We start from the raw sequence: 72,089 nt of genomic DNA, 5'->3' as shown, positions 1-72,089 counted from the left end.
ATTATTTCATGCAAGCTAGTTATGTTTTTCTGAAAGTAATGCAATCTTTTGGAAAGAAGCAAATTACATATATTTATTCTATAGCTATTTCATGTAGGCACTGTCCTGTGCTAATCATGTCTTCTTTGGTTGCCAGTAACAAAAATCCAATTCAAAATTACTTAAGTAAAAAGGGAATTTCATGACTCATGTAACGTATTCTCCTCCACACCCTGAATCACTCTTCTTTCTTCTGTGTTTGCTTCATTCTCAAAGAAGACCTCTCTCCACACTGTGGCCTTTGGGAGTTCTAAGCTTTGTTTTCCCATTTCAGCAACTTTAGAGGAAAGAGAAGTTAGTTAAATAACTGTCCTGGAACTGAGTCTTTTTTTGCATGACTAGGGAACTATGGCCCTCTTTGGAATGAATCACTGTCATTTGGCAGATTATATACTCTCATTGATCAGATATCCACAGGTATTATGCTCATCTCATGTGATGGAGATGAGCTGTGTTTTGCACTTGCTCAAATCAAATGTTCTTAGGATGGGGTTTCCCCTAAGTATCAACAATATATCATTATTAAAAGTTGGAGGGAAGATTTTTCTGGGCATGCAAAAAATAAATGTCTATTAAGGAGTCCATTTGATCTTTGGCAAAAAAGTAATTCCTCAAATTGAAATAAAATCTGTCTCCCAAGTACAGTTACATATTCTTAAACCCGTGTAGAGTTCCTGAGATCCTACCCTACCAATATTTAAAGATGATTTAATTCTTACTAATGCCTACTATACTGTTAGCTAAAGGGTCATATTTTCTTCAATGGTTCATCAAGTAGAAGATTCCAGCTGCCATACCATTCTACCTGCTCTTTTCTGAATGTTCTCTCATGTATCTTTATCTCAATGAAAACTGTTTCTATAGTATCAGGAATTTAATATTCCATGGGAAATGAGACAAATGAGGAATACAGTGGAATTGTACCTCCCTGAGTCTAAGTACTTCTCAGAGATTTAAGGTCATTGCATAAGCAGGTGTGACATGCCATGAGTTCTGCCAAGAAGATAGTAAGAATGCAGAGGAATTTGAGAATATTGGTTTCATATTGGGGAACTGACACTACTGTAGATTTGTCAGAACAAAGGCGTGGCCATAAATCCAGACTATGTTGTCAAATAGACAGGAATCTATATGGCATATTTCTAGTTGATGTTGCTGGTAGAAGAAGGTAGTAGAGTCATAACAATTTCAGTCCTTTAATCTAGGCCATGATGTTGGGTCCTAAAGGATCTTCAAGTTTAGACCAGAATCCTGAACATAGACCAATAAAAACAGGAGGTTGGAATCTGCCTTGTGGGCAGGAAGAATAGTTAACAATAATAAGCAACTTGGAGGTTTCTATCACTGACAAATCTTAAGTCCACCAACTTTTATATAGACTATTGTAACACCTTTCCTACTAGTCTTCTTGCTTTACTTTTGTCCATTTCTCTTAGAGTCCATTCTCTACAAAGCAAACCACGTTATCCTTTTAAATGTAAATAAGATCATGTTAATATCATACAAATGTTTAAAATTCTCTAGTGTTTACCTGTGTAGTTAGAAATCCTTACCTTGGCCTATGAGGCCCTTCGGTGTCTGGTCTCCCATCTACTCTAGCCTCATCCCCTCTTTTGTCCACTGTGGTATCTCTGGCTTCTTTTTGTCTTTTGATCATGCCAAACTCATGTGCAAATAAGAAAATTTTTATCTGCCCTACACTTTGCCTAAAATGTTCTTCCTTTGTAATTTTATATAGCTGACTGTTTATCATCATTGACATATCAACTAAAATGTTGCTGCATCAGAAAGGGCTTTCTGGACCACCTCATCTAAAGTACATTATCCCACTTACTACCCATCATTTTTTGTTCCATCACTTTATTCCATTTAGTTCTTCAGGAACATTTTCAAGACTAAAGAAGAATCATCTTTTTTTTTTTTTTTTTAATTGTCTTCCTGCCCTTGGTTGTAAGAGTGTGAAAATATGGATGTTAACTGTTTTTTGATTTTTTTTTTTTAATGGCTGTAAACTGGCTCCAGAACAGTATCTGGACATAACAGAGGCTTAACATATATTTGGTAAATGGATAAACAATAATTTCAAGCATAAAATAGTAAATTCTAATCAAAAACTGTTTAGTCAATTGATAATAATTCTGTGTAGTTCAGTGATTAGTCACCTTGAACTATTTTTCTATGCCTCAGTTTCCATACCTGTAAAACAGAGGTAATTATTGTACCGGCCTCATAGAGCTGTTACAAGGATTAAATAACTTAATATATATCTAACTATTAAAATTGTGCATACAATAAGGTATTATGTGACCTCTCTAAGGAAGATCTTAGAACCTATAAAGATGCTACAACCATGCATGAAATCATATTGTACACAGAGGTCTCTCTCCCATTTTAGGTATCTTTTCTAAATCATTATTTGTAAGTGAATTAACTGAGATGCTAATTTGTGCTCTAAATTTGTATATGCTGGATTAGTAATTTACAGTCTGTTTCTAAGTACTGTTTTTGGTCTGTGATATAATCCTGCTGCTGAAAGATCGCTTGAATAGACATTAATGGGAAAGATTAGGTCACATTTTAAACACTGAACCAAGTTAACCAAGATGAATAAGTCTAGCCTTATTTTTATTATAATTGTATGATATTATTGTCATTTAGGTCAAAAATGTCTCAGCAGTGTTCATACTACTGATTTCTTGGTATTCGTGTTGACCTTTCATATGAGTATTTGCATTCACTTGTATTAGGATGTGTTGATAGAATATAGTTGAGATCTTGCATTTGTTGCATCATTTGGAATGTGAGACAAGATAAATTTAAGGGCTGCACCTGCTAGGAAATTTTTAGTCACCACTGACTGCTAATTTGGTTCAATTTCACAGCTACATTTCTATTTGTGAATATGTAAATACTAAAATTCAACTAGGCTTTCAAAAAGGCTTATATAAGATGAACCATGTATGACTTAATTTACTACCTGGATTATTGCATTTCCCTGATCTCAGTGTCCTCATCTTTAAAATAAAGGGGTATGACTTGATTTTTAGATCCTCCCCATCTGAGATTCTCTGGATTTATTAAGAGACAGGGGAAATTATTAGCTACAAGCATAATTGAGAAATTGGTGATAGTAATGTTATATAAGGAGTGCTTTCATTTTAATTTGATATTCTTGTATATTGAGAAATTATTACCACAGTAGGGTTAGTTAACTGCTCCATCATCTCCCACAATAACCATTTCTTTTGTGTTGAGAACATTTCAGAATTGCTCTATTAGTAACTTTCAAAGTATGTAATAGGGTATCATTAACTACAGTCACCATGCTGTACATTAGGTCCCTAGCACTTATTCTTTTTTTTTTTTTTTTTTTTTTTGCGGTACGCGGGCCTCTCACTGTTGTGGCCTCTCCCATTGCGGAGCACAGGCTCCGGACGCGCAGGCTCAGCGGCCATGGCTCACGGGCTCAGCCGCTCAGCGGCACGTGGGATCTTCCTGGACCAGGGCACGAACCCGTGTCCCCTGAATCGGCAGGCGGACTCTCAACCACTGCGCCACCAGGGAAGCCCTATTCATCTTTTAACTTTGTACCTTTGACTAATATCTCCCCATTTCCCCCACTCCCAGTGCCTGGAAACCACCATTCTACCCTCTGTTTCTATGAATTCTGCTTTTTTAGATTCCACATATAAGTGACATCATACAATATTCTTTTTTCTCTATCTGACTGACTTATTTCACTTAACATAATATGCTCAAGTTTCATCCATGTTGTCACAAACGGCAAGATTTCCTTCTTTCTTGTGGCTGAATATTTCATTATATATAATGATTATATATATAATCATTCCGTATTATATATATATATTATATATGTGTCATATATTCTTTATCCATTCACCCATAGGTGAACACTTAGTTGCATATCTTGGCTATTGTGAATAATGCTGCAATGAATATGAAATTGCAGATATCTCTTCGAGATCATATTTCATTTTCTTTATATAACAAGAAGTGGGATTTCTGGATTATACGGTACTTCTATTTTTATGTTTCTAAGAACCTTCCATACTGTTTTCTATAGTGGATGCACCAATTTACAGTCCCTCCAACAGTGCACAAGAGTTCCCTTTTCTCCACATCTTCACCAACACTTATTATCTCTAGTGTTTTTTTTTTAAATTGGAGTATAGTTGATTCACAATGTTGTGTAAGTTTCTGCTGTACAGCAAAATGAGTCAGTTATACATATACATATATCACCTTATTTTAGGTTCTATTCCATTATAGGTCATTACAGAGTATTGAATAGAGTTCCTTGTGCTCTACAGTAGGTTCTTATTAATCTTTTTTATATATAGTAGTGTGTATATGTCAATCCCAATTTGTCCCTTCCCCCACAGCATGCCTCTTCTTCTTTTTTTTTTTTTTTTGTGGTACGTGGGCCTCTCACTGCTGCAGCTTCTCCCGCTGCAGAGCACAGGCTCCGGACGCGCAGGCCCAGCGGCCATGGCTCACGGGCCCAGCCTCTCCGCGGCATCCTCCCGGACTGGAGCACGAACACGTGTCCCCTGATCGGCAGGCAGACTCTCAACCACTGTGCCACCAGAGGAGCTCATGTCTTATCTTTTTGATGCTAGTCATTCTAACAGGTGTGGGGTGTTATCCCTTCATGGTTTTGATTTGCATTTCCCTGATGGTTAGTGATGTTGAGCACAATTTCATGCATTTTTTGGCCATTTGGCTTTAGAATAATGTCTAATTAGTTCCTATGCCTATTTTTAAATCAAATATTTTTGTTATTAATTTACATGAATTCTTTATAATTTTGGGCATTAAACCTTTATCAGATATATGGTTTGAAAATATTGTCTCCCATCCTGTAAATTGCCTTTTCATTTTGTAGGTTGTTTCTCTATGCAGAAGATATTTAGTTTGATGTAGTCCTACTTACTGATTTTTACTTTTGTTGCTTGTACTTTTGATGTCATATACAAAAACATGTTGCCAAGACCAAGTTAAAAGAGGTTTTTCCTTATTCTTTTAAGAGATTTAAAATTTCAGATCTTATGTTCAGTTTTTAATCCATTTGGAGTTATTTTTTTTCAATGGTGTAAGATAAAGTTCCAATTTCATTTTTCTGAAAATGATTATCCAGTTTTTTCAACATCAGTTATTGAAGAGACTATCATTTCTGCATTGAGTATTCTTAATTATCTTGCCAAATACTAGTTAACCATATATATGAGGGTTTATTTTTGGGCTTCTAATTTGTTTCATTGGTCTATATGTCAGTGTTTATGCCAGGACCATACTGTTTTGATTACTATAGCTTTGTAGTATAGTTTGAAGGGTGCTGCCTCCAGCTATTATTTTGGATATTCAGGGTCTTTGTGGTTCCATGCAAATTATAGGATTTTGTTTTCTGTAAAAAATGTCATTGGAACTTTGATAGGGATTGCATTGAATCTATATATGACCTTGAGTAGTATGGACATTTTAACCATATTAATTCTTCTGATCCCTGAACAGGGGATTTCTTTTCATTTATTTGGGTCTTCTTCAATTTATTTTACCATAGTCTATTGCTTTTAGTGTATAGATGTTTTACATCTTGAGTTAAATTTATTTCTATGTATTTTATTGGTTTTAATGCTATTGTGAATGGGATTTTTTAAAATTTCTTTTTCAGATATTTCTTTGTTAGTGTATAGAAATGCAACTAATTTCTTTATGCTGATTTTTTATCCTGCAACTTTACTGAATTCATTGATTACTTCTAACAGTTTTTTTTTTATTTGGTGGAGTTTTTAGAATTGTCTATACTTAGCATTATATTAGTTGCAATCACAATTTCACATGATTTTTTATCTTTCTTTCTATTAATGTGTGTATCATTTTTATTGATTTATATATGTTGAACCATCCTTGAATCCTAAGTATAAATCTCACTTGATCTTGGTGTATGATCCTTTTCATGTACTGTTGAACTCAGTATGCTAATAGGTGGTTGAGAAATTCTGCATCTATCTTCATCAGGGATATTGGCTGATAGTTTTCTCTTCCTGTAGTGTCCTCATCTGGCTTTGGTATGAGGGTAATGCTAGCCTAATAAAAAGAGTTTGGAAGTGTTCCTCCCTCTTAAAGTTTTTGGAAGAGTTTTAAAAACTATTGGCATTAGTTCTCCTTTAAAAGTTTGGTAGAATTCACCAGTGAAACCAATCTGGTCCTGGGCTTTTCTGTGTTGGGATGTTTTTGATTATTAATTCAATCTCCGCACATTATTGGTCTGCTCATGTTTTTTATTTCTTCATAATTTAATCTTGGTAAGTTGTATTTTTTAGGAATTTTTTCATTTCTTCTAGATTATTCAATGTGTTAGTGTTCATAGCAGTCTCTTATGTGCCTTTATATTTCTGTGGTATCCATTGTAATATCTTCTTTTTCATTTCTGATTTTATTTACTTGAATCTTCTCTCTTTTTCCCTTCATCTAGCTAAAGATTTGCCAATTTTGTTTACCTTTTTAAAACCCAGCTCTTAGTTTTGTGGTTCTTTTCTTTTCATTTCTTTTTTTGGGTGGAGGGTCTCTTATTTATTTCTGCTCTAACCTTTATTTCCTTCTTTCTGCTAACTTTGGCCTTTGGTTTTCATTTCTTCTTCTTTTCCGAGTTACTGGAGGTGTAAAGTTAGGTTGTTTATTTGAGATCTTTCTTTTTTCTTACTGTAGGCATTTATCACTACAAACTTCCCTTTTAGAACTGCTTTTGCTGCATCCCATAAGTTTTGATATGTTGTGTTTCCATTTTCACTTTTTTTGTGATTTTTAAAAAAATTTATTTTTTGATTATTTTTTTTTACCCATTGGTTATTCCATATATTTGTGAATTTTCCACTGTTCCTCTTGTTATTCATTCCCAGTTTCATATTATTGTGGTCAGAAAACATATTTGGTATGATCTCAGTCTTCTTTTACTTGCTAAGATTTGTTTTGTGACATGTCATATGATTTATCCTGGAGAATGTTCCATGTGTACTGGAGAATAATGCGTATTCTTCCACTGTTGGATGGAATGTTCTGTATGTGTCTGTTAGGTCTAGTTGGTATAAAGTATAGTACAAGCTTAATGTTTCTTAGTTGATTTACTGTCTTGATGATCTATATATAGTTGAAAGTGGGGCACTGAAGTCCTCTACAATTACCATATTGTTGTGTTGTTGTTTATTTCTCCCTTCAGATCTGTCAGTATTTCCTTAATACATTTAGAAGCTCTGATGTTGGATGTGTGTGTATATATATATATATATATATATATATATATTTACTATTACATCTTGTTGATGAATTTACCCTTTTATCATTATATAATGACTTTTTTCTCCTGTTACAGATTTTGAATTAAAGTTTATTTATCTCTTGGATGTATAGCTACTCCTGCTCTCTTTTGGTTTACACTTGCATGAAATATATTTTTCCATCCCCTCACCTTGAGCTTATATGTGTCCTTAAAGTTGAAGTGGGTCTCTTTTAGGCAACACATCGTTGGGTCCTGTCATTGTTATTGTTCATTTGTTTGTTTTTATCCATTCAGCCACTTTATAACTTTTCATTAGAAAATTCAAGCCATCTAAATTTAGAGTAAATATTGATAGGTAAGGACTTATAAATGTCATTTTATTAATTCTGGCTGTTTGATAGTTCCCTTGTCCTTTCTTCCTCTCTTGCTGCTTTCCTTTATGAAAACACAAGCTCCAGACGCTCAGGCTCAGTAGTTGTGGCTCACGGGCCTAGTTGCTCCACGGGATGTGGGATCTTCCCAGATCAGGGCTCGAACACGTGTCCCCTGCATTGGAAGGCAGATTCTCAACCACTGCACCACCAGGGAATCCCCCTACTCTTTATTTTTTTTGTGTATCTACTGTAGGTTTTTATTTTATGATTACCATGAGGCTTGCACAGAGTCTCTTATAGATATAACAGTAACTGTATGATGTTTTTTAATGATTTCTATCTCTTTTTTATAATTCTCATCTTTTAATATATTGTTTATCTGATTTCACTGAATTGTCTGTGTTTTCTTATGGCTCATTGAGATTCCTCAAAACAGCTATTTAGAATTATTTATCAGGTATATCACAGATCTCCATGTCTTTTGGATGTTTAGTGTCATCCCATGCTGGTATTATATTTTTTTCTAGATTTTCCATGTTGCTTCAAATTTTGCTTTGCTGTCTTCATATTTCAAATAGAAGTCACCTCTTCCAGTCTTTACTAACTGACTTTGGGAGAGAAATACCTTCTATCAGCCTTACTAGAGATTCTGAGGCTTTCTCAGGCCTTCTGCACATATGCCTGCCCCATGCATCTTGCTCCCTCCTGTGGTAGAATTCTGGCAACATACCAGGATGGGTCCTGACAGCCTCCCTTTTGCTTTTCCAAGTGTAGGGTAATGTTCAACGGTGGTCTTTCCCTGACCTGCAGATTCAGATTGGCTTTCTGTGCATGCTCACTAGCTATCTGCCAAAGCACACTCTCATCACCACTGGGAGCCACAGAGAGCCAGCTACAGGTGGGGGTGTGAAGGTATGGATGAGGTATGCAGAGCATTGGGAGTGTCCATGGGCCAGTTGACAGATCTGCATGCAAGGAATCCCAAGTGGCTCATGGATGGACTTCTTAATTGAATCTGCAATGCCATTAGTAGGATCCTTGTCTCGTTAATGCTCTCTGAGAATCCTATCTGCCACTCTCCCAGCTTCTTCCTGCTCCCCAGTCATGCAGCACATTACTCAGTACTCTGAATGGTGTGAGAGATAAATGAGCCTCTTTGGAAGCATCCCACACAGCTGGGGAAGCTGGACACACTCACACATTCTCACTTTCCTTTTAAGGAAAATCATGAACAAAGAGGGTCTCTTGGCACTGAGCTGTGCTATCCAGTGACAGGTACAATGTGGGTAAACCAAAGTTGTGCCTCTTACCCTCTCCCATGTGTGAAAACTCATCTTTATTTCCTCCAACATTGTGCCAGAACCTTTTCACTGAAAATTTGGATTTCCACAAAGGTTCTCATATCTGTGGTGGTTGTTTAAGATAATGTTCTCCTGGGGCTTCCAGACTGTGGCCAAGAGGGCTTAGAGCTGGTTTACCATCCACTGCAGGGCCAATAGTCAAGACTGAGTTACTCAATGCATGGGTGGGAGAGATCCTTTCTGGGTTCATTGCCAAAAGGTGCTGGATTCCACAACTCCTATAAAGGCACCTTTGTCCATGAATGGATGCCAGATTGCTGTTGTTGAGAGGGGAATATAAGCAAGGATGTCTTATTCAGCCATATTGTGATATCACCTTATATTTTCAAGTCACTACTAATAACTCAATCAATCCATCATTAAATGATCTTAATAAGTAAGTCATGCAAAAATGACTGGATTCATATATACTGAAAAGAGTACTATGATATTCTTTTCAAAATGGGCAAAATATATAAAATTTATAACAAATTATAGTATCAAAAATTGACATGCTCATCAATTACTCTTTGTGGTACAGGCACTACATCTCTTTCAGAAAAAAAATATCAAGGACCTCAGAATTCTTTCAACTTCAGGAAAATGAAAACCAGCTCCAAATGACATAAGAAAAAAAAAAGGGAAGTGTTATTTGGGTCATTATGCTCCTCATCATGTCTGTGTTGGATTATTGATCAGGCTGACTTCTCCATGGGTCTCATTGTTTTGATTTGTGTTGTTTTACCTGTAGTATCACACACAGATATATTGTGAGTACATGTCATTTGTTTTATATGTCTCATGATCATTCTTGAACCATCACTTTGGCCAGGAGTGATGATATGACAGATATCATCAGATACACTTAGATCATGAGCTTACATTTGTATCAGGGTGATGGGACCATTCATTCATTCTTTCTCCCTTTAGGAATTTACTTAACAAATATTTGTTGTACAACAGCAATGTGTCAGGTACTGTCCTGGGTGCTGAAATATAACAGTGAACAAATCAATCTTTCTTGTCAAGTAACTCTTATGTCAGTGGGTAAAGAGAAAATAAACAAACATAAATATAACATGTTGGGTGGTAAAAAATGCTATGAAGAAAATTAGAGTTGCTAATGGGATAGAGAGGATTTTGTCTACTTGTTTCTTTTAAAGAGACTAATGCAGTACTCCCTGAAAAGAAGACAGTTGAGCAAATATATTAATTATGTGAGGAAGTAAGCTATATGGTTATGGGGAGGTGAGTGTCCCAGAAAGAGGAAAAAATAAATGCAAAAACCCTGAGATGGGAATGTGCTTAGCATGTTTGAGGAACTATAAGAAGGGGCCAGTGTGGCTTGGAGTAGAGAAAGTCGATTAGATAGAACATGAGGTCAGAGAGGTACTGGGACAAGGTTTTGTAAGTCTTACAGGTATTTTTAAGGACTTTAAATTTCATTTTCAGTGAACTGAGACACCTTGGGCAGGATATGTTAAAGATTAAGATTTTAGACTGAAAATTGAGAAAAATGGTACCCTAAATGAGAATTTAAGTACTAGAAGAGGAGGAATGAATGTTGGGCAGGAAAATTAAACATAAAACTCACAACTTTTGATCCAATAATACATGTAAACTTATTCTTAACCACATGTGACATGAAAAAATATAGTGATTGCTGTCTAATTTAACAGAGACACTAAAAATTTGACACGTTCCCGAAGGATTAGTTACATTAGTTATGAAGTCTATACCTACTTTTCCTATTTGTTGGAATTTAATTGGTTTTCTGGAATCTTCTGATATCTGTCACAGTTCAGTTGTTCTGAGTTTACAAGGCTACTGTCCAGAATTGTATAATTTTGAAAAAGTCTGAAGATCGGACTGTTCTAAATATAAATGTTTTCTGTTCATAGTTCTTTCCCATCTCCCTTAGGAAATATTTCCTCCATTTCATATAGTTTCCATATGGATTTCAATCAAGACACTGTGCCATAATCTTCCATCTGTTTTACCACTACAACTACTGGGGTTTTTATATTATTTAAACTGGGCTGCACAGAGTACTATAGTTTCTTTTCTTTATAAAAGATAGGCATAAGCCCAAGGGAGACCTTCTCTCTTCAAAGTTCTGTTGGAGATAGAAAAGCATAACTTTTGGATTTTAAGTTTATAGAATATTTTCTTGGAATCATTATAATGCAGAAATCTAGTCTATGTGACAGGGATGTTGATAATTAGGCCAACAGAGAAAGGAGGCAACAGAAATTAAGAGGGAGAAAAAGAAAGTGCAGACAACATGATTACATCATCAATGTTCTAGATCTAACTAAACCTGAAGATAATCATCCCTTCAACTCCTGTTTTTTTGAGGCAACAATTTTCCTTTTATATGGCTTACTTGCCTGAGTGGATTTCTCACTTTCAGTGAAAAAGTCTTGACTAATACAGGGCAACATTAAGCAAACTGAAGATTTTATAGCAGGTAGTTTCCAAAGTTGAAAAGAAATATATTAGTTGTCACTAGGAGAAGAAGCCAAAGAATAAAAGTGTATTTCTGAACCAGTGTCCATGTTTATTAATTATTGGGAAATAGCCAAAATTATAGCCAGATAAACACTAGAGTCATTAATATGCAGGACCCAACAACATCTCAGGGGTTAGGACAGCACTCTCTTGGGATATAAAATGGGACTAATGGATTATTCCCTTACAGTATAAGTTATCAAGGTTTGATGATGGCTTGGAAGCAGGATAACCAATAGTAATTAACAAGTGAGCTGTCAAGAATGGGATAGTATATTTACAACATCTTCTTTATCCACTCCTCTGTGGATGGACATTTAGGATGTTTCCATGTCTTGGCTATTGTAAATAGTGCTGCAAAGAATCTAAAAAAAAGAGTGAATATATGTATAAGTGATTTATTTTACTGTACACCTGAAACTAACACAACATTGTAAATCAACTATACTCCAATAAAAGTTAAAAAAAGAAAAAAGGGTGGGGTAGCATGAATCATGAGTATCTTGTTGAGATTCTTTAGGACTTTACCAAGGAGAAGCAAAACGGGTCATTCTCTGTCAGTGGTAGTTATTTGTGGTGTCTCAGACCAGAAATATAAGTAAATAATAACTAAGAGGAAAATGAGGAGTGAGGTGATAGGAGAGAAGATGAGGGAGAAAAGAGGACATAAGAAGGAAATAAGGTGTAAAAAGGAGAATATGTGATATAAGAGAAGTACAAGATAATAGGTATTTAAAAAGGGTTAATGGAACAGCTAAATGAAGAGAAATTGTGGGGTGATGGGAAAGAGAAAGAGAGAGAATGAGAATAAAAGTTTTGATAAAATCAAAGTTACACATTTTCAAACAAGTCCTTGAACACTGAATATTTGGGGAACTCAAAACTATTCTCTTTTCCTTTCTACCATCTAGGTCTAATTATGGCTTGGTCTATGTTTAATTTTTTAATTCAGATCAACATTTTTTAAAATGTGTTTTCACTTTACTTCAATCCTTGTCTCAAAAACTAAAAAATCCACGCAAATATCAAGAAGTTACTAGAAAAATTTGTTTGGTAGTGCTGTTCATTAAAACATTAGCTCAATAAATCAATTTTATATAAGCATTTTTTTCAACTCTGGCTTCTGATTTGTTAAAAATATTTTGATTTTTTCATGTTAAAATTGCTTCTTAAAATTCTTCATTAGTTGTATACTCTTAAAATATTTAAAGAATACTTAAAGAAATTCTGATTTTGTATTATAGGGATTTAAAGTGTGAAATCATAGAAAGTCAGTTTTTGTAGGTACAGGACATATAACTGCCATTATTAAACTGCCTTAAACTTATGCTGTAATGACTTCTAGCAAACAGATAAATGATAGTTATATAGGAAGGGATATCAAATTATAAATTCTGTGCATTTACTCTGTTTATTCATGTATCCCAGTTGCCCATACAAGACTTCTGGGTTTTTCTCTTTAATGACTAAATATAGTCCAATATTCCATTTTATACTTATGGAAACAGAGGTCAGGAAGTAGAATAGTTAGACCAATATAATGCTCCTTACTGAAAAAATAATGATACGATTTCAAAGTTTTGGATTCTCCATCCACTTCTCTTTTCACAGCTCCCTCTTCTCACCTTGGTTAAGAAGGAAAAAAATCTGCATACTTTTTGGACTGAAAGGCAATCTTCTTTGAATGCCATTCACCAGATGAGTGGGACGGACCTTTAAAATGGCAGAAGAGTAAGACATGGAGATCACCTTCCTCCCACAAATACATCAAAAATACAACTACATGTGGAAAAACTACTACAGAACACCTACTGAATGCTGGCAGAAGACCTTAGACTTCCCAAAAGATGTGTGGCTGACAGGGTCTTGGTGCTCCATCTGGCTGCCAGACCTGAACCTCTGAGGAAAAAGACCTGAGTTCAGGACATTGGACCACCAGAGACCTCCCAGCCCCATGTAATATCAATCAGCAAGGGCTCTCCCAGAGATCTCTATCTCAATGCAATTACCCAACTCCTCTCAACAAACAGTAAGCTCCAGTGCTGGACACCCTATGCCAAACAACAAGCAAGACAGGAAAACAACACCATCCATTAGCAAGAGGCTGCCAAAAATCAAAATAAGTTCACAGACACCCAGAAACACACCACTGGTTGTGGCCCTCCCCACCAGAAAGACAAGATCCAGCCTCATCCACCAGAACACAGACACCAGTAACCTCCATCAGGAAGCCTACACAACCTACTGAACAAAGACTATCCACTGGGGGCAGACACCAAAAACAATGGAAACTACAAACCTGCAGCCTGCGAAAAGGAGACCACAAGCACAGTAAGTTAGGCAAAATGAGGAGACAGAGAAATACACAGCAGAAGAAGGAACAAAGTAAAAACAAACCAGATGAAACAAATGAAGAGGAAATAGGCAGTCTACATGAAAAATAATTCAGAGTAGTGATAGTAAAGATGATCCAAATTCTTGGAAATAAAATGGAGAAAATACAAGAAAAGTTTAATAAGGACTGGGAAGAACTAAAGAGCAAACAAACAATGATGAACAACACAATAAAAGAAATTAAAAATTCTCTAGAAGGAATCAATAGCAGAATAACTGAGGCAGAAGAACGGATAAGTCACTTGGAAGATAAAAGAGTGGAAATAACTACTGCAGAGCAGAATAAAGAAAAAAGAATGAAAAGAACTGACGGCAGCCGCAAAGACCTCTGAGACAACATAAAAGCACTAATATTTAAATTATAGGGGTCCCAGAAGAAGAAGAGTAAAAGAAACGGACTTAGAAAATATTTGAAAAGATTATAGTTGAAAACTTCCCTAATATGGGAAAGGAAATTGTCAATCAAGTCCAGGAAGCACAGAGAGTTCCATACAGGATAAATCCAAGGAGAAACATGCTAAGACACATATTAATCAAACTATCAAAAATTAACTACAAAGAAAAAATATTGAAAGCAGCAAGGGAAAAGCAACAAATAACAAACAAGAGAATCCCCATAAGGTTAACAGCTGATCTTTCAGTAGAAACTCTGCAAGCCAGAGAGGAGTGGCAGGACATATTTAAAGTGATGAAAGGGAAAAAGCTACCACCAAGATTACTCTACCCAGCAAGGATCTCATTCAGATTCAACACAGAAATTAAAACCTTTACAGACAAGCAAAAGTTAAGAGAATTCAGCACCACCAGACAGCTTTACAGCAAATGCTAAAGGAACTTCTCTAGGCAGGAAACACAAGAAAAGGAAAAGACCTACAATAACAAACCTAAAACAATTAAGACAATGGTAATAGGAACATACATATCGATAATTACCTTAAATGTAAATGGATTGAATGCTCCAACCAAAAGACATAGACTGACTGAATGGATACAAAAACAAGACCCATATATATGCTGTCTAAAAGAGACCCATTTCAGACCTAGGGACACATACAGACTGAAATTGAGAGGATGGAAAAAGATATTCCATGCAAATGGAAATCAAAAGAAAGCTGGAGTAGCAATTCTCATATCAGACAAAATAGTCTTTAAAATAAGGACTATTACAAAAGACAAAGAAAGTCACAATGTAACGATCAAGGGATCAATCCAAGAAGAAGATATAACAATTACAAATATTTATGCACCCAACATAGGAGTAACTTAATACATAAGGCAAATGCTAACAGCCATAAAAGGGGAAATCGACTGTAACACAATAAGAGTAGGGGACTTTAACACCCCGCTTTCACCAATGGACAGATCATCCAAAATGAAAATAAATAAGGATATACAAGCTTTAAGTGATATATTAAGCATGATGGACTTAATTGATATTTATTGGACATTCCACTCAAAAACAACAGAATACAATTTCTTCTCAAGTGCTCATGGAACATTCTCCAGGATAGATCATATCTTGGGTCACAAGTCAAGCCTTGGTAAATTTAAGAAAATTGAAATTTTATCAGGTATCTTTTCTGACCACAATGTTATGAAACTTCATATTAATTACAGGAAATCTTCTGTAAAAAATACAAACACATGGAGACTAAACAATATGCTACTAAATAATCAAGAGATCACTGAAGAAATCAAAGAGGAAATCAAAAATACCTAGAAACAAATTATAATGAAAACACAATGACCCAAAACCTATGGGATGCAGCAAAAGCAGTTCTAAGAGGGAACTTTATAGCAATAAAATCCTACCTCAAGAAACAAGAAACATCTCAAATTAACAACCTAAGCTTACACCTAAAGCAATTAGAGAGAGAAGAACAAAAAATCCCAAAGTTAGCAGAAAGAAAGAAATCATAAAGATCAGATCAGAAATAAATGAAAAAGAAATGAAGGAAACAACAGCAAAGATCAATAAAACTAAAAGCTGGTTCTTTGAGAAGATATACAAAATTAATAAACCGTTAGGCAGACTCATCAAGAAAAAAAAATGGAGAAGACTCAGATCAACAGAATTAGAGATGAAAAAGGAGAAGTAACAACTGAAACTGCAGAAATACAAAGGATCATGAGATATTACTACAGGCAACTATATGTATGCCAATAAAATGGACAACCTGGAAGAAATGGACCAATTCTTAGATAAGCACAACCTTATAAGACTGAACCAGAAAGAAATAGAAATATAAACCGACCAATCACAAGCACTGAAATTGAAATTGTGATTTAAAATTAGGCAGAGCACTCTATGACATAAATCACAGTAAGATCCTTTTTGAGACCCCTCCTAGAGAAATGGAAATAAAAGCAAATATAAACAAATGGGACCTAATGAAACTTAAAAGCTTTTGCACAGTAAAGGAAGCCATAAACAAGACAAAAAGACAACCCTCAGAATGGGAGAAAATATTTGCCAATGAAGCAACTGACAAAGGATAGTCTCAAAAATATACAAGCAGCTCGTGCAGTTCAGTATCAAAGAAACTAACAACGCAATCCAAAAATGGGCAAAAGACCTAAATCAACATTTCTCCAAAGAAGATATACAAATTGCTAGTAAACACAGGAAAGGATGCTCCATCATCACTAATCATTAGAGAAATGCAATTCAAAACTACTGTGAGGTATCACCTCACACCAGTCAGAATGGTCATCATCAAAAAATCTACAAACAATAAAGGCTGGAGAGGGTGTGGAGAAAAGAGAAGCCTCTTGCACTGTTGGTGGGAATGTAAATTGATACAGCCACTATGGAGAAAAGTGTGAAGGTTCCTTAAAAAACTACAAATAGAACTACCATATGACCAGCAATCCCACCCCCAGACATATACCCTGAGAAAACAATAACTGAAAAAGAGTCATGTACCACAATGTTCATTGCAACACTATTTACAATAGCCAAGACATGGAAGCCACCTAAGTGTCCATTGACAGATGAATGGATAAAGAAGATGTGGCATATATATACAATGGAACATTACTCAGCCATAAAAGAAATGAAATTGAGTTACTTGTAGTGAGGTGGATGGACCTAGGGTCTATCATACAGAGTGAAGTAAGTCAGAAAAAGAAAAACAAATACCGTATGCTAACACATATGTATGGAATCTTAAAAAAAAAAAGGTTCTGAAGAACCTAGGGGAAGGACAGGAATAAAGGCACAGATGTAGAAAATGGACTTAAGGATACGGGGAGTGGGAAGGGTAAGCTGGGATGAAGTGAGAGAGTGACATTGACATATATACACTACCAAATGTAAAACAGGTAGCTAGTGGGAAGAAGTTGCATAGCACAGGGAGATCAGCTCAGTGCTTTGTGTCCACCTAGAGGGGTGGGATAGGGAGGGAGGGAGGGAGACACAAGAGGGAGGGGATATGGGGATATATGTATATGTATAGCTGATTCACTTTGTTATACAGCAGAAACTAACAAAACAATATAAAGCAATTACACTCCAATAAAGATGTTTTTAAAAAAAGAAGGAAAAAATCTCAAAGTATCTAAATTCCCACTTTTTTAACACCAGAACATTATTTTAATTATGAAAAATTTTGAAACGATTTTGATCTTTCATCAGTGTTAAACCAAATATCCAGATTTTTCAAATGTTAATTAAATAGATTATACATTGAAGAAAATCAGTATGAAGTATTTAATAACCTCTTATGATCTATCCTAGTTAGTTAATTTAGCAATGAACTCAATCTCAAAAGACTAAATAATTAAATTTAATAAAGAATCCTATTTATCATTACTTAACACTTGTCACATGTTAGAACTTTCCTCAGAGTTCTTTAGTGGTCTTTATTATTCTAATAAGGTGTTAAGACTGAAGTGGATATTTTGCCTTGTTTAATTTTTTTTCCCTCCCGGTTTTAGTAACTTGAAAAAATCTGTCTTATTGTCCCTCCCAAGTATTTGGAATCACTGCAATGACCCCTATGATGTATAAAAAGTTCCCATCTACACTTAGATAAATGTTACTACTCCACAAAATAAATTTTAAAATGTGCATTTTGCTTTCATGACTATTTGTCATTCTTGAAAATTTTGAAGGCCCTGTGAGCCTTGGTGACTGAGGCTGTTTTCCTTAACACAGATTTAATATGTTGTAAACATGAAATTTTATACAATAATGGAGCTGAAATTGGAGCCAAGTGATGGCAGAGTCTTTAAGATTGGCTTGAATTAATGTATTGCTTAAGCTGGATGCAGGGGCACCAATTCCAAGAACTTCATAAGTGAGAATAAAAGAAAATATATGTGAAAATAAATATAAACTGCCATAAGTCAGAACCTGCAAAGCAAGAAGCATAACATCAAAGTAGAATCTGATTGGTTTGGCAAGTTTACAATCTCCTCAGTATTAAATAACACTCTCAGCTTGTGACCCAGTCCAACTCTGAACTTGACCTTTCAAGAGCTTGGCTTGTTATGATTTATTTTTCAATCGTAGACTTGAGAGCAGAGAAGGACTTCACAAGAGAACCTAGTTTATTTCTCAGTTTCCTGGCAAAATTGCATTTGAGCAAGTCCAAATACAGGGGACATTTAGCCTCTCCTACGTTTTTTGTTTGTTTGTTTTAGGAATTAGATTTTTTTCCCTCAAATTCTTACATTCTGGAGATTGAGGCTCATTCCAATAAAATTCCCATGTCCTTTTATTCAGACCTGTTTATAGTCTTTTTAATTTTTTTGTGGGGTGTTGGTTGAAATTAAGAAGAGTTGATTACTGTGCTCCCTTGTAGTGCTTTCTCAAAGACTTAAGAAATAGTGGCTTTCAGATTTTTTTATTCTGATACATCATAACAGATACACTAGTTTTCTATTATGGCTGTAGCAAATTACAGCAAACATATGGCTTTAAACAAACATTTAGAAGAAGTACTTCCCAGAACTTCTGTTGCCAGTGTCCTTGTCCACATGGTGGCCACAGCCACGCCCGCTTCTGCAGGAGACCCTCCAAAACTAGCAGCCATGTGTCTGACAGGGTCTTAGTCCTCCAGCTGGGTGTCACGCCTTACAGTCTGAGGTGCGAGAGCTGAGTTCAGGACACTGGTCCACCAAAGACCTCCCAGTCCCATGTAATATCAATGGGCAACAGCTCCCCCAGAGATCTCCGTCTCAACACTAACAGCCAGCTCCTCTCAATGACCAGCAAGCTCCAGTGCTGGACACCCCATGCCAAACAACTACAAGACAGGAACACAACACCACCCATTAGCAGAGAGGCTGCCTAAAATCAAAATAAGTTCACAGACACCTGAAACCACACCTCAGGATGTGGCCCTGCCCATCAGAAAAACAAGATCCATCCTCATCCACCAAAACACAGGCACCAGTCCCCTGCACCTGGAAGCCTACACAACGCACTGAACCAAACTTACCAACTGGGGGCAGACACCCAAAACAACGGAAACTACGAATCTGCAGCCTGTGAAAAGGAGATGACAAACACAGTAAGTTAAGCAAAATGAGAAGACAGAGAAATACACAGCAGTTGAAAGAACGAGGTAAAAGCTAACCAGAACAAACAAATGAAGAGAAAATAGGCAGTCTACCTGAAAAATATTTCAAAGTAAGGATAGTAAAGATGATCCAAAATATTGGAAATAGAATGGAAAAAATACAAGAAACATTTAACAAGGGCCTAGAAGAACTGAGAGCAAACAAACCATGATGAACCACACAATAAATGAAACTAAAAATTCTCTACAAAGAATCGATAGCAGAATAACTGAGGCAGAAGAACGGATAAGTCACCTGGAAGATAAAATAGTGGAAATAACTACCACAGATCAAAATAAAGAAAAAATAATGAAAATAACTGAGGACAGCCCCACAGACCTCTGGGACAGCACTAAACACATAAATATTCTCATTATAGAGGTCCCAGAAGAAGAAGAGAAAAAGAAAGGGACTGGGAAAGTATTTGAGGTTTATAGTTGAAAACTTCCCTAATATGGGAAAGGAAATTATCAATCAAGTCCAGGAAGCACAGACAGTTCCATACAGGATAAATCCAAGGAGAAACATGCCAAGACACATATTAATCAAACTATCAAAAATTAAATACAAAGAAAAAATATTAAAAGCAGCAGGAAAATGCAACAAATGACATACAAGAAAATCCCGATAAGGTTAACAGCTGATCTTTCAGCAGAAACTCTGCAAGCCAGAAGGGAGTAGAAGGATATTTGTAAAGTGGTGAAAGGCAAAAACCTACCACCAAGATTACTCTACCCAGCAAGGATCTCATTCAGATTCGATGGAGAAATTAAAAACTTTACAGAGAAGCAAAAGCTAAGAGAAATCAGCACCACCAAACCAGCTTTACAACAAATGTTAAAGGAACTTCTCTAGGCAGGAAACACAAGAAAAGGAAAAGATCTATAATAACAAACCCAAAACAATTAGGAAAATGGTAATAGGAATATACATATCGATAATTACCTTAAATGTAAATGGATTCAGTGCTTCAATCAAAAGACATAGACTGGCTGAATGGATACAAAAACGAGACCTGTATATATGCTGGCTGCAAGACACCCACTTCAGACCTAGGGACACATGCAGACTGAGAATAAGGGGATGTAAAAAGCTATTCCATGCCAATGGAAAAAAAAAGAAAGCTGGAGTAGCAATTCTCATATCAGACAAAAAAGACTTTAAAATAAAGACTATTACAAGAGACAAAGAAGGATACTACATTGTGATCAAGGAAGGGATCAATCCAAGAAGAAGATATAAAAATTGTAAATATTTATGCACCCAACATAGGAGCACCTCAATACATAAGACAAATGCTGACAGCAATAAAAGGAGAAATCAACAGTAACACAATAATAGTAGGGGAATTTAACACCCCACTTTCACCAATGGACAGATCATCCAAAATGATAATATATAAGGATATACAAGCTTTAAATGGTACATTAAACAAGATGGACTTAATGGATATTTATAGGACATTCCATCCAAAAACAACAGAATACACATTCTTGTCAAGTGCTCATGGAACGTTCTCCAGGATAGATCATATCTTGCATCACAAATCAAGCCTTAGTAAATTTAAGAAAATTGATATTGTATCAGATATCTTTTCTGACCACAATACTATGAGACTTGATATCAATTACAGGAAAAAATCTGTAAAAAAATACAAACACATGGAAGCTAAACCATATGTTACTAAATAACCAAGAAATCACTGAAGATATTAAAGAGGAAATCAAAAATACCTAGAAACAACTAACAATGAAAACTTGATGACCCAAAACATATGGGATGCAGCAAACGCAGTTCTAAGAGGGAAACTTATAGCAATAAAATCCTACCTCAAGAAACAAGAAACATCTCAAATAAACAACCTAACCTTACACCTAAAGCAATTATAGACAGAAGAACAAAAAAACCCAAAGTTAGCAGAAGGAAAGAAATCATAAAGATCAGATCAGAAATAAATGAAAAAGAAATGAAGGAAACAATAGCAAAGATCAATAAAACCAGAAGCTGGTTCTTTGAGAAGATAAACGTTCATAAACCATTAGGCAGACTCATCAGGATAAAAAAGGGAGAAGACTCAGATCAACAGAATTAGAAATGAAAAAGGAGAAGTAACAACTGACACTGTAGAAATACAAAGGATCATGAGAGATTACTGCAAGCAAGTATATACCAATAAAATGGACAACCTGGAAGAAACTGACAATTCTTAGAAAACCACAACCTTATAAGACTGAACCAGGAAGAAATAGGAAAAATAAACTGACGAATCACAAGCACTGAAACTGTGATTTAAAATCTTCCAACAAACAAAATTCCAAGACAAGATGGCTTCACAGAATTCTATCAAACCTTTAGAGAAGAGCTAACACCTATGCTTCTCACACTCTTCCAAAATACTATAGAGGGAGGAACACTCCCAAACTCATTCTACAAGACCACCAATACCCTGATACCAAAACCAGACAAAGATGTCACAAAGAAAGAAAACTACAGGTTAATATCACTGATGAACATAGATGCAAAAATCCTCAACAAAATACTAGCAAACAGAATCCAACAGCACATTAAAATGATCATACACCATGGTCAAGTGGGGTTTATCCCAGGAATGCAAGGATTCTTCAATATATGCAAATCAATGTGGTGTACCATATTAACAAATTAAAGGAGAAAAACCATATAATCATCTCAATAGATACAAAAAAGCTTTTGACAAAATTCAACACTCATTTATGATAAAAACCTTCCAGAAAGTAGACATAGAGGGAACTTACCTCAACATAATAAAGGCCATATATGACAAACCCATAGCCAATATTGTTCTCCATGGTGAAAAACTGAAGTCATTTCTGCTAAGATCAGGAACAAGACAAGGTTGCCCACTCTCACCACTATTATTCAACATAATTTTGGAAGTTTTAGCCACATCAATCAGAGAAGAAAAAGAAATGAAAGGGATCCAAATTGGAAAAGAAGAAGTAAAACTGTCACTTTTTGCAGATTACATGATACTATACATAGAGAATCCTAAAAAATGCTACCAGAAAACTACTAGGACTAATCAATGAATTTAGTAAAGTAGCAGGATATAAAAGTAATGCACAAAGATCTCTTGCATTCCTATACACTAATGATGAAATATCTGAAAGAGAAATTAAGGAAACACTCCCATTTATCTCTGCAAAAAAATCAATAAAATGCCCTAGAATAAACCTACCTGAGGAGACAAAAACCTGTATGCAGAAAATTATAAGACACTGATGAAAGAAATTAAAGACAATATAAACAGATGTTGAGATACACCATGTTCTTGGATTGGAAGAATCAACATTGTGAAAATTACTATACTACCCAAAGCAATCTACAAATCCTATGCAATCCCTATCAAACTACCACTGGCATTTTTCACAGAACTACAACAAAAAATTTCACAGTTTGTATGGAAACACTAAAGACCCCAAATAGCCAAAGCAATCTTGAGAAAGAAAAATGGAGCTGGAGGAATCAGGCTCCTGGGTTTCAGACTATACTACAAAGCTGCAATAATCAATACAGTATGATACTGGCACAAAACAGAAATATAGATCAATGGAACAGGATAGAAAGTCCAGAGATAAACCCACGCACATATGGTCACCTTATCTTTGATAAAGGAAGCAAGAATATACAATGGAGAAAAGACAGCCTCTTCAATAAGTGGTGCTGGGTAAACTGGACAGCTACATGTAAAAGAATGAAATTAGAACACTCCCTAACACTGTACACAAAAGTAAACTCAAAATGGATTAAAGACCTAAATGTAAGACTGGACACTATAAAACTCCTGGAGGAAAACATAGGCAGAACACTCAATGACATAAATTACAGCAAGATCCTTTTTGACCCACCTCCTAGAGAAATGGAAATAAAAACAAAAATAAAGAAATGAGACCTAGAAACTTAAGACCTTTTACACCATGAAGGAAACAATAAAGAAGACAAAAAGACAACCCTCAGAAAGGGAGAAAATATTTGCAATTGAAGCAACTGACAACGGATTAGTCTCCAAAATATACAAGCAGCTCATGCAGCTGAATATCAGAAAAACAAACAACCCAATCCAAAAATGGGCAGAAGACCTAAATCAACATTTCTCCAAAGAAGACATGCAGATTGCCAACAAACACATGAAAGGATTCTCAACATCACTAATCATTAGAGAAATTCAAATCAAACTACAATGAAGTATCACCTCACACCAGTCAGAATGGCCATCATCAAAAAATCTACAAACAATAAATGCTGGAGAGGGTGTGGAGAAAAAGGAACCCTCTTGCACTGTTGGTGGGAATGTAAATTGATACAGCCAATATGGAGAACAGTATGGAGGTTCCTTAAAAAAGTAAAAGTAGAACTACCATATGACCCAGCAATCCCACTACTGGGCATATACCCTGAGAAAACCATATATCAAAAAGAGTCATATTCCACAATGTTCATTGCAGCAATATTTACAATAGCCAGAACATGGAAGCAACCTGAGTGTCCATTGACAGATGAATGGATAAAGAAAATATGGCACATGTATACAGTGGAATATTACTCAGCCATATAAATAAATTAAATTGAGTTATTTGTATTGAGGTGAATGGACCTAGAGACTGTCATAGAGAGTGAAGTAAGTCAGAAAGAGGAAAACAAATACCATATGCTGACACATATATATGGAATCTGAAAAAAAAAAAAAGTAAAATGGTTCTGAAGAACTTAGGGGAAGGACAAGAGTAAACATGTAGATGTAGAGTATAGACTTGAAGACATGGGGAGGGGGAAGCCTAAACTAAGACGAAGTGACAGGGTGGCATGGACATATATACACTATCAACTGTAAAACCAATAGCTAGTGGGAAGCAACTGCATAGCACAGGGAGATCAGCTCAGTGCTTTGTGTCCTCCTAGCGGGGTGGGAGAGGGAGGGTGGGAGGGAGACACAAGAGGGAGGGGATATGGGGATACATGTTTACATATGGCTGATTCACTTTGTTGTACAGCAGAAACTAAGACACCATTTTAAAGCAATTATACTCCAATAAAGATGTTAAAAAAAAAACACGAATGTATTATCTCACTTCTATTAAAGAGAAATTTGTCATGGGTCTCACTATGCTACAGTCATTGTGGCATTGGGGCTACATTCCTTTCTGGAGCCTCCAATTGTGAATCCATTTCCTTGCCTTTTTCAGCCTCTGAAGATCATTCACATTCCTTGACTTATGGTCCCCTTCCTCTACCTTCAGAGCCATCAGGTGGGTTCAGTCTTTCTCACATCAGAACACTGTGACACTGACGTTCTTCTGCCCCCCTTTTCTACATTTGAAGACCTTTGCGAATACCTTAGGACCATCCAGAAAATCCAGGATAATCTTTCCTATTTTAAGTTCAATAGATTAACAAGCTTAATTCCATGAGCAACCTTAATTCCCTTTGTCATGTAACATAACATATTCACAGTTTCTAAGGTTTAGGATGTGGACACCTTTGTGAGAGGCATTATTCTGCCTTCCCAACACATGACTTTGAAAATGTTTTTTCCTCTTCTCTATCCTACTTATAAACACACACGAGTGCATAAACACACAGACACACACACACTTAAGAAAAAAGAAATAAAACAAGGTAAAAATAGTCCCTGCTTTTATGCAGTCAATTTCAGAATGTCTGTATTCCCACCTAAAAAGACTTGATGAAGGGGAGAGACATAAGACCAAGAATAGAAGACAGTGTGAATACAGGTATGATGTTAATGAGGGTTTTGCAGTTATATCATCACCTCAGAACTTTCCAACAAATAAGTTTTCAAGAAGATATTAAGAGAGTCAACCAAATATGTTTTCTTCTTCAGACAGAATAACCCAAAGTAACAAGCAAGTTTGGTATTCAAAATTCCTCTCTCACATGGCTTTTGTAATTTCCCAAAGTTCCCTACAGTTCTCATAAGTGCAAATGCTTCCAAATGAAGAAAAACTCTATAAAAACTCTTCTCTGAAAAATATTTCATTCTCAGGAAAGGAAAATTTATTTTTCAAAATTTTCTATTTTAAAATGCACTATAAAAGTAATAGAAACATGAATATAAAAAATTGAATTCCACAAAAGTCCCCAAGGATTGCTGGCATGGAGTGGGTTTCCCTTGGCTGTATTTGTTACTTCCTGCCCTCCAGAAATAAGACACCCAAACATTATCCTCAGGGTGTCTCTTCATATCCCTCTGCCAACTCTAATACCCTGTAAATCAGAGTTGCTGGCTGTTACAGAATATTGACATAGTAAAGTGTACTGCTCACAAAAGTTCTGTTTATATGGGTAGGAGATTCCTTACTAAGAAAGATAGCTGCCACACCAATATTTGAAGAAATAACCCTCTGGCACCATGTTTTTATACCCCAAATTGTTGCATTAAGATGAGACTCAGATTTTGCTAACTTTGGTCATGATGTTCACTTTTATTATTTAGTTTTGTCTCAGGTCCTAACCAGCTTTGGCAAATTAAATTTAATACCGTATCAAAACACAAACACTTTTACATTAGGCTCTACATGGAAATATCATGAAACAAAAAGTGCCATGTAAAGTTGTATTTGTTACTACGTTCTAGGTGGTGCTAAAATCTTAGTGACTTCAAATTACAAAGGTTTATTTCTTGCTAATGCTAAGTCCCCCATGCATCTGGGTAACTCTCTCAGGCAACTGTTCTCCAAGTAGCAATTTGCTGATCCATGATCTTTCAAACTGTTATTTCACCATTTGAACATGCCTTTTTCCATGACTGTCAGAGAAGAGAAGAAGAGTACTGGGGAATTCATACCAGCAACTAAATGCTTTAGCCTGGAAGCGACCCATAGTCACAACTCCTTGACCAGAAACAATTGCACAGTGATACCTAGGGCAAAGATAACAAAATGAATCCTTTCAGAAACCTGAAAAGAGAGGAGAAACACATATGTGTGAGTGCTCGACATCTCTACCATAGCTGTCAAAGGACAAATAAAAATAATTCATCTCTGTTTTAGTTTCTTTAAATGTTATATTTTTTCACATATAATGGAATTGTTATACTGAAGACAAATTTTCAGTAAGCCCATCGAATGGAATCTTCTTCCTCGAAAAGTCATAAACCACTCTTATGTGCTTTGCAGAAGTGTAGCTCAATGTCATTTACAACCAATAAAAAACGCTTTCAATTTAGTGAGATAAAATTGTCTATTCAATTCCCATTTAATCTGTCAAAATAACAGCCAGCAGTGACAAAGATATATATATAAAATGATTCCTCCAAATTCAAGAATCCAGTAACCAGTATGGGCAAAAGAGCATAACCTTTTGCTGAATACTGTCTTTCACAAAGGCTATAAAGAATTTGAACTTTCCATAAAGGGTTCATGTTAAAACCGAAATCTGTGTATTTGTATCATGAACATCATTTTTATATTAAAATATTTTGTTTGATACATCTCATATTTAGGCTTAAAATTGCTCATATAAAATATATATCCTGGGTGGAGGGCCTCAAATCCCATAATTACTTTATAATTATAATGCAAGTGATTTTTTTCTAATATTAAGCTTAAATACCTCATACAAGAAGGTTAATTAAATTATTTTGCTTTTCTTCCAGGGACAGTTGCAATCTGCAGTACAGTGACCACTGCTCTAAACTGCCATTTCTGGAGGACATGTCATACATGTGGTATTGCTCAGAACCACAAGTCATTTATTCCCTGAGCTTTTCTGAGTTTAAAATACTCTAGGCAATTTATTCTTCTTTCTTTTGAGATACATTTCCTCAAAATGTTTTTTTGTTTGTTTGTTTTAAGATGATTCCCTGGGTTCTAGCTCTTGGGCCTGTATTCAGTTTGTAGAATATTAGTTTAATCCCTCTGTCTTTGTTTTCATCTGCTGTAGGGGAGTTGATGACATAAATCTGGGCATTAGGGAGCACTTTTCCTAGAGAAAAGGAAGGAAACCCTTGACTGAGACTGTGTTCTAGTATTATTTCACTTTCACTCTTCCGGTGTCTGTCTTCTCCTAGCTCACCCCATGGCCCAGGTTTGGAATGAAAGTGTTATACTCATGTCCGCTAGCTGACCTCTGCTACCCTTACTCTCATCTCACTGATTATTAGATTTCCTGAGTTACATTATATTACATTTTTCCTAAAACCAGATGGAGATCGGGGCTTAGAAAAACACTATCAGTGTTCCACCTCTCCCTAGGTTATACTTTCCTATCTGATTAAAACAGACATAGAAACTAAGTTAAGCCTAACTATCGGGACACTCCCACAGAAGCCTTGTTCCTGGTACCATGCATGTTTGGCAATCATTTTCAATCATCCTCACCATAAAAAAATGAGGACTTATGGTAAGAAAATACTCATTTGTCTCCTTAAGTGCTTGTCTGTAATTTAGTTTAATGATGCTACACTTTCTTATGGTCTCTCTAGACCTCAAGGGCCATTTGTATTGATTTACTCATTCTGTTTGTCTCAGTAACAAATAACCACGTAAAACACAGACTTGAAAAAGGAACTATTCTGAAGTGGAAAATCACATTTACCAGTGTAATAAAACTTTTGATTCTGGGTTACGTCTAGGAAAGCACTCTGATTCTTTAAATATAAATCCAGAACATGCTAAAGAAAAACTTAAATTTTGTGATTGCAAATTTTACAGTTTTAAGATTACCCCACCAAAAAATCAGTTGTTGATAAAGCTTGTTGAGTTACCCTAGCAATCAAGGTTTGTTCAAAGTGTTATATAATATGATTTTGATTAATACATAAGAGAATGTCAGAGCTGAATCAAGACAAAACAAAGCAAAACAAGCTGACAAAGGAGACAAGAAATCAGCAAAGAAAGGAGACTGCAGATTATACCCCATGGTTTCTGGTGCACTGGTCTTGAAAAGAATAATTATTTTAGTATTTTAACATAAAACAAAGGGATGGTTTTAGTTGTTGATGTTGATTATAATATTTGCTAAAATTATTACCTTTTGTTTCTTAACACACACCATCCTTAGCTTAGTTAACTATATAACTCAAATCCAGGAGAATTGAAGTCTGAAATCATAGATAGCTTGCCATTTTAGGTGCTCAAACACTTTATTGCAACTTATTACCCATGACAGGTTTTTTCATTACATTTTAAGGGGTCAAAAATATTAAATCATTCATTTGGATCCAGGTATCTAGTTGGAAAATGAATCCAACTATCAATCATGGATAATCCCCATAAGACTATTGCACCACAAGGAGAGGATGGGGTCAGAAAATAGTATTCTGTCAAAATGTATAGTACATTATGAATATATGTTCTGTAGGGAAATAGTGTGCACATTTGAGAAAAAAAAAATCACCTCATGCTTATTTGCAAATGGCCAGAGAACCATTTTTGTCATTTCAAATTATTAGGACCATTAACCAAGACTTTAATTAAGAACATGGAATTCAACAGTCATTCATGGTATGTCTGCTATGTACCAGGAACTATGCCAGAAACACTGAAATTAATAAAATATGGCACCTTCACTCCATCAGCCAAGAGTCTGTTGGGATAGACAGACGCAATGAGCACTCAATTCTCTCTTGCCTTCGTGGGAACTGACAGAGCTCACCTTTGCTTTACCAACTCAGTGTCCTGTGTGGCTCACCAACACAGCCAGTTGGTTTCCCTTGACATCATCAAGATTCCTTAAAAGAGCATGCTACAGATTCTGGACACCTTCCCCAAAACGAGTTTCCAAAAGGTTTTTCACATTAGCAGCAAACCTGGATACACAGACAAGTAAGATTGTTCTACAGCAGTGGGCCCCAAACTTTTTGGCACCAGGGACCAGTTTCATGGAAGACAATTTTTCCACAGAGTGGGTTGGAGAGGGGGAGGAGAGGGGCGATGGTTCAGGTGGCAATACGAGTGATTAGGAGCTGCAGATGAAGCTTTGCTGGCGCTCTTGCTGCTCACCTCATGCTTTGCGGCCCGCTGCCTAACAGGCCATGGACCAGTACCAGTCCACGGCCCGGGGGGTTGTGGACCTCCGCTCTACAGTAAATATAGTTCATTTTGATGTGTACATTCTGTTGATTTTTTTTAAAACTACCAAGTCCTATTACTCGAAGCAGCATCGTCCAAAAAAGAAAATTAAAATTTCAATAAGTAGATCTGCCTCATATTTTTCCCTAATAATGGTTTTCTGTGCAATACTGAGAAGACTTCTTAATATTTTCCCCTTTTATAGCCAAAAATAGTGTTTTATCTCTGTCTTTATGTTTCTAAGGCTAATGTACATATAACTAGTTCATGACAATTTTTTTTTTAATGTTAGCAAGATTCTTCAAATCAGGCACCAAAAAAGAAATACAGTGGAGTCTCATCTAACCCAAGGTTAGGTTTTAAAGACAGAGTGTGAGGCAATTATTGGGTGCGGTTAAATCATCCTTGAAAATTATTCAGGATTATTTCATGTTTCATACAGTCTCTATAATTTTGTAGGTTTTTTTTTTTATCCAGAAGTGGAAAAGATAGATATTTCTATAAATGAGAACTTTAGTAGTAGTTGGATTACAGTTTAGTATCTAGCGTATAAAAATATATACATAAGAATTCAAGTTGCATTAAGAGAGCACACAGGGAAAAACCAACTCAGAAAACACTCCAATCTCTGTGTGTATCTCTTCCCATCCTCCCTCCAGTCCAAGAGGAGGAAGTGTACCCACTTCAGTTCAATATAATCCTTTCCACTTCCTCTCAGCCCTTGTTCCAATCAATCTTCACTCTCTGCGGCTGTTTTATATTTCACCTCTGCTTCTCTGTGGGATCCTCCCCTGCAGTACATGAACATATGAGTCCTCCAGCAAAACTTATGATATTGGTTTCAGAAATGTTTCTTAATAGAAGAAAAATAAGAAGAAAAACTTTCAGAAATTGCAGAGAACTGTGTCATCATTTGTATCTCAAAAAAGAGAACTTGTCAATCCAGAAGTCAATGTCCAGCAAAAATATACTTCAGGAATGAAGTAGAAATCAAGACATTCTTGGAAGAAGAAAAACTAAGAATTTTTTTGCCAGCAAACTAACCCTTAAAGAATGACTGAAGTTCTCTAAACAGAAAATAAATGATAACAGAAGGATACTTGAAATTTCAAAAAGAAAAGAAGAACATGGGAATTTATAAAAATAGGGATGAGAGTCTGTCCTTCTGATTAGCTTCTTAAACCACATTTGATGGCTGGAGAAAAAATGTAGCATTGTCTGATGTAATACTCAGTGAATATAGTGAAAATACTTAAGACACCTATATATATATATTTTTTTTCTGATTGATATATATATACTTTTTTTTAACATCTTGATTGGAGTATAACTGCTTTACAATGGTGTGTTAGTTTCTGCTTTATAACAAAGTGAATCAGCTATATATATATATATATATATATATATATATATATATATCTCCCCCTATCTCCTCTCTCTTATCTCTCCCTCCCATCCTCCCTATCCCACCCCTCTAGGTGGTCACAAAGTACCGAGCTGATCTCCCTGTGCTATGTGGTTGCTTGCCACTATCTATCTATTTTACATTTGGTAGTGTATATATGTCCATGCCACTCTCTCACTTCGTCCTAGTTTACCCTTCCCCCTCCCTTTGTCCTCAAGTCCATTCTCTACATCTGTATCTTTATTCCTGTCCTGCCCCTAGGTTTTTCAGAACATTTTTTTAAAAATTTTTTAGATTCCATATATATGTGTTAGCATATGGTACTTGTTTTTCTCTTTCTGACTTACTTCACTCTGTATGACAGACTCTAGGTCCATCCACCTCACTACAAATAACTCAATTTTGTTTCTTTTTATGGTTGAGTAATATTCCATTATATATATGTACCATATCTTCTTTATCCATTCATCAGTTGATGGACACTTAGGTTGCTTCCATGTCCTGACTATTGTAAATAGAGCTACAATGAACATTGTGGTACATGACTCTTTCTGAATTATCACTTTCTCAGGGTATATGCCCAGTAGTGGGATTGCTGGGTCATATGGTAGTTCTATTTGTAGTTTTTTAAGGAACCTCCATACTATCCTCCATAGTGGCTGTATCAATTTACATTCTCACCAATGGTGCAAGAGGTTCCCTTTTCTCCACACCCTCTCCAGCATCTATTGTTTCTAAATTTTTTGATGATAGCCATTCTGACTGGTGTGAGGTGATACCTCATTGTAGTTTTGATTTGCATTTCTCTAATGATTAGTGATGTTGAATATCCTTTCATGTGTTTGTTGGTAATCTGTATATCTTCTTTGGAGAAATGTCTATTTAGATCTTCTGCCCATTCTTGGATTGGGTTGTTTGTTTTTTTGATATTGAGCTGCATGTGCTGCTTGTATATTTTGGAGATTAATCCTTTGTCAGTTCTTCATTTGCAGATATTTTCTCCCATTCTGAGGGTTGTCTTTTTATGGTTTCCTTAGCTGTGCAAAAGCTTTTAAGTTTCATTAGGTCCCATTTGTTCATTTTTGTCTTTATTTCCATTTCTCTAGGAGGTGGGTCAAAAAGGATCTTGTTGTGATTTATGTCATAGAATGTTCTGCCTATGTTTCCCTCTAAGAATTTTATAGTGTCTGGCCTTACATTTAGGTCTTTAATCCATTTTGATTTTATTTTTGTGTATAAGACAGCTATATTTTTAAATGTTGAGAAAATAAAAGGACCTGAATGGAAGTAAGTTTTCTATACTTGCTTCAAAGTGGTATGATGTTGTTGCCAGTAGATTATGATAAGTTATACAAGTATAGAGAAATCACTAAGAACTATACAAAATGACATACTCAAAAATTCTGTATATTAATAAGATAGATTGCTAAAATATGTTCAAGAAACCCACAGGAAGACAATAAAAGAGAAACAAAGAAATTAGAAAGAGAGGAAACAGAAAACAAATGATAAAATGTAAACAATCTTTTCTTTATGAGAAATTGTTTTAAATGTAAATGCTTTAAACATACCAATTAAAAGATAAATAGACTTCAGATCAAAGAAAATGGCTAGAGAAAAAGAAGGACATTACATGATGGTAAGAGGACCAATCCAGCAGGAAGACATAAAGATCCTAAATGGGTCTGCAACAAATAACAGGGTAGCTTATTAAGCAAAAACACTGTTACTAAAGAAAAAAGAAACAAAAATGCATTATAGAAAGAATTAATGCAATTTTATATTATGCTCCAAACAGTCAACAATATTATACTGCAACTAGCATTTTATCTAAAAACGTAGGCTTGAATACCCTGAATTAAAGTTATCTTAGTTCTTGTCAAAAATGTAAATATTTCATCCACATTTTAAACAAGTTCCCAGATAATCCCTTTGCAGGCTAAACTTTGAATCTTAAGAGTGAAGAATCATACATTTCACTCATTACTGCACAGGATTTATAATCCATGAAAAGACAGTTGGTATTAAAGAAAGAAAATGAGTATATTTGCATCTGAGGCAGAAATAGGGTAAGGCCTTAGTGTGGATTCCACCTGAAACAGGCTGTTTTGGTCATAATGGACACACTTATGAACAGAGCAGGATGGAGAGAAGCAGGTGAGTGGAGAAGGTAGAAGGAGAAGAGAAGCATTGTACCAGGAGCCTCAGGTACATGGGAGGATCCTTCAAGGAGAGAGCACTTATAAGCTGTGGAAGGGAAATAGTGAGACTTGGAAATCCCGTTACTGTTTCTGTCCCTCCCTGTGATGAGCATGACGATGATAACAGACTGGAACTGCCTCAGTGAGACAGGAGATAGCAAAGTGGCCTTCACTTTTAAGGTCTGAGGTTTTGTAAGCCCTCAGACATTTTGTAAATGTTATCCTTGCTGTGTTCATCACCAGTGTCACAGGGGACCACAGCAGTGGTGACAGAAAAGGTTTTCTAGGCAAAGAAAACCTCTGAGGATAGGCAGGGGAAATTATTTTTTAAAAAATGGTATTGCTTCTTAAATCATATAGGGGGGTTGGTTTGTGGGATCCAAAATTTAATGTGATATAAGTACATTAGGACCAGTAAAATTTGGCTATCTTGTTAATGTGAACTCTGTTTATTGCCAAAGATAGACATCTAGTCATCAAATAACTGAAAAATGAATCCTAATGTGATGGAAATGATTTGTGAAAACTTACAACATATCTTACAGAGAACTCTGTATTCTAGTTAGAATAACTGAACTTTACAAAATTCAACAAACTAAGTCTACCATGTGTCATAGAAGGGCAACCTTTCTTAATGAATAAACAAAACAAACTATTTTCAGAGGATGCAAAAGTACTGAGTTGTCTGTTTTGCAAAGCAGTATGAAGTTAAAATACTGAAAGTAATAAAAAGTATTATGGTCTTTAAACTATTTTCATACTCTCTAAGAGAAAACAGTAACTTTAAAAATGGTCCCAGGTATAAAGATCCAAATCACCAAAAGTGGGGTAAGAGACAAGTTGATCAAGCCTCTGTCACTCTACTCAGCTTCAGTGTTGTTGGCGAAGCCCCTGCCTTGCAGCAGCCTTGCCTTTGTCCAGCAGTATGAAGTGCACCATAGAGAAGGACATCTGAAATGACACAGAGTGAGTCTACATATCAACCTCAGGAAGCAAAGAGAAGCCAAGTGATGGAGTTAATACATTTCTAGATATTCTTTTCCAAGAAGCCTTGACTGTCAACTAATCATCAGAATAAGAACCATTTTATTCCCTTATTCAGATTGAAGAAGCAGTTGGCTTAGCTTAGAACTAACACTGAAGAGTATTCAGGGAGGAAATTAAAGAAAATACACTTTCAGTTAATGTAGAAAATTTTGTGATGTAATCCCAGGCAAGTTTAGGTTAAATGATCTTTTTGCATAATTAGGCTGAGTTTATCAGTTAACAAGACATAAGGGCAAATTGTGTGTATAGAAGTAATAAAATTATTCTTCTAGAGAAATGGCATCTAGGGCACTGCTCTGCATGCCCAGAATAAGCACTCAGGAACTATGCCTTTAATGAGTGAATGGCTTGGGGATGAAGACCTCAAGAGTGAAGACTTTTCTACTTGGAGTCCAGTTGTACAATGACTTAAATAAACTCTGAAAGTTCTATCAGGTTACTTACATTTGTAACATACATTTAGCATATGAAAATGTTGCCTGAAAGATGAGCTGCCTAAAGAGTGAAAACAAAATTTAAAAGCAGAATTATTCAAGAGATTGCAGGTTAGATGCGGTTTTTTTTTGGAGGGGTGACAGTTAAACAAACAGTTTAACAAACCTAGAAACCTCAGGACAGCCTATTTCTTGCTCAAACCAATGAGGATTGGGTAGCTTTCCTGGACAGCTCTTCTTGAGCCAGTGATTCAGAGACCTGGACTCCTTTCAACATACGGCTCCACCATCTTGGAATCCTTCAGTTCCAGCTATTTAGTCTGAGGAGAAAGAGCATGGAAGATTGTGCAGGATGCTTTATAGCCAGGTCTGGTTTGAAAGTAATAAATATTACTTTTTTTCACATTTCAGGGGCCAGATGCAAGAGAAGTTGGGAAACACAGAGATGTATATACAAAAGGGAAATGAAATATTTTTGTAAATATATAGTATTGGCTGTGCTGACCTCTTAAAATCTTGTATGGGGAAGGGTTCTTGCTTTCAGACATTGCTTAATCAGAGTAAGGCATCTGAAGTGGGTGACCCTTTTAATGAATAGGGATAACCAGGAGGATAGAACTACAGCAGATGAGATAAGACTCTTCCAGGGACTTAAGACAAGAATGGGATGACTTTGTTTTTATGATAAAAATAGGTAGTATTGCTGAAACTTTTTGGAGGGAGAGAAGATGGCAAACGAGATTACGAGGATGCTGAAATACTCCCAGGAGAAATGGAAGGGCAAGTACTAAATTCCTTTAAAGATTTTGCTCTTTCTCCATGGATCAGAATTTGTCCCACATGGATTTCTGAGCATTCTAACAAATGTCTCTCTTGTGACATTTTCTTAGGAGGAATGATAAATTTCCAAATTGTAGAAGAGTCTACCTTTAAATTAAAGCTCTTGTCAATACCCACATAATTAAATTTGAAATTTAATAATATCTTGTCCAAAAAACAAAAACATTTCACTAAGTTTAAACATTTCACAAAGCTAAACATTTCACATGTATCATCACATGATATCCTACTCTTGTCTGCCTACACACACATATGGGTTGTGCACTAGGCTAAAATCAGTATTTAGGGATATGCTGCAAGTTAATATTAAATATCTAAGCCTTTGCCTCATTTATACTGAGTCATAAAAACAATTTTGTGAACATTCACAGCATGGTAAGTTTGGACTAACTAGTCTCCTTGTGTCTCATCTTTTCCATAAACCATTTTACTTTAGACTCAAAGCTGCATGATGGAAAGCATTGTATTTTCTTATTCTCTGCTGCACTTTAAATATCTTGCATAGGGTTTGGCATCTAAGAGGCACTTGAAAAAATAAAGGTATTTCCTTTGAAACTATGAACAACAAGTTTTTTTGTATGAAATATAGTCCTTGGAGGCTGGGATAGAGATTAGAGAAAAATCAAATTTTAACAATGATTTTTAAGATACTATCCATATGCTTCCTAACCTATTTTCTGTCCATGAACTTACAAATTAAAAACCATTTGCTGGAGTTTAGCTCATATCTTGGGGGAAAACAAACACAGTGATATCAAATTAATATGAGTAAAGGAATGGGCTCAATTTCTCAGCTGACCATTGTGGATATTACTCAGTTTGCCAGTTTTCTGGACTCTGGACACATAATTATTATAGTCTGTGTTTCATAGGTTTGTATTGACAAAGATTTCTCTAACTATAGATTTAATAACATGTAGCTTGATTAAAACAACTATAAAAACATGAACAAGGGGGAAAAAATCTTCCATCCAAAGAGACTTAACATCAGAGAAATGTGAAAACAAGTTGCCTTGAACATGAGTCTTTTTCTGAAAAAGTGCAGATAGGTAGCTAGATAAACCAGACACACACACACACAGAGACACACACACACACAAGATAAAATGGGCTTATGTTTTGAAAGTACAGAGTTTACAAATGATTTATTACACTGGGGATTTATATTTCAGAGATAAAACTCCAAATTCTATACCAAAGTGTCCGTTTTCCACAGACATACACTTTATTCTGTACTATGTAGTAGCTCTTACACCAAACGTCTCTTACATCAAATCAAAGGGAACTTACTCTTTAAAAATGTAGACAAAATATTTGATAGTGCTATAACCTACATTCCGAGGGTGATGGTTAACGGGGATCACAGTATTGTTTCCAGAAATGAAACACTATGAATAGGGCATTCTGCCAGAAATAAAATTGTTCATAGAGAATCAGCCTGCTCAAATCTCACCATAATCAAAAGTAAGAAAACCCAAATAAGAAAATATTACTTAAATAAGAATAAAATATTAGAACATAAATAAAATATAAGCATAAATTATTAAATTCCACGTTTTTGATACTCAAATTACATCACTTCTTTGACAGTTTTTCTGTTTCATATTATCATTGAAGCTGTGAAATAGGTGTGAAACAATGATCAAATCCCTTACAGACCACAGGGTAGGTTCCTGCACCTGAAAAATAAAGTAGATTACACTGAATAAGAATGAGTCTTAATTTTATACAAAAAGTTAAAATTTTAGAAAAAGACTACTAGCATTTTGTTGTTAGAAGTGAAGAGATATATGTTTTTAGATCTACTGAAGAAATAATTGCCTTTACTTTTGAATCTCCTAAACCTGGACTTTGTTTAGTCTACTACATCTAAACTAGGAAAATTGCCTTCTTAGGGCTTTGTCATTAGACTGTGATTGCCTTAGAAAGAGGGACTGGATCTTAGTTTTGTTGTTCTTATTAAATCTCTCAAAATGTTTTCAGTAGAAGACTCAGTCTGTGTTTGTAGATTCAGTTGCATTATATTTCAAACTTATTTTCCTCACTCATGCAGTTAATATGAACTTTATTTCCATGACCTTGTAGGTTACTACATTTATGACTAGCATAAGAATACTAGTACTAACTCCATGTTATGTGGGAGACCCTCTCCAGTTCTTAACAAGTTGCATAAGAATAGTGTTTATGATTTAAATGAGACACCCAGCTTTTCAATAAAAAACATTCTGGGATGGGCATTATTAATCTAGAGCCTCAGAGCTGGATTTCTTTCTCTTGTACTCATGGGTTGTCACAGCAAGTGGCAATGGCACCAGTCAACACTTTCCTGTGAGATTTGTAAAGTAATTTTATAAATGAATCTTATGGAGTACACACACACACACACACACACACACACACACACACACATACACACACACAAATATGCCCCAAACTGTACAATCAAGATTCTAGGATTTAATTTCCAAAGTCGCTCTGCTTTTTGCATCGTGAATGGTACATGTTCACATAGATAAACAGTTCAAGCACTGTAACTAACTTAATTATCAACAACCCCTTTATCTGGAACTTTGCTTTAACTAGTTCAGCTATTTAACTGAACAAACCCCTTCACTCAGTCTAACTGGTTGAGTCATGTATGAATTTTAACCTAGACATAACTCTACAATTCTATAGTTAACAAGATTTCTATAGTTGATAATATAGCTCTTATGGTCGATATGCTTAAAATTCAGCAGAACTCTGCATTTGATCTTTAAAAGTATCCAAAACTATTTATTTAAATACACAATCTTTCTACATAATAGACCTTAGTTAGTAGAGAGATCAACTGTGCATTTTTTTTCCCTCTCAAAATTATATAGTAAATACCTCTTTTAGGAGTATCTGTGGAAGGGCTGTGCCTAGTAGCATAGGTGAACTCCACCCAGAGCTCATGGCCTTGCTTGGATCAGAGGTGGGGTTAGGAGGCTGCTAAAAGAGAAAAGGATCATTTATTTGCCTACATAAACATATATTCATTTAGTGTGTTTGTGCATAGACTATCCCTACCTCCAAAGAGGAGATCAAACACAACAGATTGCATGTTGTACAAAACCCGCACACATCTAAATCCATTTTTACTAGCGGTAGGTTAAATTTACTTTGCCTTAATGTATAACGCATTATCTGATTCATTTTAGTGACAGATCCATCCAAACAGTCTCCATATCAGATTTATAGGAATATAGAGGAAATGCTTAGAGTGAATCAATTTAAATGAAATATTGAAGAATAATCTGGTCTTCAGATGTTATGAATGTGCTTTGTTTCATGGGAGCAAAGAAAGCCAGTGATAAATATAACATTAGCATAAGGAGTCACACCAAACATTAAAAGCTTTAACAGGAAGGGCGCCTGAAATAACTTAGTGCTGATAAACGGCATTGCAGGCGAATTGTTGGCAATTTGTGATAAACCACAACTTTTAAAAGACTCACAGAAATCCTTCTAAATGTGCGTTACGCTGGAGTTGCAATGAGTTCATGGGGGTTTTCAGAAGAGTATTTTCAGAACTGGACATTTTGCCATGGTTAACAAGAAAGTCGTTTCAGTAAACAGTGGGAAGTCTGCCCACTTTAACAGTGTTCTGAGCCTGGATGGTGGCAAACCAAGACAGTGACAGCTCAGTCAAGCAAGGTTCTGATTCTTGATCATGGCAAACTATCACAAGTAGCAATTATCTTTGCTACAAAAAGGTGGGAGGTGAATATAAATAATAAATAAAGAAAAAAATCTTAAACTTTGGATATAATTGATTATGTTTTCTCAGCATTCTTGTTCTCTTGTATTTTTTTTACTACTTACCTTGAAGAAATGCAAGACTCATTTTGATTACATGTCGGTTGATGTGAAAAATAATTCTTAAAATTATTCAGTTCCCAGGCTTCCCTGGTGGTGCAGTGATTGAGAGTCCGCCTGCTGATGCAGGGGATGTGGGTTCATGCCTCGGTCTGGGAAGATACCACATGCTGCGGAGTGGCTAAGCCCATGAGCCATGGCCACCGAACCTGCGCGTCCGGAGCCTGTGCTCTGCAACGGGAGAGGCCACAACAGTGAGAGGCCCACGTACAGCAAAAAAAAAAAAAAAAAAAAAAAAAATTATTCAGTTCCCTAGAAAAATGAAAAGTATTGATAAGTACCTTTGGGTGATGAATACTGTTGAGTTTTTCTAAGTTTTGTTTTATATTGGAGTATAGTTGATTAACAACGTCGTGTTAGCTTCAGGTGTACAACATGTACACACTGCTATTTTTAAAATTGATAACCAACAAGGACCTACTGTAGAGCACAGGGAAGTCTACTATTGAGTTTTTGTATGGGGAATTCGCCATACAAAACTGAATACAATATCTGAGTCCATTGTTATTAGATAAGTGGCCAGGGAATAACCCTTTTAAAATTTACTGAGGAGGAGCTTCAAGAGGGCAGAAGAGTAAGACGCGGAGATCAGCTTCCTCCCCACAGATACACCAGAAATACATCTACATGTGGAACAACTCCTAGAGAACACCTACTGAACGCTGGCAGAAGACCTCAGACTCCCCAGAAAGTAAGAAACTCCCCACGCACCTGGGTAGGGCAAAAGCAAAAAGAATAAACAGAGACAAAAGAATAGGGACGGGACCTGCACCAGTGGGAGGGAGCTGTGAAGGAGGAAAGGTTTCCACACACTAGGAGCCCCTTCGCGGGCGGAGACTGTGGGTGGTGGAGGGGGGAAACTTCGCAGCCACGGCGGAGAGCACAGCCACAGGGGTGCAGAGGACAAAGCGGAGAGATTCCCGCACAGAGGATCGGTGCCAACCAGCACTCACCAGCCCGAAAGGCTTGTCTGCTCACCCGCCGGGACAGTGCGGGGCTGGGAGCTGGGGCTCGGGCTTCGGTCAGAGCGCAGGAAGAGGACTGGGGTTGGAGGCGTGAACACAGCCTGAAGGTGCTAGTGTGTCACGGCTAGCCGGGAGGGAGTTCAGGGAAAAGTCTGGACTTTAACGAGGAGGCAAGAGACTTTCTTCCCTCTTTGTTTCCTGGTGCGCGAGGAGAGGGGAGTAAGAGTGCTGCTTAAAGGAGCTCCAGAGACAGACGCGAGCTGTGGCTATCAGCGCAGACTCCAGAGACGGGCATGAGACGCTAAGGCTGCTGCTGCTGCCGCCTAGAAGCCTGTGTGCAAGCACGGGTCACTATCCACACCTCCCCTCCTGGGAGCCTGTGCAGCCCGCCACTGCCAGGGTCCTGGGATCCACGGACAACTTCCCCGGGAGAACGCATGGTGCGCCTCAGGCGGGTGCAACGTCCCGCCGGCCTCTGCAGCCGCAGGCCCACCTCATACTCTGTGCCCCTCCGTCCCCCCGGCCTGAGTGAGCCAGAGCCCCCGAATCAGCTGCTCCTTTAACCCCATCCTGTCTGAGCGAAGAACAGACACCCTCAGGTGACCTACATGCAGAAGTGGGGCCAAATCCAAAGCTGAACCCCAGGAGCTGTGTGAACAAAGAAGAGAAAGGGAGATCTCTCCCAGCAGCCTCAAGAGCAGCGGATTAAATCTCCACAATCAACTGGATGTACCCTGCATTTGTGGAATACCTGAATCGACAACGAGTCATCCCAAATTGAGAAAGTGGACTTTGGGAGCAAAGATATAAATATTTTTTCCCTTTCTCTCTTTTTGTGAGTGTGTATGTGTATGCTTCTGTGTGTGATTTTGTATAGCTTTGCTTTTACCATTTGTCCTAGGGATCTGTCCATCCATTTTTTTGTTTTTTTTAATTTAAAAAAATTTTTTCATAATAATTATTTTTTATGTTAATAACGTTAATTTATTTTACTTTATAATATTTTATTTTATCTTCTTTCTTTCTTTCTTCCTTCCTTCCTTCCTTCCTTTCTTTTTTTCTTTCTTTCTACTTTTTCTCCCTTTTATTCTGAGCCATGTGGAGGACAGGCTCTTGTTGCTCCAGCCAGGCATCAGGCAGGGCTGTGCCACTGAGGTGGGAGAGCTGAGTTCAGGACACTGGTCCACAGGAGACCTCCCAGCTCCATGTAATATCAAACAGTGAAAATCTCCCAGAGATCTCCATCTCAACGCCATGACCCAGCTTCACTCAACGACCAACAAGCTACAGTGCTGGACACCCTATGCCAAACAACTAGCAAGACAGGAACACAACCCCATCCATTAGCAGAGAGGCTGCCTAAAATCATAATAAGGCCACAGACACCCCAAAACAAACCACCAGATGTGGACCTTCCCACCAAAAAGGCAAGATCCAGACTCACCCACCAGAAAACAGGCACTAGTCCCCTCCACCAGGAAGCCTACACAACCCACTGAACCAACCTTAGCCACTGGGGACAGACACCAAAAACAAGGGGAACTACAAACCTGCAGCATGCGAAAAGGAGACCCCAAACACAGTAAGTTAGGCAAAATGAGAAGACAGAAAAATACACAGCAGATGAAGGAGCAAGGTAAAAACACACCAGACCTAACAAATGAAGAGAAAATAGGCAGTCTACCTGAAAAAAAATTCAGAATAATGATAGTAAAGATGATCCAAAATATTGGAAATATAATAGAGAAAATACAAGAAACGTTTAACAAGGACCTAGAAGTACTAAAGAGCAAACAAACAATGATAAACAACACAGTAAATGAAAAGAAAAATTCTCTAGAAGGGATCAATAGCAGAATAACTGAGGCAGAAGAACGGATAAGTGACCTGGAAGATAAAATAGTGGAAATAGCTACTGCAGAGCAGAATAAAGAAAAAAGAATGAAAAGAACTGAGGACAGTCTCAGAGACCTCTGGGACAACATTAAATGCACGAACATTCGAATTATAGTGGTCCCAGGAGAAGAAGAGAAAAAGAAAGGGACTGAGAAAATACTTGAAGAGATTATAGTTGAAAACCTCCATAATATGGGAAAGGAAATAGTTAATCAAGTCCAGGAAGCACAGAGAGTCCCATACAGGATAAATCCAAGGAGAAACACGTGAAGACACATATTAATCAAACTATCAAAAAGTAAATACAAAGAAAAAATATTAAAGCAGCAAGGGAAAAACAACAAATAACACACAAGGGAATTCCCATAAGGTTAACAGCTAATCCTTCAGCAGAAACTCTGCAAGCCAGAAGGGAGTGGCAGGACATATTTAAAGAAATGAAGGAGAAAAAACTACAACCGAGATTACTCTACCCAGCAAGGATCTCATTCAGATTCGATGGAGAAATTAAAACCTTTACCTACAAGCAAAAGCTAAGAGAATTCGGCACCACTAAACCAGCTTTACAACAAATGCTAAAGGAATTTCTCTAGGCAGGAAACACAAGAGAAGGAAATATCCTACAATAACAAACCCCAAACAATTAAGAATATGGTAATAGGAATATACATATCGATAATTACCTTAAATGTAAATGGATTAAATGCTCCAACCAAAAGACATAGACTGGATGAATGGATACAAAAAGAAGACCTGTATATACGCAGCCTACAGGAGACCCACTTCAGACCTAGGGACACATACAGACTGAAAGTGAGAGGATGGAAAAAATATTCCATGCAAATGGAAATCAAAAGAAGTCTGCAGTAGCACTTCTCATATCAGACAAAATAGACTTTAAAATAAAGACTATTACAAGAGACAAAGAAGGACACTACATAATGATCAAGGGATCGATACAAGAAAAAGATATAAGAATTATAAGTATTTATGCACTCAACATAGGAGCACCTCAATACATAAGGCAAATACCAACAGCCATAAAAGGATAAATCAACAGTAACACAGTCATAGTAGGGGACTTTAACACCCCACTTTCACCAATGGACAGATCATCCAAAATGAAAATAAATAAGGAAACACAAGCTTTAAATGATACATTAAACAAGATGGACTTAATTGATATTTATTGGACATTTCATCCAAAAAAAACAGAATACACATTCCTCTCAAGTGCTCATGGAATGTTCTACAGAATAGATCATATCTTGGGTCACAAATCAAGCCTTGGTAAATTTAAGAAAATTGAAATCATATCAAGTATCTTTTCCGACCACAACGCTAAAAGACTAGATATCAATTACAGGAAAAAATCTGTAAAAAATACAAGCACATGGAAGCTAAACAATACACTACTTAATAACCAAGAGATCACTGAAGAAATCAAAGAGGAAATAAAAAAATACCTAGAAACAAATGTCAATGAAAACACGATGACCCAAAACCTATGGGGTGCAGCAAAAGCAGTTCTAAGAGGGAACTTTAGAGCAATACAATCCTACCTTAAGAAACAAGAAACATCTCAAATAAACAACCTGACCTTACACCTAAAGCAATTAGAGAAAGAAGAACAAAAAACCCCAAAGTTAACAGGAGGAAAGAGATCATAAAGATCAGATCAGAAATAAATGAAAAAGAAATGAAGGAAATGATACCAAAGATCAATAAAACTAAAAGCTGGTTCTTTCAGAAGATAAACAAAATTGATAAACCATTAGCCAAACTCATCAAGAAAAAATGGGAGAAGACTCAAATCAATAGTATTAGATATGAAAAAGGAGAAGTAAGAAATGACACTGCAGAAATACAAAGGGTCATGAGAGATTACTGCAAGCAACTATATGCCAATAAAATGGGCAACCTGGAAGAAATGGACAAATTCTTAGAAATGCACAACCTTCCGAGACTGAATCAGGAAGAAATAGAAAATATGAACAGACCAATCACAAGCACTGAAATTGAAACGGTGATTAAAAATCTTCCAACAAACAAAAGCCCTGGACCAGATGGCTTCATAGGCATATTCTACCAAAGATTTAGAGAAGAGCTAAGACCTATCCTTCTCAAACTCTTCCAAAATATAGCAGAGGGAGGAACACTCCCAAACTCATTCTACGAGGCCACCATCACCCTGATACCAAAACCAGAAAAAGACGTCACAAAGAAAGAAAACTACAGGCCAATATCACTGATAAACATAGATGCAAAAATCCTCAACAAAATACTAGCAAACAGAATCCAACAACACATTAAAAGGATCATACACCATAATCAAGTGGGGTTTATTCCAGGAATGCAAAGATTCTTCAATATACTTAAATCAATCAATGTGATACACCATATTACCAAGTTGAAGGAGAAAAACAATATGATCGTCTCAATAGATGCAGAAAAAGCTTTCAACAAAATTCAACACCCATTTATGATAAAACTCTCCAAAAAGTAGGCATACACGGAACTTACCTCAACATAATAAAGGCCATATATGACAAACCCACAGCCAACATCATTATCAATGGTGAAAAACTGAAAACATTTCGTGTAAGATCAGGAACAAGACAAGGTTGTCCACTCTCACCACTATTATCCAACATAATTTTGGAAGATTTAGCCACAGCAATCAGAGAAGAAAAAGAAATAAAAGGAATTGAAATTGGAAAAGAAGAAGTAAAGCTGTCACTGTTTGCAGATGACATGGTAATATGCATAGAGAATCCTAAAGATGCTACCAGAAAACTACTAGAGGTAATCAATGTATTAGGTAAAGTAGCAGGATACAAAATTAATGCACAGAAAGCTCTAGCATTGCTGGGCACTAATGATGAAAAATCTGAAAGTGAAATTAAGAAAACACTCCCATTTACCATTACAAAAAAAAGAATAAAATATCTAAGAATAAACCTACCTAAGGAGACAAAACATCTGTATGCAGAAAATTATAAGACACTGATGAAAGAAATTAAAGATGATACAAAGAGATGGAGAGATATATTATGTTCTTGGATTGGAAGAATCAACATTGTGAAAATGACTCTACTACCCAAAGCAATCTACAGATTCAATGCAATCCCTATCAAACTACCACTGGCATTTTTCACAGAACGAGAACGAGAAAAAAATTTCACCATCTGTATGGAAACAAAAAAGACCCTGAATAGACAAAGCAATGTTGAAAAAGAAAAATGGAGCTGGAGGAATCAGGCTCCCTGACTTCAGACTATATTACAAAGCTACAGTCATCAAGATAGTATGGTAATAGCACAAAAACAGAAATATAAATCAATGGAACAGGATAGAAAGCCCAGAGATAAACCCACGAACATATGGTCACCTTATCTTTGATAAAGGAGGCAAGAATATGCAGTGGAGAAAAGAGAGCCTCTTCAATAAGTGGTGCTGGGAAAACTGGACAGCTACATGTAAAAGTATGAAATTAGAACACTCCCTAACACCATACACAAAAATAAACTCAAAATGGATTAAAGACTTAAATGTAAGGCCAGAGACTATCAAACTCTTAGAGGAAAACATAGGCAGAACACTCTATGACATATATCACAGCAAGATCCTTTTTGACCCACCTCCTAGAGAAATGGAAATAAAAACAAAAATAAATAAATGGGACCTAATGAAACTTAAAAGCTTTTGCGCAGCAAAGGAAACCATAAAAAGACAACCCTCAGAATGGGAGAAAATATCTGCAAATGAAGCAACTGACAAAGGATTAATCTCCAAAATTTAGAAACAGCTCATGCAGCTGAATATCAGAAAAACAAACAACCCAATCCAAAAATGGGCAGAAGACCTAAATAGACATTTCTCTAAAGAAGATATACAGATTGCCAACGAACACATGAAAGAATGCTGAACATCATTAATCATTAGAGAAATGCAAATCAAAACTACAATGAGATATCATCTCACACCAGTCAGAATGGCCATCATCAAAAATCTACAAACAACAAATGCTGGATAGGGTGTGGAGAAAAAGGAACCCTCTTATACTGTTGGTGGGAATGTAAATTGATACAGCCACCATGGAGATATATATATATATATATATATATATATATATATATACTCAAATCAGTAGAGGTACGGTGATTATCCAGGTGGGTCTGACCTCATTTTATGGGCCCTTTAAAAGCAGAGTTTTTTCTTGGTAGGTCACAGAAGAGAAAGTCCAAGAGACATGCCCTGGCTAGCCTGAAAGAAAGCAAACATAAGTTGTAAACTACCTATTAGAAACATGAGACAAGTAACAACACGCAGCCTCTACTTGCTAGGAGTTATCTCTGGCCATTAGCTAAAAGGAAAATGGAATCTCCATCCCACAGCTTTAGTGAGATAAATTCTGCTAACATCAATGATTTCAGAAGAGAACCCTGAGCCCAGATGAGACTACAGCCCCAAGTGACACCTTCATTTCATCCCAGCAAGATCTTGAGGTGAGAATCCAGACATGCCATGCTCAAATTTCAGACCTGTAGAAACTGGGAGATGATAAATTTGTGTTACTCGAAGCTCTCAGGTTTGTGGTAATTTGTTATGCAGCAATAGAAAGCTATTAAAATGCTTCTCTTCATAGGAGTTAGATATAGGAGGTAGAATATAAATTGGGGAAATCTCAGTTCATATAAGCAAAACCTGGGTGTGAGAGAGAGTATGCATAGCAAAATGAAACAGAGAAGGTCTTATTCACCACAAAGACAGGTCTGAAGGGACACACAGTGACAACAGATCACTGGACATGCCTTCCCAGGGATCTAGGAGTAGCTCAGGGGTGGCAAGTCAGGAGTGATGGCTTTCAGAAGGAGGACAATTGTGAGGACTGCATCCAGGGAGAAGGTATCTTTGGGCACAGCTGAAGTTGACATTTGAGCGGTGCAAAAATAATGAACAGGTCCAAAGTAAGTGGGTTTTTTTCTATATGGTTTCACATAGACTTTCCAGCTTTCCCCTACAAAATCTATGCAAAAATATGCAAAAAAAAAGTTTCTGAAGAACCTAGGGGCAGGACAGGAATAAAGACGCAGACATAGAGAATGGACTTGAGGACACGGGGACAGGGAAGGGTAAGATGGGATGAAGTGAAAGAGTAGCATGGACATATATACACCACCAAATGTAAAATAGATAGCTAGTGGGAAGCAGCCGCATAGCACAGGGAGATCAGCTCAGTGCTCTGTGACCACCTACAGGGCTGGGATAGGGAGGGTGGGAGGGAGATGCAAGAGGGAGGGGATATGGGGATATATGTATATATATATAGCTGATTCACTTTGTTATACAGCAGCAAGTAACACAACAGTGTAAAGCAATTATATCTCAATAAAGATGTTAAAAAAATATATGCATTGCTGGAAGATGATTTTGCTGTAAGTGGATGCTTCGTGGTGAGAATGAGGAGTACTGAATTCGGTTTCAAGGCAGGAGGAGCCAGCTGCATCTGGGAAAGAACTGTGCTTGGATGAGGATGCTCTAGGAGTCAGCTGACTTAATCACGATCTCAAATGGAGAGTGTAAGAGAACTGTGAGTAAAAGATTTATGATAATCACATGTAACTGTGGATGTCTGAAAAAGAAGGACACGCAGTGAGATCAGAGGGGCCATCAAGGAAACAAGGTGACATCTGCTTGATGAATTCTTCAAGGATTAAGGTCTGAAACTCTGCTTTCATGGCTTTCATCTCAGAAGCCTGGTGTATTCACCAGGTGAAGAGGGGATGCATCTCTGCGAAGGAGCAGGGGAGGGTCATATGGAATAATTAAACTCCCTGGAGATACATTTACACAAGAATGCAAATTTACAATGAGAAATATAATGTCAAGAGTACTGGGGGGCTTCCCTGGTGGCGCAGTGGTTGAGAGTCCGCCTGCCGATGCAGGGTACACAGGTTCGAGCCCCAGTCTGGGAAGATCCCACATGCCACGGAGCGGCTGGGCCCGTGAGCCATGGCTGCTGGGCCTGTGCGCCTGGAGCCTGTGCTCCCCAACGGGAGAGGCCACAGAAATGAGAGGCCCATGTACCCGCCCCCCAAAAAATTGTTGAAGTCCAAATGCATTAGTAAGTAAAATAAAACTTGAAAGAGAAAATTCTCATTTATAAGAAAGAAATTTTCAGTTTTGATTTAAAAAAAACTAGCTATACACTGTTTATGAGAGACACATCTAAAAGTAAGTTGGCTCCGGCATATTAAAAGTAAAGAGGTAAAAATAAGATATAAAACAAATCTTGTATATTAATATTGTTAGATAAAAATAAACTCTATTGTGGATAAAGAATTTTCTAACTTAATGATAACATGAAAAATTCACCAGAAATTTTATTTTATTTTATTTTTTATAATGTGCTCGGGGCACACTATCACCTATTCTGCCTTTTATGAATTTTATTTATTTATTTTTGGCTGTGTTGGGTCTTCGTTTCTGTGCGAGGGCTTTCTCTAGTTGCGGCGAGCGGGGACCACTTCTCATCGCGCTGCGCGGGCCTCTCATTATCGCAGCCTCTCTTGTTGCGGAGCACAGGCTCCAGTCGCGCAGGCTCAGTAGTTGTGGCTCATGGGCCCAGTCACTCCGCGGCATGCGGGATCCTCCCAGACCAGGGTTGGAACCCGTGTCCCCTGCATTAGCAGGCAGATTCTCAACCACTGCAGCCCCAGAAATTTAAAATTTTGAACTTGGATACAACATAATCCTAAACTATATAAGCAAAACCTGGCAGAATTATGATTAAAAGTAAAGACACTAATTGGTAGAGTTATTAATATAATTCTCAGAAACTTGACTGATTAAGCAGCACAATGGTAATGAAAATATGGAAGTTTTAAACAACACAATTAAGAAGCTTCATTTAAAAGAAATACACCAAATTTGCACATAAGTTTTAAAGAACACAAATTATTTTTAAAAGTGCATGGAAACTTTACCAAAAAAAAAAGGTTTTAATATGCCTCTCTCAGATACTTGACAAATCAAGCAGCAACAGAGCTAATAAGGATATAGTTTTGAAAAAAATAATCAATAAGATTGATTTAAAAGAAATATAAAGGACAATTAACTTAACTGTTAGGGAACACTGATTATTTTCAAAGATATATGGAGCCTTTACAAAATCTGACCAGTGCCTAATCTGAGCAAAGACTTCTACCACTGACTTTACCCTTGTAAGCTCATCTTATAATACCTTTGCCTACAAAATACAGCCACTTGGACATCACATTGTCAATGATAATTCAGTATCTCTAAGTTATCACTTGGTCTACACAAATGATCTCTTATACCTGGCTTCCCACATTCCATTTGTTTTATTACAGTCTTTCCAGTTGTTGTACCTTCTTTGCCTATTCCTTTCTCTTACCATCTATCTCCATCTATAATCCACATTGGTTTTTAATATTTTATTATATTTCACAATGCATGTCACATATAACCTTCCTTTTTATTTCAACTACCTCTACCCTGCTTATGACATTTCAACATGTTACTCATTTCTCCCTCTGAGCTTTGTCTAGTCAATCCATCTTGCATTAAGCTACTAAGAACATATTGGTAGAACTTTTTCATCATGCCACTTGCTTGTTCAAAACATACAGTGGTTTCTGATGCTTATGACACAGAGGTTGGACTCTAGCATTCAAAAGCTTCCAATCATCCCCCAAATGACCTCTCAAAGTTCATATTCATGACGTCCCTATAAGAATATTTTCTCCAAAAATGAAAAACCATAAAACTTCCCTGCTACGTGTAGAACATCTATTTCTCTCTCTGATTTTGTTTATGCCATTTTTTTCCCACTGTCAATATATTTCCTACTCATCTCCCCATCCATTTGTCAAGGCCCAAATTTCTACTTGAATATTCTCTAAACATGTTCCTGAAGGGATGGTGCTACCTACTCAACTCTTATGGCACTTATCATTTATATTATAAGTCTATGATTTCTTCTGAGTCTGTTGTATGATTTCTTATATTGTCTTAACTATAATAATATTCCATAAGTTTTCTTATTAATCATCTATTCAAGAAGAGGAAACCTACAAATGATAATATTAGAGCTGAAGGGCAATGCTTCCTTCATTTAACAAACACTTACAACAACTACTCTCAAACCTATAATGATGAAGTTGACAGACATTGTCCCTGCCTTCATAGATCTTACAGACCGGTGTCAGAGAAATATAAAATTGTAATAAGCAACAGCATAACAGCTTTAGAGGAAAGCTCTGAAAGACAAATTTAGTGTGACTAGAGAGTATTTAATGGGAGGGCTATTTTATATTGAAAGGGAGCAGAGGTGATAAGGAAAGGTCTCTGAGAATATGAGATTTAATGATGTTTTGAGCATGTGTAAATCTCCTCAAATCTAACTTTTTCAAAAACAAGAATGAGGAATACATTATCAGAGATTCATAAGATACAACCAGTTTTAGAACTCTGAACTTGTGTGATTTTGAACAGAATATTATTAAAAAGACATTAATAGCTATAGGTTTAAAAATTATTTGGGCTTCCCTGGTGGCGCAGTGGTTGAGAATCTGCCTGCTAATGCAGGGCACACGGGTTCGAGCCCTGATCTGGGAGGATCCCACATGCCACGGAGCAACTAGGCCTGTGAGCCACAACTATTGAGCATGCGCGTCTGGAGCCTGTGCTCCGCAACAAGAGAGGCCAAGACAGTGAGAGGCCCGTGCACCGCGATGAAGAGTGACCCCTGTTTGCCACAACTAGAGAAAGCCCTCGCACAGAAACGAAGACCCAACACAGCCAAAAATAAATAAATTAAAAAATATATACTTATTTTACCCAAATAGGACAAAATACAGGAGACAATATTTTTCTCTTCAGGGATTAGTAACCAGTTATTATACATCATTATCATTTAATACATTCTGCATTTTACCAGAAGAGACATTTCCTGTTTTTCTAAAATATCACAGTCATATTGGAAGTAAGCGTTGGGTAGCCAGTTTATCAATGTTGATTACATCTCTGTTTGGGGGCAGGGAGGAGCTATTCAGAGAAATGTGCAGGGTGATACCCACGGGTGACCGGCAGAGAGGGGCAATTGCATTTTCTTCTTTTCCTACTGCCCAGCCTTTGGGGAATACTCAGATGCCACGTGGTCATCTCTGCAAAGGCTGTTCATGGCATAGTCATCAAGTCAGTGATGTCTCTGAAGACAGAGAGCATGGCCAGTCGGGTGCCCAGGGTTACAATTAAGCCATGCCCTTGGGAAAGTCCTAGATCTCAAATTTCCTCTGTCATAATATCTAGGATTTAGGCCAAGATGATCAATAAAGTCTTATTCGGCCCTAAAATATGCTCTTTTATGATAAACCAGGTACTCATAATCAACTATGGTCCAGAAGATAAAACAAAAGAAGAAAGCATTAAAAAACAATTAGACACAAAGAATGAAAAAAACAAACTTCCGAAAAGTAGCACTGATAACAAAAGTCATTATGACTGAAATTATCAGAACTATTTGTTGAAATTGTTTTTGTAGTTTTTTCCTCCACAGAGATTATTCAAAAGAGGACCTTCTATAAGAATGGGTGATTCTTTTTCCCTAATATTTCAGGTGAAGCCTGATCTCTAAGATGTTTCAAAATTGATTCTAGTATACGGGATACTGTTACATATTTCTTCACCAACACTTGCAAATAGCATAGGAGTTTGCAATTCAATTACTCTTCTAGACCTAGGAAGCCTAAGTAATTTGCTCTATATTTCCTTTTAAATAAATATTAAGTTAACCTCCTTCCTTGAAATCATAGTGAGAAGATGACTGGGGCTCAGTTATCTCCAGGGCTTCTTTACTCGCATATATGGGTCCTAAGCCTGAATGACTTGAAGAGCTCTGCACTGAAACAGCTGGGGTGCCTTGGGCAGAATTCTTTATCTCTATGCTGTTTCTCTATGTATTCTCTCCAGCATGACTACTTCAGGATGGCTGAATTTCTTACATGTTGACACAGGACTCATAAAAATGCAAGAAGAGAGAGATAAAAAGAGATTAATTGAAGGGGGGCCAGGCAGAAGCTAACGTCTGAGGTCACACACCATCACTTCTGTAAAGCCCACCCATTGCAGTTCAATGGGAGGAAAGCTAGACGCAATCTCCTGATAGAGGAATGTCAGTGTCATATTTTAGGAGAAGCCTTCTTTTGAAAATATAAAGTGCCATACTCACAACTCATTGGCCATAACTGGTCACATGACCTCATTCATTCACAAAAAGGCTGAAAAGGAAAACCAGAAATAGATGCTGAGTCACACTAATATTGACCATAGAAACCCCCCCCACCCCCCACTCCGTAGCCTTCTTTATGCTGTATCGAAGTGCTAGCCACCTAACGTGTCTTATTTGTTAGCTTTATGGAGTTGTGCTTTAATAGTTTGCTTTTGGACTTGTGACTAAGAGTCACAAAGAAAAATAGCCAGTTAGGCAACACCTGTGTTTGCTTTTTCTATAGAAATATTGCTCAGAATTGCTCAGAACGTTAACCGTTACATCAGTTCGGTCTGTGTAAAACTTTGCAGAGTTATTTCTTTTAGATTTAACACCAGCGGAAAAGTTCTCTTCACTGAAGAACTGGCAGGCATCCTCCTTTCTAATAAGGAAAGCTATTCCATTTATCATGCTCTCCTTTTCACCCTGGATGCCAGGGATTTCATAGTCAGTTCTGAAATTTAAACAGAGTGACTATGTTATCATTCACTAAGGTTAGCTTGCTATGCCTTCCTATTTTCAACGCTTCCAGTTTTGCGTTTGTGTTTCTTCAGCCTCATTATTACATATATCTGATTGTGGTGGTGATTACACCAATCTACATGTGATGAAATAACATAGAACTATACACACATTTCATACTAATACCATTTTCCTGCTTTTGTATTATACAATCATTTTTTAAGAAGTAACAATTGAGGGCACACAGGTGAAGGGTAGATGGGATGCTCTGTACTATCCTTACATCTTTTTGTGTATCTATGATTGTTTCAAAATAAGAAAGTGTAAAATGCCACCAGCTTGTACATTTCACATGGGAATTTTATTATTTGCCAATTACACCTCAAATAATGTTGATTACAAAAAATAAGCATCAGTGTCATTAACTCCTCAATACTGAATAAGCAAAACGGAGTGACCCCAGGTTTGAGTTCCCTAAGAAAATAACAAACCCCTGGAAATAAATAACATACCATTTGTTTGGTCAAACCATCTCAGGAAAAGACCTAAAGATATTTACACTCAGCCCACTTGTATAAATGAATATAGTGCTGACAGCATAGAGTGTAAGCAGTCAGTCTGAATCAGACGGGGTTTATCATCAGGGTACAGAGTGATAGAAGTGCAAATAAGCAGAATGGAAAGCTCTCAGAGTGAAAACAAAAGTGCTTTATCTGCCCAGCCAGCAACACCAAGGCCAGAAGCCAAGCAGAAATGTGGATAGACACAGGTCATTGAGACCCACAGACACCTCTGAAATAAGAGAGGGGTAAGAGGAGGGATGTGGGAAGTCTAGCCCCAACTTTCACCCCCAACGTCTTTGGTTGTTCCCAAGATGTGAGAACATAGCATGAGGAAGATCAAACAAAGTCTGCTGCTTACCTGGGCCCCAGGTTGAGGTGGCGGATGCTCATACCCAGGGTTTTCTCTACATTGGCACAATCAAGCCAGCCAAATGAAGAGACAATATTAGCATGTAATTTTTAAGCTATCCCTAACCACGTCTTCAGATCACTAATCATTAATGGGCTTTTAGAGAGATTACCTAGAACACTTGAGAGCCAAGGCTGCACCAGTTGCTTTGATAGGACTGAATCACTGGCTTCTGAGCAGCAGTGAAATGATTTTTCTAGAAATTGCTCAGTTAGCATAGATGAAAATCATTAGCTTGATCTGATTTCTAAAGATCAAAGGAAAACATATTGTTGGATTTCTCAAAGTGTAGCCCTCAGGCCCACGGATTCCCAATAAAAATTACTGATCTCAGACCCACTACTGCTGGATCTCAGGAAGCAGGGCCCGGGAATATGTATTTTAATAGGCACAAGGGTACTGTTTATGCCGGGACTCATAGGTAGAGTGTAGTTGAAAGCAACAGATTGATCAAAAACTTTCTTTTTCCCCCCAGTAGTGGCCTTATCATTCTTTGTATAAAGTTGATGATGTCTGGTAGGACAAACAAGACAGATGTGCCCTCCCCCGCCTGCCCCCCATATTGCAGAGCCAAAAATCAGAAATAATCAGGAGGTACGCAGATGAGAAGAGGAGGAGTAATAGCAAGAAGCCTAGCACTTCCACCCACAGAGGAATCGGTCACTGTGTAACATTAGCATTACTAGATTCTGAAAAATCTTTGAAGCGCACATGGCTCAAAAGAAACTAATAATGTAATTCTAGAAGTCCACACTTGTTCCCTTAGATACATAACACTGCACAAACAATTTGGTTGCAATTTCAAGGCAGTGGTTTCACAGTTATTTGATTAAACTATGATGCCTTTTCGTAAGAAGGAGACGGACTGATAGCACTTCAAGGTTTCTGCAAGTGCCACAATTTAAAATCATAACTTAGCCTGCTTGTAATGATATTTTTAGCTGATTCCTCCTGCTTATAAATACATTTCCATATATTATTCCCATAACGTTTTCCTCATGATCACAGAGGCTTCTTTTTCAATGAAGTCAACACACAGCCTTTCTGAGACAAAATAAAGTGAGGAAAAGAAACAAAGATAACATTTAGCTCCTGAGAAACACGTGCGGTCAGCAAAGACTGTGCCTCTAAATTATTGACAAGAAGTACTTCCACAAACCATGGGCTTTCCTTAAATTTTACCGTCCTTCCCAAACCCCAGGACCTTCAATTAGGTGGCCTGACCTTGGGGGCAAAAGGGAAAGGGACAGAGCTGTGAGATTCAAAACAAGCCGGCAAGAAAGCTGGAAAATGCTGATGAATCACTGTGTATTCTGAAAGGGTGAGGTCATGCATTTTTTCCCATGAACAGTTATCTCCCTTTTTACTAAGGGCTACATCATCCATTTTATTGGGGATTATTTTGTTTGGGAGTCAGGGATATTTGTTCCTGTGACTAGCCTCCCCCCCATAGAAACCAACATTTTATCTACAAACACAAGACACTGTATCCTTTGAAACAGGTAGCCCCAGTGCTGCTCAGCTGTTGCCCTTGACCTTAAGAGAACTTTTATTTTTCTCTCTACTTCTCAGCCCAGATTCTATTTTCATGCCAATGTGACATTGTGGCCTTTCTTATGAAGGGTTTGCCAGTTGTGCTGAACTTGCCAAGTCGTAGCAAAATATTTGGTACATGTTTAGCATATGTTATGTTGAACTGCAAGGAACTACTTTGGCCAAAGACATTGCCCATGTTAGAGCAGGCAGCTTGATCTAAGCCAGATTATGTATTAAAAGTGTGTATGTTTTGATATTAAAAAATTTAATAAACTAGAAATCTCCATCTAGTTCTTTCAACTTTAGATTTAAAATAGAAGCAAAGCAAAACAAAGTGATGTGTTCAATAAAAATTCATAGCTATTCTGTATTATCAGCAAGTCTGTTACTTTTTAAAAAATTACAGAATACTTAGAATTTTTCTCCATTTTAATTTGGGTACAATAAAGGTACAAAGAGGAACAAAATAAATAAAATGAACATGATCATAATTATCTGTTTCTGAAGAGAAATCCAGACCATGCATTCTGCTTGTATGCACTAGGTGTTAATATTATTAAGTCCACATAACAATATCAAGTATAGTATTGTTTTATTTTGGTTTGATTTTAGGGTAGTGCACTTTCAATGTTATAAAAATAAAAGTGTCTATTTATTTCTATGAATTAAAATGAACCAGATCAAAATACTTGTGATGAGGTTTGTACATGAATATACTTTTTTCTCCCTTCATACTTTTATTCCATTTTTAAGTGCCTACTGGATGACATCTAGCCATTCAAAGCTGAGAAACACTTCCACTATCATTAAATCACTCTAAAGGTAAAGTTTTTACTAATATTGGAGAAAACACTGTCATCCATATATATATATAATGTTCTACAGAAATGAGTAATTAAAATATTAATTTGAATTTTGAAAATTGCTTTCAAAATAAAATAGAAATCAACTTTTCTGTTATGTAATATTTCCATGTTAAACTAGAAAGATCAACAAGACATCATTTTAATAACTTCTAATTACCCTATTGTTCTGCATGTCCTCCATATTCTTGCGCAGGTCCATGTACAAGCCTTCTTTATTCTCTTCTACACTACAGAAAATTGGCCTCTGTGGATCCCATCGTTGAGCTACCATGCTCTCTGGCTTGGACTGGGCCAATGAAAAGCAGTCATAGACTGAATTGGAAGAGGAGACTGTGTCCAGGATATCTATTTCAATGTAATTCTCCTTGCCAGGTGGCCAGGAGTCACTCTGTGTCACTCTGTCACTCTGTGGTTGGCTGTGTCACTCTGTCAAAGGCCATAGTGCTTCCTAAGCTGTCTTACCTATATGCTAACATCTCCATGTTCTGGCACCCACCTCTCTACTTCTGGGGGAGGGGTGGTCACAGAGTCCCAGAGCTGCTAGCCCATGTGTGCTGATCCATCCCTTGTTGGTTTCTCTAAACCCTCCTACACCACTTGCAAAGAAAAGAGTATCTTTATTAAAAGCTCATCAATTGTATCATTTGAAACAGCCATCTATTTCTGGCAGAACCCTAAAATGACACGTGTCTGGACTATTAGCATTAAGTTCAAGTAGCCTTCTTACAGAGTTTTAAAAGCAAATCATAAACTTTGCATCAGCTCCAATGTATTTTTTTCTATATTCTCAACAACTTACATATATTTGTCAAGACTTACCTGCATTTATAAATAAAACACTTAGTGTTCTAATAAAAACGTGTTTGCTATTGTTAGCACCATTAAAATAGTTTTAAAAAGCAGATTTGATTGCTTTGTTTAAAGAAAATATCAAATGCCTATTGATTAGAATTTTAAAAGCAGTGATATCCAAAACACATAATTTAATTAGATCTACTAGCCTTTTAGTCAGTTCAACTACCTGCTTCATGTGGAGGGAAAGAAGTATTCTCCTCATTGCTATAATCCAAGCACCTAGCAGGGGTTGGCCCATGATAGATTTTCAATAAATTTTTATGTGTTGAATTTATAAAAAAAAAAAAGTTTACTTCATTTTCTGATTAACTGAAAAGAGGACTCTAAAAGTTTAAAGTCTGATAACTACTGTTTCTTTTTATAAATGTATTTATTTATTTATTTTTGGCTGCGTTGGGTCTTCATCTTTGGGTCTTCTTTGTTCCGCGCGGGCTTTCTGTATCTGTGGCGAGCGGGGGCTGCTCTTCGTTGCTGTGCGCAGGCTTCTCACTGCGGTGGCTTCTCTTGTTGCAGAGCATGGGCTGTAGGCGCATGGGCTTCAGTATTTGTGGCACACGGGCTTCAATAGTTGTGGCTCGCGGGCTTTAGTGAGCAGGCCTAGTAGTTGTGGCGCAGAGGCTTAGCTGCTTTGCAGCATGTGGTATCTTCCAGACCAGGGCTCAAATCCGTGTTCCCTGCATTGGCACCAGATTCTTAACCACTGTGCTGCATCATTATAGCACTGATAACTACTTTAAATGCTATAACGTTTCTTTTAAAATTAAACCATATATATATCTGAGATAGAAATATGTATATCTATAATTACCATTACATTAGTAACAGACAAAAAATTTGAGGTGTTATGATTAGGGAATTAAACATCTGTACTTTAATTTCCAGAATAGCAAAACAGAATCTTATACCTAGAAGAGTTCTCCGAGAACTCTAGCTTAACAGTCATCCTTTAGAATTTGAAAATTGAGACCAAAATAATCTCAATGAATCATCCACAACTGACACACAACTGATTGGAAATTTAAATACTTCCCAATTTTACAGGTAAATGTAAGCCTCTGGATTTTGATAGATGATCTCTAAGGAATTCCAGCTGCTCCGTAGATGAAGCACTCAGAATTTGCTCTGAAGAGTATGTACTATTTGAGGAAAAAGTATCTTTGAAGCTACTAGAACATCATGCTGTGCAAGAGAAGGGACAAGGGACCAGGGAGTTGGCTTACCTTCCTCACTTCTCAGGACCTGCACAGACTGGCTGATCCCTGGATGGATTCCCAAATACTTCAAAGGCTGATGTATTCCTACTGAACTGCTATCAGGCAAGTTGGGAGTTTCAAGATGAGGTGGAGCTAAGACAGAAGATCTCAGAAATAATACCATTCAGGTCTATGAATAAGACTTACCTTTCTTGCTGCTCATTCTATTTCTAATCTTCCTGTTACTCCTTTTCTTTCATATCTCTCTAACCTCTTTGTCTTTTTTCATGAACTTCTCTCAGCTTCTCTCTTTCCCTTTTCTCATGGTGTCTTCCCAACAGGGTATCAGAGTCATACCCTCCTTCCTCCCATGGATAATGTTGACCGTATCAATTCCTTTAACTGGAAAACTGACAGATAGAATTTATTTTAACCAACTTTTGTTGAAGGTCAAGCAATGTTCTTAGGAATAAGTTACAACTGCTGATCTCAATTTAAAATCTGGACAGAAGCTTGTGTTGGAGGAGGTCATCATGACCTCTGGTTGACCCAAGAGCAGGACCCACGCAGTCACCCATGCAGTTGGAGGCTCCTTATCTCCTCCCTCTCCTTGGAATACATGTCACTCCTAATATTTCCATGCTAGCAGGTGTTTCAAGGACTTAGCCTTGAGAGATAAGGTGTTGTTGAGACCATCTGAACTGAATACATGACTGAACCCAGTTAAGGCCTTTATATAAACTTTTAAGATTCTGGAAGGTAGGTGCAAAGATCTACTCATGTTGGAGCTGTCCAAAATGAGCCTCATAAGTCCCCTTGCTTATTAAAACCACCACCTACCGATCTGGAGTGATTTGTTCCTTTCTTGAGTCTCTCCTTGCCCACCGTGTATGGGAACCAGTTTTTCATTTCACCCAGGGAACTACTGAAGTTACAAACCAATAGCTAGAGATAAGTAAACACATAATAGTACTTCAATTTACATAAGTAGAGACAGATTTCATCATGTCTACTTGAAGGAACCAGAATAGGCATCATGAAGTAAATAATATTTGAAATGAACAACAATTTACCATAATAGTAAATGTAAGAAGAGATCTTAGATCGCTTTACAATTATTAGAAGAAGAAAGTCTGGAAAATGAGGCTAGCCCTAGCTCAGGGAGAGCCTTGGATGTTAGACCCAAAAGTTCATTGATAATTAGGAAGTTTGCAATAATTCTTTGAAAAGTGCTTTTAAATATGAAAGTGACATATATGTAAATGTAACTTAAATGATCAAACTGACCTGAATCAACTGAAAAAAATAGTTGAATAATCAAAATGAAACAAAAGCAGATGGAACATGGGGCACACTGAGATTTTTTTAATCTTTTTTTTTTGGTTCTGCCAAAGTGAGTAGTTATACCAAATATTCTGAGACTAATACATTTTACTAGTTTTATTGGTGTCCAATTTGAATAAAAATCAAACTGATCAGTAAAAGTCACTCTAATTTTTTCTTTAGATCTGCAGGGCTCAAAATAAAGCACAACAAAAAAAAGAAACTTAAGATATAGAAACTGAAGCATAGTATAATGTAAATCCACAAAGAAAGAAAACATTTCTTTAGTAAATTGGCAAAAAAATAATCAGATTTTGCTCACCTTTCATTCTCAGTTTTTTCAACAAATAAATATTGATAATCTGCTCTTTCTAGCTTATTTTAGGGACAGGAAGAGATTCCCCTCCCACCCCACCCCACCTCGCTTTAGAGAAATCTAGATTTTGTGGTAGAAGCCCAAGTGATTATGCTCTATTGCATTTTGAAGTAGTTTGAATATTATCTGAAATGTAATATTTTTTCTAAACCATTGCAGATCATCTGTCTTTTTCACATTCCCCCTATACACTAAATATTGTCATAGCATTTGCATATATAGTATATTAATCTGTATAACATATGGTACTTGGAACACATTTTTACTAATTGAGATATCTGCAAGAGTATTATTTCTCATTTATTTATGTTAAAAATATCTTAATAAATAAACTTCTATTTTTGCCCATTACCAAAATATTTCTTACTATATCAAGAAGTAAAACTACTACTTTTGTTTCTGGCTTAACTTGTAGAGCCAGTTTTCCTAGGATAACGTCATTGTTATTTTTCTATAAGTCATATTCTTAAAACATATTAATATGTAGGATTCCATACCTCGCCTACTGGGATATATGTGGTATGAATTATTTTTGAAGTGGAAAAAAAAAGCTGTTAAGATGGGCTGATGACTATTGTCTTAAATATCACTTTCCCAACATCAAGGGTTACACCTGGAAACTGTTTATCACAGCTAAAAAGGCAGGGCTTACTTGGGATGTGGCTCATTGGAATGACTAATACCAAGTCATTTTTCTCATAAATCTGTCTATTCTCCCACCATCTGTTATTTGCATTTTTCCAGAAAGTTAAAAAAATACTGATGGAATGTTTTGACCCAACTGCAGTTAAATTCACATGGTTTACTCTTTTACTTCCCAAGATGACATTTCAGCCAAGCCTACAGTGGGGTATTGCATCAGAATAATCTTCTACAATGGGAATTCCAGGTGAGACATCTAGAGGCAAAATGGAGAACTGCTTAAGAATTAAACCACCATTAGTAGTATTTTGTTTCAAATAAATGTTGATTTTTTTTTTTTAAATGTCAAGTTAAAAAAAAATCCTAGGGCTTCCCTGGTGGTGCATTGGTTGAGAGTCCGCCTGCCGACGCAGGGGACACGGGTTCGTGCCCCGGTCTGGGAGGATCCCACAGGCCACGGAGCGGCTGGGCCCGTGAGCCATTGCCGCTGAGCCTGCGTGTCCGGAGCCTGTGCTCCGCAACGGGAGAGGCCACAACAGTGAGAGACCCATGTATGGCAAAAAAAAAAAAAAAAAAAAAAAATTCCTAACAGTCTGTGTACACATCGTTGAATATCAACTCATAAACCATCCCATGCTTTAATTTCCAGCATGACAGACCTGTGAGTTTAACAGTTTTCTTGGATTGGCAATGATTTTCTAGAATGATTTGTATGGTTTTTATACCGTCAACAGCAAAGAAGATGCACATTTTCTGATTCAGTAAAAATATGTACCTCTAGATTACATTTTACACATTATGTCTGGATATGGACATAGACATTTGTTTTGGACAACTGCAAGATAATGCCTGCTCAAAGCTATTAATCCAGATAATGTTTCATTCAAGCCAAGATGCATATCACATTTGTAAGAAAATGTATAACAACATTATTCATCCTGCTATGCATAAGGCACTTTGCTAGTTACTGAGTGTACAGTGGTGAAAAGGGCAGAGATAGTTCCTGCCCTCATGGAGCTTATAGTCTAGTGTGGAGAGATAAAACTAAAAAGCAACAACAAAACGATATAAAATTACAAATTATAATGGGTGCTATAAAGGAAAGAAGAGTATGAACTCATGGAACCATAGATACTCATTGACAGAAGTGATTTTGGAAGTCTTCTAGTCATCAACACAATATTTCAGAGTTAAAGAATAGAGGATCTGAAGAGATAGAGAGATTTGTCCAAAGTCACAGAACTAGTATGTGCCACATTTCAGATTAGGCATAGAGCAAACTTAAATCAGTTAATTTTACCAAAAACTAAAATAATATTATATCATATTAAAATGATTTTTCTAGCTTTGCTGGGGAGCAAGAAGTTTAGGAAAAGCCGTAGATGAAAAGATTTTTCTTGGTTTATAAATGCCAAAAGAGAAGTGAGGTTGGTGATTCTTTTTAGGAAGTTGTATCAGTCAGGCTAAGTTAAGTCATACGGTGATAACAAACAATCCCAAAATTTTAGTCTATTACAGCAGGAAAGATCTATTCCTTTCTCATGTTCTATGTCTTTTATGTATTGCCTATGGCTCTGCTCCAATTCATCTTCACTTCTGAAAACCAGACGAACAGAGACGTCTCCTAGCTGAAGCACCACTGGTTGTGATGGCAGAAGGAAAAACAAATTTGTTGAACCCTGTGTTGGCTCTTGAAGCTTCTGCTCAAAATTGTTACATGTTGTCTCTGCTCACAAAGCAAGTCCCAGGTTCCATCTGAGTGTATTCCTCCTGCTGGGAGGAGTACCACATATGGATGTATAATAAATACAACCCACCACATACATGATTATATGTTTTTTCATATGAAGACTTTAAGGGATGCAATATTTTAGTGAAGGACCCTGATAGCTTTGTCTGGATTAATTCTTGACTTTATAGTTCTTTACTATAGTAGTGTGTACATGTCACACTGCTATATTTAAAATGGATAACCAACAAGGACCTACTGTATAGCACAGGGAATTATGCTCAATATTATGTGACAACCTAAATGGGAAAAGAATTTGAAAAAGGATAGATACATGTATATGTATAACTGAATCACTTTGCTGTACACCTGAAACTAACCCAACACTGTTAATCAACTAGACTCCAATATAAAATAAAAAGTTAAAAAAATAGTTCTTTACTACCTCAGCTTGTATCTGCTTTTTCCTGGTAATATCTCATTTCTTTTCTTGTGAGGGGCTCTCCACCTCTACTCTCAGCCCATGGAACCTGAATTCTGACCGTCATTTTTAAGAGTGAAATACACTTTCTACATCAGATCTAAGTCAATCATTGCTTCACATTGTCCTGGCAACAAAGATGGGGTCACAAGTAGGAACTTAGCCTGCATCTGGTCTAATTAAGACAATGTTCCATACTTCTGTGGGAGGCACAAGTGGATGGCAATGTGAAAGGAAAATTTATTTCCTCCTAGACTTGGACCTCAATGGATGTGAAGCAGAAGCAGCTGGTCACCTTGTTCATACTCAGAGCTTGAGAGTGAAGCCCAGCCTGGGGAAGGGGAGTGCACTGATCTGAGATACGTAGGATATCAAGTCCTTTGTGATATTATTTGAGCTCCTGAATGAAGCTGTTCATGGAGACAGTTCTCCCCTAGGGTTTTCCAATTATTGAGAACATTTCATTGTTGTTGTTACGCTTGTTTTGGCCTTTCAACACTTGCAACTTGTGGGACTTGTGCTTTTGCTGCCATGGCCCCGGTTCAATCCCTGGTCGGGGAACTAAGATCCAGCAAGCTGTGCTGTGTGACCAAAATAAATTTTTAAAAAACCAGAAAAAACCACACACATACTTGCAACTTGAAATACGTAATAAATATTTTGAGCAAATTACCCTGAATTTATAATTCCTTCTATGTTTAAAAAAAAGGAAGTAATTGGATTAGGTGGTATCCAGATATAGCATTCTATGATTCCATAATCTAGGACAATGTATGTCATGATTAAGGCTTTAGTAAAAGAGCATTAATGTTTATAGCTAATTGGGATTGGACTTCCAGCACTTCTCTTAGTGTTGGTGACCAGAATTGCTCTTCTCCTGGGCATTACAACTTTATTCTATGACATAGATATTATTATACATCACCCCTTTCAGACTCACAAAATAAATCTACTGATATAGTTTCAGTTGTATTTGAGCCATTATTTCAAAAGATGCCAGAGCCCAGCCCCTTCAAATGCTAACCTCTTCCCCTAACAGGGTCCCAGGTGGTAGACAAACTGTCACCCATCACAGCATTTCCGCTGCAACTTGGATCATTCTCTAGTTTCCTATTTTGTGGTTTCAGTCAGTGAAGATTCAAATCCTTTATGGTATTTTCACCATTCTCATGTTTGCTTTAGATACCTAAGGAGTGTTCTACCTGCCTCTTATTTTTCCATAAAATTCACTTTTCCTGTTTGGTTTAATTCTGGAAAACTTGAGATCATGTGAGAAGTGTAAGGCATTTCTTAACCAAATTTAATTCTAAATTGGGGATCAGAATTAGTCTAGATGGGTCCCCCATCTTAAATATTAAGCTACTCTTAAATATTTAGAGTAGTTTTACTCCTCATAAAACATGTCTAGATCCTCTGAATCCTTGAAAACAGGATGATGAGCAAAGAAACAAAAAAAAACAGGCTCCTAGAGCCTTCATCATTCTAAGTATCCAATAGATTTCCGAGTTATCAGGGCTAGACCAAATAGCAATTTTGTTATTTATTTATTTATTTTTTTGGCTTATAGGGTACCTAAAAAATTACTCTATGATCCCTCTCCAAGTGTATTTTACCAAAACCTCACTTTCAATTTCATAATAAGACAATTTGCAATTGGAAAAGGAAAGTTTTCCTAACTCTCTAGGGGAAAATTAGATTTGGGAATTCAGAGATTATGTAGTGGGGGGAAGCTGGATCATCCTGTTTTTCAAAAAATCTAAATCATAATGACCCATTTATGGGTTCATAAAAAATGTTGAATTTGTAATAAAAGACTTCCAATTACAAGTAGTGTTTTTTGCAACAATACATGGAGAAACACTAAAGCTCCATAACAGGCTATACCCAAACCAGGTAGCAATTCAATTCCACAACCAATACTTAGCTCTTAATACATTCAAAACATCATGCTAAGTATGATAGCAGCAATGTAGACAGGTGAAATCCAATCTTTACACTCGATGAGTTGGCACTGTCTTAGAAGATAAGGCAAGCACAGGTAAATATGGATAGCCTTCAGGGTGGTATAGATCCTTCATGGTAAGGGAAGGAGGTCAGAAAATATTTCCTGGAGGAAAAAAAATTGAAGCAGATTTTATGATGTTTGAAGCCACAAAATTCAAAATGACAATGATGATGATAATGATAAATAGAACATAGAAACAGCCAAAACAATAAGGAATGTTTATTAAGTAGCATTCACAAGTTCTATTAATAATCTTATGAAGATCATATGATTTAATCCTCATAGTGACATTAAGAGAAGGTAGAGCCTCCTCATTTCAGGGATAAACATAGCTACAGCCTAGAGTGTTTAAATCAGTTGCCTATAGCCACAGACAGCTGATAGTGAAGGAATCAGAAATCAAACCCAGATTTATCTCATACCAGAGCTTGAACATTAACCTTATGACTTATCTCCTTGTTTCAGACTAATGTTTCTTCCTTCTCTGTGTGACTCACTCACTCTGTTCTGGGTTCTAGGATCTCTATTAAAAGAACCTGACCTGGTTTACTCTGTTCTAGGACTGTCATCCCAAGAGTCAGAACCCAGTTATGTAAATACTGACAATGCTGATAAAGTGGAGGTAACCTAACAAGGACCAAGGTGTTACCAGGACGATTTGACCCAATCACAGAGCCAAAGAGTGATTCCAGGATCCCCTGAAGCCCATTGCAAGTGAGAAATTTCTTCCATACATGACAGGAATCCAGTGTTCCTTGACCATCTTATCTACTACTACTAAGCATATTCACTTAAAACCAGGTAAATTGGGAGTCAACTGGTGATCATCCCACAGGCAATGCTAAGTCCATTAGTTTCAAAAAGTTAAGAGGAAGAACTAGAAAAAGTCATCATATTCTCTAAAGTAATACAACTTGTATTGAACATGAATCCCATTGAAAGTGTGATGTCTTGAAGTTTTACCTAGAGTTTTGATGTACCAACCATAAAATCCTCAAAGAGTAGAGATTACAAATTGTGACTATGATGTCTTAGGTATTTCTTTTGTGGAATTTTATTTTAAGGAACATCCTTGAAATAATTTGTTGTACTGTAGCATTCTTGTTGAAATTTTAAAAGAAAAATAGACTTATTAGCCTATGAATTTAGTCAAAATAAAATCTAGAGGCTTTGAAGAATCACAGTATTTGATTTTGTTCTTTGAAGATGCTGAAAGTAAATGTCTCCATTGTTCTTGTGATGGACACTTCCCCATGGGAATTCACCTTATTTATTGATTGCTGAAATTTGAAGGTCTTTTGGTATTAGGTGTTAGTTTTATGTGATTCTATTTCTTTATCATTTAATTGTTTTTGCTCAGAATTTGCCTGTGGGACATTTGAATAGTGACAAAACAGCTAGTATGTGACAAGTTGCCAGAGTTAACAGCCGCCTGTCACACTCCAACTATGACACCAATGATAACGCAATTCCAGTTTTAAATGGACCTATTTCTTTAACCTCAGAAAGTTGTCTTCATGCCTTTGAGCTGTCAAGAGGATAAAAGCATATCCACGATAACCTAAACCTAGTTCATCATCTCTTTAATGCTTGTCTCATATTACCTTTTAGTGATTACCAAAAGATCATATAAATTAAAAATAAAGGTCTGAGAAGCACATGAAGAATAAAGCACATTCTTAAGAAGCGGCATGAAAAATAAGACACATTTTAAGGGTAAAATGATGGACACTTATCTAATAGTTTATAAGATAATGAAAAATTGTAATAAATTGAAAAAATACTATTACCCGTGCATTATAAAAAAAGAAAAATTGTAAAAAACCATAGAAGATGGCAAATTTTTAATGGAAATTTATATTACCATAATCACCTTCATATTTAAATCAAATACTGTCATGCCTGACATTTTAAAAATAACCAAATACGTACATAATATACCTCACTTATCTTTAAAGATTAAAGTTCAAAATTTCTAATATTATACTTTGATTTTGGCAGAATTAAAAAAAAATCTAAACATACTTTTTTTTAGTATGAAATGAAATTTCTACAAGAATGCAACCAAATAATAATGTATACAAAAACTCCATGCATACTATCCTCACTATATAAGGATAAAAAGATAACTTAAATTTGAACAACATAGTAATAAAGCAAAAGTTAGAATTTGAGTGATTCAGAAACAGAAAAAAATGAGGAAAGACTGTAAGTAAATTATAAGGAAACAAAAGAAAAATTGAATGAGATGAATACATATGACTAAACATATCAGTGATGTTAAAATATAACTATTTTGAATTAAACTTCATATTAAAAGTTTAAAACACACAAGTTCAACCATAAAGCAAAACCCCCAGTTGCTACTTATTAAAAAATACAGCTAATCCAAAATTACCCCAAAATAATAATAATAGTAAAATAAATAAGACACAACAAGGCATAGAAAGGAAAAAATAAAGTAAAAGAGTCATGAGAGAAATTAGAGAGAGAAATGTTCATTCCATAAAATCAAAATGAGTAGTTTTTGTGACTTGTCCTAGATCACAGAGTGTATAAATTATAAAACAAGAAATTAACCACATTTCCTACAGTTAAAATCCAGGGTTCTTTCCATGTTGATCAAGTTTTCAAAATACGGCTAGTGCTGGGACACCTGGAAATTACATAAATACCATTAACATGAATTTATGTATGCACCCCTTAAAGGCTTCAAGCTTAACAGGTCCAGCAACCTGTGATAATTTTCAAAGATTGAAAAGATTATTGTTACTAGCCGGTTCCAGTGCAAAGTATGAAAATTTAGCCTTTGAGATCCTTTCACCTCCCCCCTCCCCCACGCCGAGTCCTCCAAAGCCCTCTCCAAATGCACTCCTCTCTATTTCTTGTCACAAAACACTCCTGTGGCTGTCGCAGGGTGTACTTATTAGCACCATGACTGCATCCTCTCCTTTGCCCTCACTCCATGAAGAAACTTGCTAATGTTTCGCCCTACTCTAGCTCATCTAGTCATGGAGCAACTTCTAGAGCTATGTCAACTGGTGGTACTGCACTGCTTTTGGTCCTCTGCAAATGCAAGCCTCCTTATCTTAATCAGAAGGTGGAAAGGAGAGCCTGAAAAGCTGGGAAGAGAGAAGTTACCTCGCCTTTCCTGTACTCAGTATATTAAAAAACAAAACAAAATAAGACAAAAACAAAGTGCCCTTCACTCCATGCCCAGAATGTTCCAACAGGTAACTCTTTTAGTATCTAAAATAACAACCTCCATCATTCCAGCTCCCTTACCTATTTAAGTTCATATTATTTATTTCCAACATTATATTTATATGTTTGTCTTCCCAGATAGAATATATCCTACATGAGGGCAGGGATTGTATCTGTTTTGTTCACTATATCCCCAGCTCCCTGGCACATAGTAGAGACTCAATAAATATCTGTGGAAGAGAAGGAAGGAAGGAAGGAAGGGAGGAAGGGAGGGAGGGAGGGAGGAAGGGAGGGAAGAAGGCAAATGAAATAAAATGAAAGGGAATAATGGTGAATCATGTCTTTCTGGAACAAGAGAAAATTTTATGCTTCCTCATAAAACTAATGATCCCTATTTTTTCATAATATTTTACTGTGCTTTTTTAAAAAAAAGTAAATTTGTTTTACATTTGCATATCTTTCTAAATACTCACCTAAAAGGAAATCAAAACTAAATTACTTCTATGGTTGAGATATAGCTACCCTTACAAAGCAATCAGTTTCTTTTTACATGTTTCATATATAATGCCAAGGAATATTTCAAAAAAGTAAATTAACTTGAAACAACATAATTATTGGTATTTTTCTGCCAGATGTTTAAGCAATCACTAAGACATCTTTTACTTATATATTCCCTATTCACACGTACTTCAGGTTAGCATATAAGTTTATACAGAAATACATTGCCTCTGTGTAAAGAATCAGTGAAGCACATGACACTTGGTAGGTAGTCTTCAACTCAGTTTTTTAGCTCTAAGTAAAATATTGTAAATTTTTTTTTTTTTTTTTTTTGGCGGTACACAGGCCTCTTACTGTTGTGTCCTCTCCCATTGCGGAACACAGGCTCCGGACATGCAGGCTCAGCGACCATGGCTCACGGGCCCAGCCACTCCACGGCATGTGGGATCTTCCCAGACTGGGACACGAACCCCTGTCTCCTGCGTCGGCAGGCAGACTCTCAACCACTGCGCCACCAGGGAAGCCCAAAATATTGTAAATTTGAATTTTTGCATAGAGAGAAGTTAAATTATCAAGATTTATGTGTCAGAATGTCTTTCAGATAATACTGAAGAGAAATTCAGATACTTTATGAAATTATCCAATTAGTTTTCCCAATATCCAATGTCAATAAATGACAAATAGTTCATTCTTACTGAAATATGTCTTAAGGCATCTTTCATTAATGGATACTATTTACCTTGCCTATGTAGCCTAAATAATATCTCATCGATTATAATCAGATAAAGTCCCTTCAATTCATGTATCCATCTAACATGGATCTTTGAGTTAATACCTAATGGATGATTAGATGTTTCAATAATACCAAATTCTATAAAAGTTGCTTAATACTTAAAAAAAACCAAAATTGCTGGGTTAGTAATCATACATAGATTCACGGGAGGTGGAAGAGAACCCTGAGATCCAGATGAGGAATTCAGGACCCTCAATATCTTGATTTCAGCCTGTAAGACCCTGAGCAGAGAACCCATCTAGGCTGTGCTTTGTTTCTGACCTACAGAAAGAGTGAGACAAGAAATAAGTGCTAGGTTAAGCCATTAAGTTTGTTGTAATTTATTATGCAGATAAAAATGCTAATGCAGATCACCAGTCACATTACCTGGAATACATTGTATATATAGGTTGAACCATATGAAATTTCTGGTATTGAACCATTTGTTTCACACAAAACAATGGCAATTTCATAGAGTTCAGTGAATTCATATGCTGATTAGTTAATTCTTTGCGGTTGTAGGATTGAGGTTCTCAGCAGCTAAAGGACACCTGCTGTTGCCTGTCATTCTCCATAGGTAGTTCATATGGATTAGCAGGAGAATCTCTGACTTCTTCCATATCCAACCTCCAAATCTTCTTTTATTGGACTCGCTGATTAGGTCAGACCCACCCAAGGTAATCTCCCTGTTGCTTAACCAAGAGTCAACTGACTAGTCAATTGACTTTAATTGTCAGTCTTAATTAAATCAGCAAAATCTCTTTACATTTGCTATGATCTATTGGTTAGAATCAAGTCATATATCTCACCCGCACTCAAGAGGAGGGATTAAACAAAGCTGTGTGTCATTTTAAATTACTTTCATTTTTGAACTGGTGAATTTGTTAATAAGATGTGGGTAAGAAAATAGTCTGTAATCTATTATCCAGAAAAGTGAAAACTCTCAATCTCTCTGTCCCTCTCTGTCTCTGTTTCTCTCTTTCTCTCTCTTCATTGTCTAGCTTATATTCCAAACAGCAGATAATTTTGTTAATTGTAAATAATTATCATTCTTTACCCATTAATTATTCACGATGATTTAGTCTGTATCAATTGTCTTGTTGAGATATGTTACTTTTGCCAATATACCTTCTCCTAAATGCCTGAGGCTACTGACTTATATCTATTTTGTCTATTGACATTATTATGGGGCTTTGCATTTTGTTCAAATTGCTTTGGTGTTCTTGCTCTCTTAATTTATTTATTCATTCAAGAATACTTTTTAAGAACTGATTATATGCCAAGGGAGGAGATGAATAAAGGTGTACAGGTTCAAAAGTAGAGCTTATAAACTAGTGAGGCTGACCAACGTTAGACAAATAATTACACACAAGTAGATAAATTGTGACTGTGACAATAGCTACTAGAAAAGAAAAAAAAATACATGGTTTTAAATATATTTGGATAACCTGACCAAGTCAGGTAAGTCTGCCATATTTCCCTGAGCTAGGGATATTTGAAGTAGGTCTGAAAAATGAGAAGGAGGGTTAGGCTAAGCAGAGAGAAAATAACATTCCACACACAGGGCATTGCATGTACTAAGGCCTTGTGGTGGAAGGGAACATGAAAAGATTCAGATTTTAGAAAAGCCCTGTTTAGGTGAAGTGTAAAGACTGGTACAGAATGAGGCTGGTGGAGAAGTTAGAGACTGGCTCATACTAGGCATATTAAATTCTATTATAGTTCTAAGAGCAGTAGTAGATCATTAAAGAGTTATAAGCAGGGGAAGTAGTATGATGGGATAGAGTTTTAGATGGGGCAGTGGAAATAAAATAGAGGACATTCAGGATAGCTCTGCTTAGAACAGTTAAGAGGTTATTTAAGGCTGAAAGTTAGATGTGGCAGCAGATAGAAGTAGGATAGAAGCAGTGAGATGGACAAAGGTGTACAGATTTAAGAGATGTTTGCCAGGCAATATTGATAGACTTTTGTTCTGGGTTGGATGTCTGGCAACTAACCAACCCAGTATACCTGGAACTGATGGATTTAGTGAGATACTAGATTAGATGAAGGACTTTCCATGCTAAAATCGTGAAACTCCCTGTCAAACTGGGATGAGTTAGTTGGTCACCATAAGAGAGAAAGTGAAGGACAATCATTTCAGGCTTGAAAGTGAATCTATCCATTTTGGCAGAGGAAATAATCTCCAGTATCTAACTCCCACTGTGGGAAAAAATGGACACTGAGTGATTTCCTGAGTTAAATTGATAAACATCTTCCAAACCTATAACTTCTCAGGCTTTTACTGTTCAACGATTTAGTATTCTTTTATATGTAACTACTGTTTATTCATTTATTTCTTCAATATTTTGTGGATGCACTAAACCCATGGAACTGACATTCTAGTTGGGGTTGGGAAGAGAAAATAGACAAACAGATAAGTAGTTTTTCAGAATGCAATAAGAATTATGGAAAAAGATTTCCCATGATGAAGGTTTCCAAGAGTGGTAACAGTTGGGAAGTGCCTTGTAATTTTAGTGCATTCAAGAAAAGCCTAGCTGAGAAGGTAACATTGGAACAAAGATCTGAAGCAGGTAAAGGATTATGTTAGTCTACTACAT

Source organism: Orcinus orca, chromosome 7 (genome assembly GCF_937001465.1).
Source record: "Orcinus orca chromosome 7, mOrcOrc1.1, whole genome shotgun sequence".
Taxonomy (NCBI): Eukaryota; Metazoa; Chordata; class Mammalia; order Artiodactyla; family Delphinidae; genus Orcinus; species Orcinus orca.
Note: the sequence above shows the minus strand (reverse complement) of the source record.